This window comes from Argopecten irradians, chromosome 13 (genome assembly GCF_041381155.1).
Source record: "Argopecten irradians isolate NY chromosome 13, Ai_NY, whole genome shotgun sequence".
Classification (NCBI taxonomy): Eukaryota; Metazoa; Mollusca; class Bivalvia; order Pectinida; family Pectinidae; genus Argopecten; species Argopecten irradians.
Genome location: NC_091146.1, coordinates 24,438,696 through 24,510,784, shown reverse-complemented (window position 1 = coordinate 24,510,784; position 72,089 = coordinate 24,438,696). Strand labels below are relative to the sequence as shown.

General features: G+C 34.8%; 3 protein-coding genes and 1 long non-coding RNA gene across 4 annotated transcripts; 3 read left to right on the top strand and 1 right to left on the bottom strand.

Annotated features, from left to right (window-relative positions):
• The first annotated feature begins 18,090 nt into the window (after window positions 1-18,090).
• LOC138306738 (uncharacterized) lies at window positions 18,091-20,357 on the top strand. Its single transcript, XR_011205901.1, has 3 exons — window positions 18,091-18,583; window positions 19,289-19,417; window positions 20,010-20,357. It is a non-coding gene; the product is annotated as an uncharacterized lncRNA (long non-coding RNA).
• Window positions 20,358-24,208: 3,851 nt separating this feature from the next.
• LOC138305730 (zinc finger protein 235-like) lies at window positions 24,209-30,202 on the bottom strand. Its single transcript, XM_069246009.1, has 3 exons — window positions 30,010-30,202; window positions 25,801-27,002; window positions 24,209-25,715 (listed from the first exon to the last, which is right to left on the bottom strand). Exons 2-3 carry the CDS (start codon window positions 26,253-26,255, stop codon window positions 25,349-25,351), a joined length of 822 nt encoding a protein of 273 aa, XP_069102110.1. The 5' UTR covers window positions 26,256-27,002; window positions 30,010-30,202; the 3' UTR covers window positions 24,209-25,348.
• Window positions 30,203-43,752: 13,550 nt separating this feature from the next.
• On the top strand, window positions 43,753-46,417 carry LOC138305729 (zinc finger protein 271-like). The gene has a single exon (XM_069246008.1). It carries the CDS (start codon window positions 43,753-43,755, stop codon window positions 46,147-46,149), a length of 2,397 nt encoding a protein of 798 aa, XP_069102109.1. The 3' UTR covers window positions 46,150-46,417.
• Window positions 46,418-53,449: 7,032 nt separating this feature from the next.
• LOC138305728 (zinc finger protein 665-like) lies at window positions 53,450-55,768 on the top strand. The gene has a single exon (XM_069246007.1). The coding sequence runs from the start codon at window positions 53,450-53,452 to the stop codon at window positions 55,766-55,768; it is 2,319 nt and encodes a 772-aa protein (XP_069102108.1).
• The last annotated feature ends 16,321 nt before the right edge of the window (window positions 55,769-72,089 follow it).

Genomic DNA, 72,089 nt, shown 5'->3' with positions numbered 1-72,089 from the left:
TATTAAAGATGCTCCACCGCTGACAAATGGTATTTTTTCACTATCAAAAACAGGAGCAGACGATTTGGTATTTTTCTTCAGTTACAAAAGTTACTTACTTTACACCATTACCAACATTGAAAAGTTTGAGCTTCTAATTTTACTTCAAGTTAAAAATATGAAAAATAATTAATTGCATCCCGAAAAAATTCCACAGCACTATATCCTATATGGAATGATGTACTGATTGCGCATGCACCAACGGCAAAATAAATTATTTTATATTATTTTTTGTGTTAATTAGACATATATAAACACGATAATACACCAATTATTGTTAAAATAATGAATATCATTTATGCTCCGTCGGCGGTGGAGCATCTTTAAAGAAGCCACTTTCAAACTTACTTCATCAGTGCTCGTGTGTTTAAGATTGTATTTTTTTAGACTTACAGTCACTTAGTCACGTACTCGTTATCCTATCTAATGGTCATAATTATATAAAATTCACACCAATACATCATAAGTGGTGTAAGTAAAGAATAGTAATTGACTTTTTACAATATGTATTATATATTATGTCCAATGGCAATATATTTAGGCTACATAAATTCTGGTACTAATTAGTACCATTATTCTTCACATGAAAATGCCTAGACCCCTGTAATTCAAGAAATGACTAACTTATAATTAGTATCTAGTGAGGTTTGATTTTGATAAACTTGTGTTCAAAAGATGTGTAATTGTTATAAATTTGTGTTTGACAGAAAACAATTGGAACTAGTTTGTTTTACATGCAGGATAACACTGAAAGATTATATGCATGCATGTATACAGTATTAATCTATGTACATAACTGACATTTACTCCATATTTTCTTTATAGAATGTATGGGACCTTCAACCAGATGACAGAAGTGCAAGATGTGATGGCAGCTCGCCCAAAAATAATAGGGAAAAACAACTACATGTATCTCTGAGATCAAAACTGACAGTAAAAAATAAAGTCTGTTTGTAATGTACCCATTATGAACCAGAAAGAAATTATTTTCAAGAAGGAAGGACAGAACAAACCTAGCATAATTCTTTACTATTATCACCAAGATATTTTCAAATTATTTATTTCTTCTTCACACAAATGAAAAAGGAATAATAACAATTATTGCATGTCTACATACCTAGTATGTATAACTTTTGAATAATTTTATATGGGACAAGGAAGTAATTCCAATTTATGAACAATAAACCAATTAAAATAATATGTCATTTGTCTGAGTTGTTAAATGATGTATTGTTCATTTTAGAAATGTTCAAATACAGAAAATAAATAGCAAACAAGATTGGAGCTAGATCAAGGGTTATTTGGGTCAAAAGTCAGTGTCAAATCTCAAGGTTTTGGCTCTATAGATATACAGATATCCCTATGTGTAATAAAAAAAAATCTTCTTGTTGTGTTATACACAAATTGCACATATATATAAGAATATCCATATATCTGTAGAGACAATAGCCTGTGATGTATGTTGTTAAATTGCATTATTCATTATAGACTATTTTAAGTTGCAAAGTTTTGATTGAATTAGAAAGGAATAGACTGACAATAATTTTAATTAGTCCAGGTCAATGAAGGTCTACATGTACAAGCTCTTAGCAAATTCACTTAGTGTTTGGAGCAAGATCACACTAAAGGAATTAGGATTGCTTAAATATATAAAGATAAACTAACAAAATACAACTAATAAAGTTGGATTTTCCACAAGGTTAGACTAAATAAATACTAAAAAATGAATTTTACTGCAATTACTCTGATGATATGAGAATCACATGCAATGGTCAGCTTATTTACTACTGGATGCTATTTTGAACTCCAGTCATTTTTTTATTGACTTAAAATTCAATGCATAATATGTGTACATGCACACTATACCATGTATATGAATGTGCTATTTGTGCATGAATATGATTGTATAAGACACACCTAGGTCTTTCATTATACATGTTTCTGATTCATTTGATTCAGAGGCAAATTCACGGCTGGACATCATATTATATGGTAGCTATTATATGGTTCATTGGCAAGCTATCATGTACATTTAACCAAGGGAGCTGTCTTCATTATCTACACAGAAAATATATATATAATTGCATGTTAGACATTCAGAACTTTTAACACACATTAAACCGCCGTATTGCAACCTCGACCGCATTTTTTCTTTTATTTTTTTTTTAATTTTCTGTAATCCTTGAAATCATATAACCAAATGTTTATAGTTTCACCAGAAATTTATCATCATGTTTTTAACGAACACGGAGCTTTTCCAACGTAAATATCAGAAATATACATACAATAACGCGTATTAAATTTTATACTCGTTTATGGCGGTACATGGTGATTTTTTAACTAATAGATATGTATGTATACATGTATACATATATATATGACATTGAACAAAAATACATATTATGTCAAGTTTGCTCTCCGTGCTTACTTTACTTGATTTATTATTATATTTCATTTGGACCTTTATAAAACAAGTTATATGGTTATCCAACTGGCAAGTCAAATATCGTCCGAATTATTTATTTTAAAAAATATCACCAGAGATTTACATGTACATGTAGATAACCATTTTCGTCTCTATATAGTACGATGTGTCTTGTCTATTTCATTATTTATCAATACCATTATTTATATATCTGATACATTTTTGTACAATTTATTATCTTGTCTAGTACGATGTGTGGTATCGCAACACATATTTTATACGAAGGTTAAATACCGTCCCCACAAAAATCCCTCCGGTGGCCCCCGGAAATTAGGCAAAGCATAGTCAACCGATCGCCGTATTGTAAACACTCAAAATGACCGAATGGAAGTATTGTTTACACGACGATAATGTATATATATTGTTCTGGAGGACTCTTTAACTTCATCACATAACAAAACATTCATTTGTTCATGATAAGTAACAAGTTCTTCCGTAGAAGTTCCTGCTAACATGAACGACACGCTTTTGACTGGGCACGCCATTTCGTTTGGTCTGGAAAGTCACGTGATCGTCTACGATTGAAAATGCATATTCAAATACTCTGGATATCGAATTTTTGATCATTAATTTCTTTTGAACTCGGGACTTTTTGGGTGTGTAATTAGGGGAAAGTTGATAACTTTTTATAATATATGTACCCGAATTTTCTTTTGTTGATTTACGGACCCTGAAAGATACGGATTATGCGGCTTTAAACAAAAAGATTAACTGTGGGACATGGTGAAATTTTTATGTAGTACATCACAATAAATCAAAAAATAAATAAAATAGTGCATCAGTAATGTTACTTTCCTCTATTAACTTATGTGCATCGATATGCTGTCAGATATATATTTTGTTGTTGAATTGTGAATGTTTTAATTAAATTAAATCTAGATTGCGATGTTTATTCTGGACCGCATCAAAGTTATATAAATGGTTTACAGCTAACGAACTCGCCTAGCACGAGAGATTAAACCGTGACCCATATAAAGTGTGACCCATTTTCGAAGCCACAGTAAAAGCTGTGTATAGCACTTGGGTGTAGTGATGTAAAATTTGCAGACCTGCGATAAAATTTATGTTAAATCTAGCGTAGACCTATACATCTCTATATTGTAACACTTCTGTATCGTCGTCACATTAATTCCGTGTGTTTGGAGTTTGTTATTGTAAAAGTTAATGTCTGAGCATGCTTATAAAATACGGTACCAACAGTACTGTTTTGGGCCTTTTCGATCTTTTTCCATGTAGGTACATTTTTAATGCCAATCTATCGGCTAATGTTCATGCCTCTATGAAACTATCCAAACTTTGTTTCAAGTCATGTACACTTACAATATCAATGCGTTTCTTTACATTTCAGTGCTTTTATTTCCATATAACTGATGTAAACAGTCATTTGTTGCAGGATTTAAAATGTTGATAAATCTGTTTTTGAAATTGTATTGCTAGTGAAGTAACCTTGACCAGTTGTTAAAGTGAAGGTCATCTGAAGTTTTAGTTTGGGTTATCTAACTGGATAATGTCCCTTGGAAGGTGAGTCTAGGGGATGTATTGTTTAGGGTCAGTTTTTGTTCAGTGATAATTGCATGATGTAATCTCTATTTAACAATAGGAGAAATAATATTGTTCATGTAGTGTTCTCGGTATCAATTAGTAGAGATATCGATAAAGTCTGGCTGTTAAGATAAGTGATGTTAGAGTTTTGTGTCTATAAGGTGTAAATATGTAACTGTTTTAATTATGTGTTGACATAATACACAGTCTGGGTACTGTATGATATTAATAGGTATGCGGTCATAGTTAGGGAGTGTCCAGTTCCTTTGGGTGTCAGGCTCTGATATATGAAAAAGGTATGAGGTCATTTGGGGACGCGAAGCTGCTCTGTAATATAATTAGGTATGAAGTCACGTGGCAATGAGAAGTTTCTATGAAATATAAATAGGTATGAAGTCATTTGGGGAGGAGGAGTTGCCCTGAAAAATAAATAGGTATGAAGTAATTTAGGGAGGGAGTAGTTAGTGGTGGTAGTCAAGGTTCTATCTTAAGCATATGATGTCCTTCTAACATTAGAATGTTAGTGGTACAGGTATAGCTAAGTTGTAAAAGTGGAACTGATGTCATTAGTTTAAGACAGTAATTATAAAAAAGGAGCTTTTGGCTCTAATTAGGGAGTGGAGTGGAGTTTGATAACCTTTCCTTTTTAGTTTTGTGCATGGATATTTACATGTTCTTAACTCCAAGTCTTTTCGGAACACACATTGAGGAATTAATATACAGTGGAACTTGGTTGATACGAACTCGGATAATTCGATAACCCGGCTTAATACGAAGTACTTTGACGGTCCCGGCCGAATTTCCTCTTTATATTTGTTTAAAGAACTCGGATAATTCGAATTCGGAAAACTCAAAGAACTCGGATAATAAGAAGTAAATTTTGGGTCTGACTGACAAAAATCATACATAAAACGTTCGTATAACTCGAAATGAGATTTTTTGAACAACGAGATCGCCGAAAATGCCGAATTCTTTTTCATACATCTGCCGTATAACGGCTTTTCAAAATATATATCTAGAGCCGAGAGAATCAGCTTATAAAAGTTAAAAGTAAAGAAACCTAACAGTCACATACAGGAAAATTTGTATACAACCTTTCTATAGCCATCGATAACCTTTGAGTCGTAAATCGGTTGTCCGAGGTCGTGACTGGTAGCTGGCAGTCGGAGAAAGGTCTGGAGTCTCTACGACTACAAATAACCAGTCGGCGACCAGTTTGTAACCAACTTATGACTGTAAATTATCGGAGGTTGTAGTAAGGTCGACTAGCAATCTTCCAATCATATGTGATCTATAATTTAAAGATATACAATTTAAAGTTTGTTTGGTAAGGTATACCAATTTTGTTGAAATTAATGTTCAAGTCAAAATGAAAATGTACAAAATTCCAAACTTTGTTAAATTATTTACACAATATTGTTTTGTTACTTTTAATTTATTGTTATTTGCATAGACTGCTTCATGATAGCATTTTTTAAGACAAATGAGATGTGAATTGATATTGTAAATGTACTCATCTTGGTAATTATTAATGACCATGCAGTTTATATCATTCACATATACGTGTGTACGTTTGTCGACGTCTGTTATACAATTGTATTCCCGATTCGATTACTCCCACTACCAGACGAAGTGCACACCCATCTAACAATACCAACATGACAAATAAGCTAAATTTTACTGTTAATCATAATATATCAATTATAGCGGCGCCGCCTAGGTGCGTCTTGTAAATACATATACTTCAGGAGTTGTAGTAAGTGAACAAATTTTAGTTGTTGGTAAAAAAACACTACAATATAATAGAACAATCTTACAATTTGGCATACTTATCACTTGCAGATTAAAACTACCAGCACCGGTTTCTTTAGTTTTTGTCTTTATACATTGTATGTGTAATTTATATATTTAATAAATAATAGGGTATACTTTTTCATATCGTTTACCAAGATATATTCTCACTAAATCTTGTCATCAAAGACACAATGCAAACAAGCAATACTTTTTTTTAAACAATTCGACTAATTAATTCAAAATATCCTTATAAACATGAGTGATTGGCGAGGTGATAAGTGTAGATAATTAGATGATGTAAAATTCTATAATTACACAATTCTCTTTTTAAATATATAAACATCTAAAGACAATTACCAAGAGGACAGTACTTCTGTTGACGCCGAAGCGACTCGAGTATATTGTATGATAACGGCTAGCATTACAAGTGTAGGTATCAGAGAACAAAATGTATGCAACTGTTTAATGATTTTGATATATTTCACAATTCAAAGTCACGATAGTAAAATTTTGCTGACGAAAAGAAGTTCTTGAACTGCAGACTATGCTAATCAAAGTCAAAGACTTTTACAGTAAGGGGTATATACAATATTTGAAGCAGCATTTTAGAATATTATCTACACAAGCCATATTTCTTCACGTGAAACAATTCACATAAATTTCACTTGAAAATTGTAACGCCAATGTCATGTTAAAAGGGCCTTCGCATGAATATCACGAGAGAGGGCCTTCACGTGAATTACCCATAAAAATCACGTAAAATTCAAGTAAATAATTATTGGCTGTTTAGTTAAAGGACATATACCTCTAACGATCTGATTTAATTCTATTTTTTATCTTCGTTAACAAGTATCCGATACACAGATAAACATTTGAAATGTGCTAAACTGACGGCGAGTAATAAAATGTATTTATTAAAACAGGAAAAAAAACTAATTATTGTAAGTATTTAATCTGACTCTCTCAATGACATCACTGTCAAGGATAAACTAGACATATACTTAACTATCAATGACATAACCGTCAAGGATAAACAAGACATATACTTCACTATCAATGACATCACAGTCAAGGATAAACTAGACATATACCTCACTATCAATGACATCACAGTCAATGATAAACTAGTCATATACTTCACTATCAATGACATCACAGTCAAGGATAAACTAGACATATACTTCACTATCAATGACATCACAGTCAAGGATACACTAGACACATACATCACTATCAGTGACATCACTGTCAAGGATAAACTAGACACATACTTCACTATCAATGACATCACTGTCAAGGATAAACTAGACACATACTTCACTATCAATGACATCACTGTCAAGGATAAACTAGACACATACTTCACTATCAATGACATCACTGTCAAGGATAAACTAGACATATACTTCACTATAAGATAATGCTTGTAAAGTGATTTATTTTACAGATAATCCATCACCAACAACGCTTAAACAAATATACTTGTAAAACTAAAAATATCTTTATACAAACTACTTCCAAACATTAAACAGATTTTCTAGCAACCCCGACATATTTTGGATTCAGGAAAATAAGATGTGTCCTTTTAATTTGTAAAACCTTAACATTATTTTTTAAGAAAGCAATTGACATATATTAGTAAGACGACATCATCAAGTTAATTGCCACACTTATATAAGTAAACGACATTGAACTTTCTTCTGCGAACCCCAGAACTATGTCCTGTTTAATGCTGTATACACTTTGTGGCTGATTTAATTCACACTCTCGTACTGAACCTTGTCGTCGTTGTAACAGTATCCGGTATGCACTGAGCACTTTAAGTACACTTGAGTGATTAGAGCCCACATAACGCTACATGTATCATATGAAAACAAAGTCTATGTATACGCATGTAAATCTCCATTCCATTAAAGCAATACAATAACTTCAAAGCACAAAAGACAACTATCGAGTACTAGGTCGAATAATAATAGACATAAAATTTTGTAACATTTATTAAACGTAATATTTAAACAGACCTACATGTCCCATATTACTAGTTTGGAGAATAGCTAACATATAAAACAATTATATTTATAGTAATTTGATTACCTACATGTAATGCCAAATGGTATTCCGTTCTATAACCTTATGTTGAAAATCAATTTCACTGAATAAACACATGGCTGGTGTTTTATGGACTAAAACAGTTTACGCACTATCAACATTTTTTAACGTTAATTAGAAGTGTTGGACAACTTCAAGGTTACGAGACTGGTATTAATCGCTGGATGATCGATGTTGGTTTTCAGTTTACGCGAGAGCCAGCCTGTCATTATTTGTTTGTACACTTATGATGGAAGAATGTAAATTATCGTTCTGAAATTTGGTGGTTATATTTATTCATGCCATATCATATCTACTGCGTAATACTTTGGGTTTTCGGTCAACATTTGTTATGTTGAAACCTAGGTCAAAACTGTTGTTAGAGGCCGAAAATCAGTTTTGGGCCGCTAATTCAACATAGCACATGTGATATGTATAACACTCACACAATAAATGTGTTAAACAAATTGTTGATTTTAAAAGTAACGAATGAGTCTTATATTGTGTTTGTAATTTTTTGATCAAATGTTAGAGTTGTAAACGATACCCACAGGACCGCTTTAGTAACCAGTATTCAGTATGGGGGTATACATTAACAGCAAATCTAACCACAAATCCGACGTGATTGAAGCCAGATGTAAATGTAGGTCAGTGCAGACGAACACTTTTTTTTCAATTTTTACGATACAGAATCTGTCAACATCCCATGTGAGATCACATATTGATAACCTTTATACTCAATGCTATCCAGTTTGAATGCCTGCTCTGCATCTAGCTTCATCTACTGAAAAAAGTGCATTTCCTTACACCATGCATTCAATAATAGGTGTGCTGTGTGCGCTGTTTGTAAAACTAATTCAACTTCGTTCATAATTACGAAAAGAGAGATTTCCTCAAATTGAAAGGTCATCAAGACATGAATCCATATGTGATGCTGCCAGACCATCTATGAAACGGCGTGGCAATAGAGAGATTAAAAGTGGAATGAAGTCAGTAAAATAATTTACTGACCTGAATGAAAATACATATATATATTGTATACTGAGGAGTTGCTTACCTTAGCGGGCTTTTTGCAAATTCATTATTATACACTGACACCGTTCACTCATCTTTTTAAAAGTTAATGTTAATCATAATATTTTCCTTTGACGAACAAAAAACATTAAAGGCCCACTGCCCATCTTAACAATGCACAGAACAACAAAGCTGAGAATGTTAAATATCATGAGAAATGTTGTGAAAGGTACAAAATATAGCATCATAATAATACATATTATGCAATATCCCTTAATTTATAAATTAGTTATTTGATTTTAAAACTAAACCTACATCAGTATTTTTTTAATTATGAAACGCATGCCTAATATATTTATCTGCACACGCGTACACAAACAATAATATTATAATGATATATAGTAAATTAAAATAAATACTGTGATTACTATATATACCAGAATCAAATTGAGACAGTCGTTCCGCTTCGGTTATCTCATTTTTTATGAAATTGACATTAATGATATATGATGAAATAAAATACACATTTCAAAAATAATTGAAAGTTGTCATTGTTATATTTTCAAATCAAACTCAAATTCAAATCAAATTCAAACAATTGGAACTATTTTTTTCGGCCATCCTGACTATCGTAGTTACCCAGCTTAGCAACCAACACCGCTTTAAAATTGACGTCGAACATGTAAAGGTGCACTTATATATGTAAATATATAGATTGAGCAGTGTTTTTAATTACGTTAAAGGTAGTATGACTTGACATACCGTCAAAGTTTACATTCAAAGATCTCTCTATACCCGCTTAGTTGATAGACTTGTCTGAAGAAACGTTATACTAGGGAGGTCGTGGACACATACATTGTGCTTTTACTGATCTTAAACAATATGCCCAAAAACACATATATACACCTCAATCCATGCAGGCTAAAACCAAAACTGTATACAATAATAAGGTCACATTCGAGCATACTTCCATCACGTATGCCTGTGTATAAGTGGACGGATATTACAAATGTGCAGGGACTGCAACATCACTGCACACACACACATGATGGTGTGTTACTCGGCAGTGTAATTCTTATAACGGATTAATCGGATTCATATAGATATATGTGTTAAATAATCAACAGATTCTTGACCAGTGATTGGTGTCCGTTATTGGCATGGTGAATCGGGGAGTTCCCTTCTCATAAGTGACAGGTATTATATTAATCTATTATTTAAACGTGTTTGCTTTTTATGATCATTATCAAATGCCATTGATACTGAACCATGTTATGTGTGTTACGATGAATTAAATTATGATAAATTTTACTGTAAATATATAGATTAAAGGCATGGGAAAGGAATTAAAAATGGATACGGTCATGTGAATACAATGAAGAAAATTACGATATAAACGTGTTCGTATGTAGATTGAGACTTAGAAAATGGAGATCATACTGAATATTGAGCGCCTGGAAAAGGGAGTTAAAGGGACATGAACCTATATAAACCATGTAAATTTGAGCAAAATACATATTTAAGACGTTTCAGATACCTTACTAAGTAATATATATCAATCATTGTGCAAATGTGTAAAATAAAATAAGTATAATGGAAATTCCATCTTTCTGTATTTTGAACCGACCCGGTCGAATTTTGTAACGATAGTATAGTAGTGTTTGAACTTTAGTGACGTCCCACAATGCACTGCATATGTAAACAAAATGGTGGGTCAAAAACGTGGGTGAAGCGAACACAAACGAATAGAAACCGATAGAAAACAGTGTACGTCAAGAGTCAGTAACGTGCGCGATTGGGAAAGTAGGTAAATAAAAAAAATGGATCACTAAAATGCAAGAGACGGGAGCAACCCCCACTTTATACTTGCGTTATGTACATATGTGCAATAAGTCAGGAGCCTCCCTTCGCGGTGCCCTGTCGAATGGGAAGTCTCGTTTGACTTTTGACTTATCATTCTTACGCTAAATAAAAATTGTTTTATAACAAATATGGCTTAAACGTCATTTGTCAACCATCGTAAATTAGAAAATAATCTTAAAATGTGGAAAACTAATATTCCTTGTCATGTCAGCAAATGTGTTATTTATTAAACCTCGCTTTCGGCCAGATTTGGTTTTGTGTTCCAAAAATAGAATATTACGGTCTACTTTTATCATTTTTGAGGTAGATATTCCCCACGTTTTCCTGTCGTTTTAGATAACCGATCATTGTAACAAAATATTCAATAAACATCTGAAAACCATATCTAAGCATACAGAACAAATTATTTAAGGTTCATGTCCCTTTAAAGCAAAAATGGTCGCGATGTTAATAATGAATTATTTAGTTGTAAAGGTGAACCTTTGAAGAAGAAACTAAATGCAATAATATGGTCATTTTGTTACATATATATTTGTGAGGGTAATGTACTAAACCCATTATGGTCTGAATGAGAGGGCACTCTTGCATCATATTATTGTCCCGTGATGGGATAACTCTCTCGGAAAACAGCAAAAAAAATGTATTTATTGTGACGCCACATAATACTATTGTGAGAAAACACAATACTTATTATGAGGAAACACAATTTGATTGTGAGGGAACATAACATTATTGTGAGGCTACGCAATTAGATTGTGAGAGACAAAGTGTCAACTTTAATGCGCGATTTACGTTATTACAGTTCAGTATGATTATTTTCACTCACAAAAATATCGTGTGTCGTCACAATGGGGAAACAATACATATATATTTGGTGTGGCACCAGGCCGCATCTATAGTATACAAATAATTTCCGAAATGTTACAGGTATACCAATGAACGTGTTACCTTTTGAATGGTGTGAGTTTACCGTGTGACAGTAGCATTGGAATGATGGTTAAACATTCAATATGGCCGCTATGACCTCACCTCCTTTTTTAAACTGATATTGATATGTAAATACTTCGTTAATGACTGAACGGATTTCTTTGAAATAAACAACTGGTGTATAACCTTTCTGCGTAACGACAACTTCCAGTTAGAAATAAGTGTATAATATTCGAAATGGTTAAAAAAACATTCAAAGACAAAAGACTACATTATTACGTTATTGGGCATGTAGAATGCTGATATAAAGGGCTACCGATTGCTAGTTTGTTAATACATGTGTGACATGACCTACATGTACGTTGCAGATCAAATAAACCTGAAATATTGAAACTATTTCTTTTAAAGTTCTAAAAGGCCTAGAAACCTTAGATTAAACCAATAGCATGCTGGGATCATTCAAGATATCAAGGACCAATAACCTTAACTTACAAAACTTTAAACTACGTCTAGCCAAATCCTGAATGGCCTAGAGAACTGCTACTGAATTTATAGCATGTGCTGTGTAAGTTTTAAGACAGGACTTTATATTAGTTCATCGTAATGCATTAAAACAAGACATTAAATATGGCAACTTTTCCAGATTATCACCAACTTCTATCGTTAACAAAACTCAGTCATAATTCTCAATTTTGACATTCAAACGTGATTATAAAAAGAAAACTAAATTATATAAGAGTTTAAGAGATACTTAAGACTACTGGAATAGATATTCAGAACTCTTAATTATAATTTCAACGTAAAGAACTAATTAATTCCAATGACGTCAAATTGATATAAAATTTCCCAAAATTCCATTATTTAAAAAAAAAATTAATATCCTATTCATCAATCAATTAAAAAAGGTGTAGCGTAAAACACATAGAAAAAAAGCTTAGCATTGATCTTGAAACATTTCGACGGCCATCTTGGAAAATGACACATACAGTGTAATGAAGTCAAATAGAAAATTTCTAAAAGTTGCATTACTGTTTTTTCTAAATTAGTGATCCAAAAATTTTAATTTTCACTCCTGCATTACTCAAAATCATCAATTAATGTTTGTTCACTAAGCGGGCGTATGTCAGTTACATGACATTTTTTAGATTATATGATATGCATAAACAATCCGTCGCACTTCGAGTAGTTATTTTTTACTAAAAATACCGTGTCAAGACTGTCATTGCTATCTAATATTTGTTGCCTGCATCATTTTGGTGATGCGGCCTCGTTTTGAAAAAAAAAACGTCTTGTTCTATGTAAAGCTTATCTTCTTTCTAATTAAGAAAAGTATTTTCCTGGTCAAGCTAGGCAACTGACCTCCTATATTATTTGCTGTATGCATTAAAAATGGTCTGAAGATTATATCTATGTACAGGATAAATTTCAGTTTCGTTGTCTTTATATTTCATTGGGCGAAACCTACCTTTAAACATAATCTTTCATTAGGAAAAAGCCCTGTGATATCGCAGTAATTTGAACCACCTTCCAATGTAATCAGCTGACGATATATCTGTTACGGAAATAAAATCCTTCTCAAATGGGGGTTTTGGACAAGGATAGAGTCTGAATTTAAGGATGAAAAATAAACATAAATTCCGACTCCGTTTTTTTCTATAAATTGCACTTTTTAACATTGCATGATCAATGGTTACTGAAACATCTGGCTGCGCCCTCTAAGGTCCCGTGTTCAGTCATATTACATAAATGAAGATTGAATAAAGTGAACAAAATCATAAACATGGCTAAGCATTTATCTATTATGATGTTTTTGAAATAATGGCAACCATCTTGGAAAATGACCGCCGGTGACGTCATAGAACATGTTTTCTGACCAAAAAATTTAATTTGGCAAACGCTGCTTTATAGACAATGTAAGACGATATGTAAGATAATATATAATTTCAATATCCTTCATTTTGTGTCCTTTTCTACAGAACCGATAAACATTTTGTTTCTATCGAATGTGGGATATCACTTAAATCGTGGAGGAGCAATTTACGGAGTTTTTACTGTTATCATATCCATGCCTGGACTATGTAATAGCAAAACTAAGGGTCCTGTGTGATACAGCAAATGGACAGGTAATTTGGTTATTTGATGTACCAAAAAGTAATTGAATAACGGTAATCTTTGGTTAACTGTTCGGCTTTGAAGTTGCGCGCCGCTCTTTCTGTAATATTCAAGGTAAGTTTTCTCTTGGATTGCCTTCAAATTTACTATAGATGGTCCAAGCACAAGGATGGAATTATGCTTGTTTGAAACGTCATATTTGTCTTATTCGAAGAATGTTCCCTATTATATGTTATTTGTAGGTTCCTAAACATCAGAATTATGGAAACCTGTCGAGAGATCATCTGTTCCGGATTCGGCAATATATATTTGGCGGTATATGCCGGTGTTTCTGCGGGACAGAACAAGACACCGCTCCACAAGAAGACTACGACCCAGATAAACATGGACCAGCTTTGGACCAACAACCCACGGGGTGTGAGGGAAACAATGACCCTGAAGGTGATTTTACCTGTTGATGTTCTCTTGCGAAACTCTACCTATAAGAAATTTTGACAGGTTTTGAAACATACAATTCATTCAACCTACATATGATTGATATTATATTTATGAAAGTAAGGCATTGATGTCATCGCACAGACTATGCATTGCTTAATTTTATCAATGTGTCTTTATATATAAATACATGCTTTAAAAGTTTTCAAAGGAAGACAGCAATTCATTGCTAGGGTTTCATGCATCACTGTATTCGCGTAAAAAACAATTGATTTTCCATTTTAGTGCCCTATATTTGTTCGCTCCAATCGAATAATTAGAAGGGGTAAGGCCGGTGTTGCCACTTGACCGTCCTAATCCCAAGTGACCAATATCCAAACAAACTACCCAACATTCACTTAACGAATACAATAGACCGATACCATATAAACACACATATATATGACATACAAGTTTCTTCACAATTACCCTACTAATTTGCTCTCATTCAAACGCGCCTTTTCTGCGATTGCGACATTGCATATCTAACACTACAGCACTACCCTACGGCACTAACACTATAACAAGCTCCTCGCCTTAGATTGAATATGTCCATATTTACATGTCAAGGACAAACTATAATGAACAAAAGAAATGAAATTACAATACAATCAAAATATACAACAGAAAAATCTGAATTTCACCCCGTACTCCCTATCTCGAAAAGGAGATGTCCTCATCTCCTAAAAGGGTTTCCAACATAACACAACAACATGGTTAAAAGTATAAAAAAGGATAAAGAAAATAACAAAGTTAAGTGCCAACAATGTTTGGCATTTTCTGTTGATCAGCTGCAGACATATTCCGAAAGGACGCTGAAAATATCTATGAAGTCCATTAGAAACATAACCTTGAATTTCTAGTCCTAGTTTTCAATAAAGCGCCTTCAATCACCACGATGTTCAGTACTTACGGGCTTTGTCGGAATTCCGCATTTTCAGAGTTAATTTGTGTATTTAAGGTGCGAAGTATGTATTAAGAGTGGACGAACTGCGGTATTTAAGACTGAAAATACGTATATCAGATTGAAAAGTGGGTATTTAAGAGTCAATAAGGTGTATTTAAGGGTGCTAAAAGTGCGTATATAAGAGAGAAAGTGTATATTTAAGGTGAGAAGTGCATTTTTTAAGAATGAATAAGTGTGGTAATTTATGGAAGTGAAAAGTGTGTATTTAAGAGTGAAAAAGTGGGTATTTAAGAGTGATAAGTGTGTATTTTAAGGGTGAGAAGTGTGTTTTTAAGAGTGAAAAGTGCCGTTTTTTAAGAGTGAAAAGTGCATATTTAAGAGTGGAAATGTTATTTTAAGAGTGAATAAGTGCGTAATGTAAGAACAAGAAGTGCTATTTATGAGTGAAAAAGTTGAGTAATCTATAGAATAAAGAAGTGTGTATTGAAGTAGTGGAAAAGGTGCACTTTTCAGGATTGAAAATGTGTGCATTTTAAGGGGTAAGAAAAGGTTTTTTTTCCGCAGCCAGGAACCATGGCACTATCCATAAACGAGTTTAGGGAAAGTATCGAATTTTGACGCGGGAGAAAAATGAAAAGTTCTGTATAGATCCCGATATTAATAATCATGTGACTTTATGATGTGTTGAATCACAATCAGACCACCTCGCCCATTTAGAATTGCGAACGGAGAAAATGAAGAGTGATCCGATTGTGTTGAATCTATGAAAATCAATCTAAAAACCAAATCCGGTGGGGAATCCCACGGTTTTGGTATTGATGTATCTTAACGTAATTAATATCTATGTGCATGAAGAAACGCTTAACTGTTCATAGTAATGTAACTACATTTTGAAGGATTCTAAATCGTGTCTATTTAAATCATACTAATTTTCGCAAAACATGGCGAATAAGAAAAATTCATTCAAATTCTTCTTCCCCTCCAAATTGCGCAGTTAATTATTTTATAATCAATTATGGGTATAGGGTAATTCATTTTTTGCAAGTTAAACTACATAGAGATTTGATCATGAATTTTAGGTTTAACACTAGACGAAGTCAAGTATTATGCATGTGTATATTTTGGGAGATTAGCTGTGGTATATTCAGTATTGCTACACAGTACTGGTGTGTCATTGCGATAGAGAAATTCTCTCCTTGCAGTTGGATGAAATGAAAATTACATGTTACTGTACTTGAAAACGTGATTTCTATACAGTAGAAACTAGAAAACTTCGTATAATGTTGGTGTATTCTTGTCCCGTTACATGTATAGTCTGTCCCGTATAATGGTATGGTGATCCCATGTCCCGTTACATGTTATAGTCTGTCCCGTATAATGTATGGTGATACCAATGTCCCGTATTCATTGTATAGTGATGTCCCGTAACCATTTGTATGGTGTATTATGTCCCGTTACAATGGTATAGTTTGTCCCGTATAATGTATGGGTTGTTAATCTGTCCCGTTACATGTATTGGAATGCTCCGCATTATATATGTATGGGTGTATAACTCATGTTATCCGTTATATGTAGTAGTCTCCGATGCCCGTATAATGTAGGAGTGATCCCATGTTCCGTTTTTATGTAATACGTCTGTAAACGTATAATGTATGGTGGCAAATCCCAATGTCCCGGTCGTAATGTCGCGAATAGCACTTGTCCCGTATAAATGGTATGGAAGTTAACATCTTGCATGTTTCGTCCTACATGGATTGTTTGTGCGCGAGTTATATATGATCGGTGTTATCTCAACTGTCCCGCCGTTACGATCGTATGATTTGTCCCAGTATTAATGTATGGTGTATCTCAATGTTCGTATATGTACTAGTCTAATTCACGTATAATGTACTTGGTGGAATCTCAATGTATAAGAGACATGTATTCAGAATCTGTCCCGTATTAATGTTAATATATCGTACTAATCCTCCAACATCATTGAAAAAATACACTAATAGTTTAAACAGCATAATTGCTATGGTATGTATCTCATTGTACAAACTAAATAAATGGTATAGTTCAAGTACAGTGTAAGTCGTCAATGGTTTATAATCATGTCCCGTATGGCTATTTTTTGCGTTGTCCGTCATAATGTATGGTGTAGTATCTATGTCCGATAGTTGAATTATCCTGGATAGTTAGTCCCGTTATTAGGTAATGTATTGGTGATTCCATGTCCCGATACATGAGGGAGAAATCATTCTACATCATGTCATAAGCCTTCTGGGTGTATCCACATGTCCCGCATAACATGTACCTCAGTTTGCGGTAGAATGTATGGATGTATCCCACGTTCACTGTCATTGTATACAAAACTTGCCACGGCATGTGGCTCACGTTACTGCTGTCCAATTTTTCTGCAATTTTTAAGATATTTACTGAGTGGCTGACATTTATTCATGGATTCTAAAAATGTCGACTGATATGTATGGACATTATGTGTTACATGATAATGACTCTGTAGATATTAGAGCAACATAAAAGCTAGGTATGATACTAGTCCTTCAAAATTCCTGCAATTCGGCTAGTCCCCAGACAATCCCCCCCCCCTTCCTATGATTAACCCCTGATTGACATTATTTAATTTGTAACATCACATCTAAGACAATGAGAAGTGACCTCTGATTGATAAACAAGAACTTGTAAAAAGAAGTACTGTACAGAAGCTATGGGACAGCGTACGGTTTTTAGCTCCACTGGCCCGAAGGGCCGGGGTCGAGCCTTATGTAATGGCCGCGGCGTCCGTCGTCGTCCTGAGGCGTCAGTCCGATCTCGTCAGATACATCTTACTCCTATAGTAAATCGCCAACACCAGACACAAAACACTTCCGGAATTACTTTGTTTACAAATGGCAGCGAGCAATGACTTAATATATTTAAGCTTTACATCAATGTACCTATCAGTTAGGGATCTCTACGTACAATTTTTAAAAAGTTGAGCTTATTGAACTGTGTGAGGCAGTGAAATCACCCGATCTATTATAACATTAGATCTAGATTTTACATCTCGATCACCAACATTTATCTTGTATGATATTTTTGACTACCGTTTATACACAATCGTCTGATTACTGACAAAATGAGACTCGGAGCATATAGGAGTTGTGAGGTCTGCCGATTATTTGTTGACAGCCGGCATGCTAAAAGTTTGATCTTCAACATATACTGGCAACATTTGTATAATGTTCCTGGCTAAGGCGATATCAGATCTTCATGAACTGGAAATATTGCCATTTATGGTTTTCCATAAAGAAATCCACGGGAGAGGTCATGTCAGCCAACTGCATTTTTATTGACAGGTTAGTAAAAATGTAGACCAAAATAAAAAAAATATTTCGATTATCTGATAAAAACAATCATGTCGTTTTATAAACAGTAATAAAGTATATGTTTAAGAAATCATTTGCAAAGTCAAAATATATGTTTATTAAATTATCAGCTTGGAAAAAAGCTCCTCAAACATAATAATTTCCTCAGGATGACTTTTGAAACCAGGCTGGAGCCTCTATTGCAGCCCCTTTTGTTGTATAACTTTTCCCAGTTGGGAGGTGTGGTGGTATAGTCATATGGAATTAGGTATTGATTGTGCAGACAACAATAGCAAAATAAATTATTGGTATATATTTATTTTTGTGTTAGTTAGATGTAATATAAATACACATTTAATCTTAATTTTTTGTCCAAATGATAATAATTATTTACGCTCTGTCGGCGATGAAGCATCTTTAGTAATCAAACTTCATTTTCACTAGATTTTTTTTTTATATAGGTCATTGGTTGAAAGTACACATACAAATTTACAACAAGTATATAGCTGAAATGGATTAAATTACATTACTACTGTACTTACTAGTACTATAAATATATCTGTATTTTTCTTGGTTTTTTTTTTCAATATAAGAAAATGCATTACAGATGCATTTGGAACTGAAAAAAAAAACATAAACCTGTAGAAAATGTATGCATAAGGTATGTGCTGAACTTATATTTATCATACTTTACAGGTATTCTAGCTGTATTGAATGATCTGATCATCATGGGGTGAGAAAGAATACTTTGGACACCTACGATTCATGTCTTGCCTGTGACAGAGAATCTTTGGACATAAAAACTTCACTGCGAAACTGAAACAGGTACAACGGCGGTATATGCAGGATTTTTTTTTTATGCTAATAAATGCTAAGAAACAAGTTGCTAATTTTTCAATATTTGTTTTACTAAGGTTTGGATTAATCAATCAAACCAAAAGATTTGGTAACCTTATATGAAATCTTTTCATTATCAATGGGGAGGAGGGGGGTTGGGTGCAGTGGTCGAGTGGTTTATGTCTCGACATACTACTACAAGCCCTCTACCTCTGGTTTGCAAGCTAGAATCCCATGTGGAGCAATTGGTAGGAACTGACCACTTATCAGTGGCTTTCCTCCACAAATAAACCTGACATGTCGTTACATGACCTTGGTTATTAATAGGGTGTCAAACTAATAAAAACCAACTGTGAAGGAATCACATGATCAAATCTATAAATCTACTAACATGTTGTTTCATGGAAATTAAAGTGCTCTTATAGATAATTTATATATGTAATGTAAAACTAGCTATTCCTTACTGTATTGCAGTAAGTGTTGTTCCTACAAAAAATGTTTGTATGAAAATGTGTTAAGTAGTGAATGTACAGATCTAGAAGGACAGCCTAAAATCAAGTTATTTTTATTCATATTTCAGCTGCATCCAGACACTCAGAAAATGGATATATTGTATGAGAATATGGATGAATCATTTGAACAGTCACAGAGGAATTAGACCACTTCATGTCTTGCCTATTCAATTGACAATCAGATTAAGAACATGAGTGATTTTAATTCAACCTTAGAACAATTGATAGAGAATCTTGGAAATTATGCACCAAAAATTGTTGAGGATATCGAGACCAGCCCCTGTGGGAAGTCTGGAAATTAAGTCTGGAAGATGATGCAATATGGCCGACTGACAGCTTTTAACTTCCACAAGATTTGTGAAGCAATAGATTGTCATCACTGTCCACAATCATTGCTGGAATCTATCATAGCAAAGTATGAAAGAAGGAAAAAAGTACCTAGTTCTTCAGGACCTGTATATAAAATCATGTAGGTCTATTAAAAATAGTGCATATAGAGCAAAAAGGTCTATATCTGATGTGAACTTCCATATATATTGGTTACAGTGTATATGGGATTTCCTCATGTAAACAACACAGAAAGAAAATGATTGAGATAAAATGTCCATACTCATTGAAACGTATGTAATCAAAAGAGGTTTCATTGCATAAAATCGCATTAATAAGTTAACAATAAATCAATTATTTCTGAGAAATCTGAATATTACCGTCATATGACCATGATATTTATAATACACCCAAACAGGGATATACTCATTGGATTTGATAGATCATTACCTTTTTCAATAGCATTTATTTAAACATTTAGTGTATGCTGTTACAAATAAGCAAAAAAGCACACTATTTTATACAAATAAGTGAATAAAATGACAAATTTATTACAATTGAGTGATTTTTTTTATTTTTCCATGAATTGCTTCTCAAGATTGCACAAGACGTATTGCACCGCAAATTCAATTAGTTTGGTCCAAAATTGGCTTTACTTTAAAGGGTACAGCTCCTTCAAAATGTGAAAGTATTGAGATGTCACATTGTCTTTTCAACATGTACTGGATTCTAGCTTGGGCAATTTGTCATATCTAAGTAACAATAGCACTAGAAAGTTATTTATTCAATATAAATTGTAAATGGTACTATTTTAAATGACAACCACTAGCTAGAATCACAGAAGGATAAGGATGTAGACTTGGCATTTTGCTTGATTCTTAAAAATATATATACAGTAGATTTTGACATGTTAATAATTTTAGCACAAATGTATATTTATCACCGTTTTTCCTCATGGGAAACTAAACAACTGGCCTAGTTTGACCATTTAGCACAATGCTTATTAATATCACAACACACCTGTAAATTATCACGAAAAACTAAAAAATACTATTGAGACATCATAGGTACAAATAATGACGTCATGATCAAAATATGATGTCACACAAGTGTCTCTGTTGACAAAAATGTCAACTCCAAGCTTGATTCCACCACTCTTGAAATGGAAAGTTGATAAGTTCTATCTAGATTTCCATAACACAATTGTACTGATCTGATATAGAATTGAATAGAATCTTACACTCATGGCTTGATAATATTAAATTTATTAATCTCCTTAAACGCTTTGATATGCCACTTTCCACAGTGTTCATAGACACTCAATCATGTCCAGAGAAGGGCATCAAAACTTATTCCGGGACTCAAAAACCTAACATACGAGGAACGCTTAGAAAGACTAAATCTTCCAACTTTACAACATCGGAGAACTAGAGACGACATTATAACTGTTTTTAAAATAGTTAAAAACATATATGATCATAGAGTCACTGAGAACTTTTTCCAAATGGACAGTACAGGCAAGAGAGGTCACTCTGAGAAAATTTTTAAGAAACGTTGCAATTTAGAATTAAGAAAGAATTTCTTCAGTAACAGAATAGTAGACATATGGAATAATTTGCCGCAACATATTATAGATGCAGATACTGTATACAACTTTGAAGTAATGTTAGATAAACACTGGAAAAATATTTGTTTTAAAATCTAATAGTCTATATTGTAGGATCATAGCCATTGATATACTGGAATTTATTTACTTATTTTATGAATGCATATTGTTGATATGGATATAGAGGCTTCCAGCCTGCATCCATCAATTGTCCTAATAAATCCTAATAAAAAAAAAATGTAAGTCTGATTAAGATCCTCTATCTATCATACATAAAACATTGTTATATATGTTATTGAGATATCATAAGGTACTCTAAAAGAGATTAAAATAAATGCTGCAGATATTACGATGCCTTAATTCAATATGAGAGTTACTAAACACCCTGTCATAGCTACATTTGTACGTGTAAGAGCTTAGGCCTACATGTCCATGCATATGTAGATCTATGGTATAAGTTGATGATGTCTTGTTTAGGTCTCCGTTTTGCTGCTTTTATTGCAATACATGATGTTCAACATGCAGGTTGGGTATCTGGGTGTTTTGTGGTCCTAGTTCTCCTCGCAACATAATGTTTTTTAACATATTTGTGTCGCTTTATTTACACTTTACATCGTTCAAACTGCCGATTTGTCGTAGGGAAATTTATCAACGTGACCCTGTGGATTTATTCTTTGCTACTAAAAACATGGATTCACTATTGCAGATGCCCCAACAAATGTGTTTTACCCTATTTTTACTTCATTTCAGGCCAGGTTTCGGATTGTCTGCATGTAGTGAAAACCTACTTTCGCTTCGCGTATGTCTGGCATATCGCTTATGTCATTGAAGAAAATAGGCGCGCCGCTTAAGACTCGTACAATTGGAAAATCGACTATTATAAGATCAAATTCAGAATAAAATAGTCTGTTGTTATTATATTTTGATTAAAATTCTCAACATCATGAATCATACACTAATATTTAAACTGCATTTGCTTGGTGTTTATTATTTTACAATAACTATAATGGTAAAATTTTTAGTTAGTAAGTCGTCAATATGAAATCATGGGGTGCAGACTCATGATTTTGGGTAACCGTATTTTCATGACAGGGATTTTGCTTTTTTTACCTGAAAATCTGGGCTTATTTACATCACAATAGCAATGTTGGGCTATTCCTGTGATTGAAAACAAAAATTACCCGTTTAGTAATTAACTTGCATAGTATAGATTCATCACATTTATACAGCTTCTCCTCTTGTATGTGCCCGTACATAATTCTGTTGAGTTGTACATTTTCATACCCCGTCTAACATCTTCTCCTCTGTACCCTTTAAAAACCCCTTACCGACAAACCTAGACATCACATTTATACATCTTCTCCTCTGTATGTGTCCGTACATAATTCTGAAGTTGTACATTTTCTACCCGTCTAAACCCCTTACCACAAACCTAGACATCACATTTATACATCTTCACCTCTGTATGTGTCCGTACACATAATTCTGAAGTTGTACATGTTCTACCCGTCTAAACCCCTTACCACAAACCTAGACATCACATTTATACATCTTCTCCTCTGTATGTGTCCGTACATAATTCTGAAGTTGTACATTTTCTACCCGTCTAAACCCCTTACCACAAACCTAGACATCACATTTATACATCTTCACCTCTGTATGTGTCCGTACATAATTCTGAAGTTGTACATGTTCTACCCGTCTAAACCCCTTACCACATTAGATCTAGACATCACATATATACATCTTCTCCTCTGTATGTGTCCGTATATGATTCTGAAGTTGTACATTTCCTACCCGTCTAAACCCCTTACCCCAAAACTTAGACATCACATTTATACATATTCACCTCTGTATGTGTCCGTACATAATTCTGAAGTTGTACATTTTCTACCCGTCTAAACCCCTTACCACAAACCTAGACATCACATTTATACATCTTCTCCTCTGTATGTGTCCGTACATAATTCTGAAGTTGTACATTTTCTACCCCGTCTAAACCCCTTACCACAAACCTAGACATCACATTTATACATCTTCTCCTCTGTATGTGTCCGTACATAATTCTGAAGTTGTACATGTTCTACCCGTCTAAACCCCTTACCACAAACCTAGACATCACATTTATACATCTTCACCTCTGTATGTGTCCGTACATAATTCTGAAGTTGTACATGTTCTACCCGTCTAAACCCCTTACCACAGATCTAGACATCACATTTGTACATCTTCTCCTCTGTATGTGTCCGTACATATTTCTGAAGTTGTACATTTTCTACCCGTCTAAACCCCTTACCACAAACCTAGACATCACATTTTATACCATCTTCACTCCTCTGTATGTGTCCGTACATAATTCTGAAGTTGTACATGTTCTACCCGTCTAAACCCCTTACCACATTAGATCTAGACATCACATTTATACATCTTCTCCTCTGTATGTGTCCGTATATGATTCTGAAGTTGTACATTTCTACCCGTCTAAACCCCTTACCCCAAAACTTAGACATCACATTTATACATATTCACCTCTGTATGTGTCCGTACATAATTCTGAAGTTGTACATTTTCTACCCGTCTAAACCCCTTACCACAAACCTAGACATCACATTTATACATCTTCACCTCTGTATGTGTCCGTACATAATTCTGAAGTTGTACATGTTCTACCCGTCTAAACCCCTTACCACAAACCTACACATCACATTTATACATATTCACCTCTGTATGTGTCCGTACATAATTCTGAAGTTGTACATTTTCTACCCGTCTAAACCCATTACCACAAACCTAGACATCACATTTATACAGCTTCTCCCCTGCATGTTTTCATAGGTGTTAATTAACCCTCTTACACTGTAATACAGACATCGCATGTGTACGGTCCTGTAACAGTCAAGTGTTTCCGTATAGGAGACCTGTCTCACTGAACCCCCTACCAAAGACGTCACATGTGTAAGGTTTCTCTCCTGTATGTGTCAGGAGTAGTATCTGTAGGTGACGTGTCTGATTAAACCCCTAACCACAGACGTCACATGTGTAAGGTATAGGAGACCTGTCTCACTGAACCCCCTACCAAAGACGGCACATGTGTGAGGGTTCTCTCCTGTATGTGTCAGGAGTAGTATCGGTAGGTGATGTGTCTGATTAAACCCCTCACCACAGACGTCACATGTGTAAGGTTTCTCTCCTGTATGTGTCAGGAGTAGTATCTGTAGGTGACGTGTCTGATTAAACCCCTAACTACAGACGTCACATTGTAAGGTTTCTCTCCTGTATATATCTTGAGGTATTTCTTAAGGTCTTTTGCCAAATCAAATTACATTGTCAGGTTCCTCTCCTGTATGTGTCCTGAGATGTGCCTTTAGGGAACCATTCCAACTTAATCCTTTACCACATCATATTTGAAAGATTGTCTCTGTATGGAGCTATTTCATTAGGTCACCCAACCCACTAAACCCCTTATTACAGACATCACAGGTGTAACAGTTCTTTCGGTCCTGTATGTGTACAGAGGTGTGTCTGTAGGTCACTTGTCTGACTAAACCCCTTACCACAGACATCACATTTGTAAGGTTTTTCTCCTGAATGTATCCTGAGGTGTGACTGTAGGTGTTGTGTCCGTTTAAACTCCTTACCACAGAAATCACATTTGTAAGGTTGCTCTCCTGTATGTATCCTGATGTGTATCTTTAGGCTACCTGTCTGATTAAACCCCTTACCACAGACATCACATTTGTAAGGTTTTTCTCCTGTATGTGTCTTGAGGTGTGTCTGTAGGTGATGTTTCACACTAAACTCCCTACCACAGACATCACATTTGTAAGGTTTCTCTCCTGTTTATCTGTATGTGTCCTGTAGGTGATGTGTCTTAAATCTTATCACAGACATCACATTTGTAAGGTTTCTCTCCTGTATGTGTCTACTGTGTGTCTGATTTAAACCCCTTACCACAGACATCACATGTGTAAGGTTTCTCTCCTGTATGTATCATGAGATGTCTATGTAGGTTACCTGTGTGACTAAACCCCTTACCACAAGCATCACATATGTAAGGTTTTTCTCCTGTATGTGTCATGAGGTGTTTCTTTAGGTTACCTGACTCACTACACTCCTTACCACAGACATCACATTTGTAAGGTTTCTCTCCTGTATGTGTCCTGAAATGTGGTGTTAGTTGTACATTCTTACTAAACTCTTTTACACATATATCACATTTGTACGGCTTCTCACCAGTATGTATCCTGAGGTGTTTCTTTAGGTTACTTAAAGTCTTTAAGTCCTTATCACAGATACGACATGTATAAGATTGATTTCCAGTGTCTGTTACAGGACTTTCTCCATTACTGTATGTAGGCTGCATCACGAAATAATTTACCATTAGTATAGTACAATGTTTGTATCTGTGCCGGGTGTCGTAACCTTTGAAGGTCTCCTGTCGCTTTATCAGAAGTAATGTCCCAGTACACTGTTTTGGTATATCATCTGTACCGGGTGTCGTAACCTTTGAAGGTCTCCTGTCGCTTTATCAGAAGTAATGTCCCAGTACACTGTTTTGGTATATCATCTGTACCGGGTGTCGTAACCTTTGAAGGTCTCCTGTCGCTTTATCAGAAGTAATGTCCCAGTACACTGTTTTGGTATATCATCTGTACCGGGTGTCGTAACCTTTGAAGGTCTCCTGTCGCTTTATCAGAAGTAATGTCCCAGTACACTGTTTTGGTATATCATCTGTACCGGGTGTCGTAACCTTTGAAGGTCTCCTGTCGCTTTATCAGAAGTAATGTCCCAGTACACTGTTTTGGTATATCATCTGTACCGGGTGTCGTAACCTTTGAAGGTCTCCTGTCGCTTTATCAGAAGTAATGTCCCAGTACACTGTTTTGGTATATCATCTGTACCGGGTGTCGTAACCTTTGAAGGTCTCCTGTCGCTTTATCAGAAGTAATGTCCCAGTACACTGTTTTGGTATATCATCTGTACCGGGTGTCGTAACCTCTGAAGGTCTCCTGTCGCTTTTTCAGAAGAAAGGTCCCAGTACAATGTTTGGGTATATCATCTGTAACGAGTATCGTAACCTTTGATGGTCTCCTGTCGCTTTATCAGAAGTAATGTCATGGCAAATGTCCTGAAAAAAAACATTATTTTAATATCATTTTTGTACATATATAATTCAATTTTGCTTGTAACAAGTATTTTTATTGGCTGAAAAATTTACTTTATCAGACCATAAAGGAAAAAATGGCCGTTTGTAACGTCTTTTCTAATTGGCTGATATAACGGCGTAATTATTTTATAGAAAAACGAATTCCGAAATGAATTCGGAATTTTTAATAGATTATATTTAGTAAATTGAATTAAAAGGATTGATTTAGATATATTTTTATGCTATGAAGATATAACACAAATGTCTGTGCATGCTCTCACTATAAACCCCTTCGCATTTATAGTACTCTCAATTTTTCTAGTAATATCTCCATAACATAAGAAAACATATTCAAATTAATCAGATCTATTGATTATTCTAGGTAAAAATAATTATTTTGCAAATTGGAATCTGCCGATCACATGATCATGACTATAAGTGATATACAAGAAAGATCTAAAGGAGGGGTATCACTTTGGGCCGTTTTACGGCCACTCAGTGATAAGCAAAATATTTTGCACGAAGATACATTAGGGTCAGCTGCATAGTGTATGCTATTCAGAATATCCGATTTTTTCTGCGCTAATGGTTATTTCAGAGGTCAAAGAGTGAAAATTCACATTTTCATTATTTAAGTCCTGATTAATTAAAAATTAGAATAAAGATAGCATATCTTGCAGGTTTTGCCTGTAAATATTTTTGTCAAAAAATGTTAATATTGTTTCTCTATGTCTATCAAGTTTGTAGTACATCAACAAACGTTAATGCCACGAGTGCACTAAATGACAGATATTGTCAATTCAGTGTCCATTTCTAACGACAAGTTGTGAATATCTGCTCATTAAACATAATGGAAAGTTGTTCAGCAAAATTTTCAACGAGGATAGGTCAAAAATTGGGATCGCAAATCACTCATAAATCTTATCTTGACATGATAATTTACTTTGAAATTTGACTATTATTGGCGAAACGGTTTTCATAAGGCTTGGTCCAAGTAAATCATAACTGTAGTATATGATTCAATGAAGGATAGTGACACGTTTACTTTTTACAGTTTTGATGAATTCATCTATCAGATTAGTACTAAGTTTTTAGAATATCATGGTTTTATTATTTGAATGAAGCCGACTCTGAAATGCGTCAAATTGAATATCCTTTTATTCCTATTAACATTAAATATTTTATATTGATCTGTATATAATGAACAAAATAACATTACTCCTACCGGGAGGAAAAGATGGGAAGACTTAGTTCAGTCGAATCATTTTAAATGCGTTGATATTTCTACACTTTCCTTACAGTAACGAAAAATAAATTCTAAGCTTCAGTGTATTCAATATATAATACAGCAAATTCACTCAGCAATTTTACTTTGACATAATTTACTTAAAAATAACAATGTCCTAAAGATACACCTCAGGATACATACAAGAGAACAACCTTACAAATGTGATGTCTGTGGTAAGGATTTCACAGGGAAACATCACCTACAGAGACACCTCAGGACACATACAGGAAAGTTTTTGTAAATATTACCAGACCTGTCTACCTAAATCTGTTGTGGAGTGTAGTTCTTGGAATAAAATCAAAGTACTGTAAGTACTGAAGGAGGTGTTATTCAAAATCATGAAAAAGACATGTAATTGTCCCAATTTCAAAACTAGATGGTGTTTTGTTAATCAAGATAAACCATTGAGCAGCTTCCTCAAAGTCCATGCACAAACCGGTATTCTCCAATGATCTTATCCGAAAGGAAGTGTCAAATGCTGCAAATTATGGCAAACAAATACATCAGGTTTCTTAAGTTAACTGTCATGCTGTATAATTTTCTAGACGTAATCTTTGAAATAAATTTCATAATAAAATATCCATCAGCAACAGTTGGCCTTTTAATGATACTGAACTAAGTTTTCCCGTCGGTTGTTTTATACTTGAAATACTTCACCAGACATATAGACTGACCTTTTCTGCCATCTGTCCTCATAACCATGCCCTTTTAAGTATTTCGTTAAACTCCTTAGATGTTTCTATACCTTTGTTATTTTTATATATATACATTACAAAGATTCATTGTGATTAAAAGAAAATACATGCGTTCAATAGAACACATTGGTCACTTGCTACCTGGTATTTTCAATCTATTAATGCTATCATCTAAGTATAAGATCCAAAGGACAACGGTCAATATACTGTATAAAAGGTCATAGATATAATAATACATGTACTAGGATTTTTTTTCTAAAATTCATACAAGGTCACATAAAAGGACAATTTTGGATTCACTTAAAATAAAAACATAACAAAGGTTTGATATCAGTCGTCTTAGCTATAATATTGACTGGAAGTTGTTACAAATAGCTTATTTGAACCCTGTGACTTTGAATAAAGGTCAATGCAATTGATTCAATTTTTGGACATAAACTGTACTTTGAAGCCATATTCTTTGTATTAAATTTTACAGTTCTAATAATGTATGAGATCATCTGCACTAATGACAAGAAGTCAGTTCAAAGTATTTGGCTATTTGATTCATGTGACCTTTGGGTAAAGTTTATTCATTATTGTTAAATATCAAAATCAAAGTCATATAATTGATAAATTTATATATATATATAATTCATCATTTTGCTTGTTACGAGCATTTTCATTGGCTTAAAAATTTACTTTATCAGCCCATAAAGGAAAAAATGGCGTCGCCGTTTATAACGTTGCTTCTGATTGGCTGAGATGACGGCGTAATGATTTCATAGACAAATGAGTCCCAAAATGAATTTTGAATATTGAAGAGATTATCTTTAGTAAATTGAATTATAAGGATTAATTTGAATATATTTTTTATGTTATGGAGATATAACACAAAAATCTGAGTGTACTCTCATCATAAACCGCTTAACAGGTGTATTTCCCGGAATCCTGTCTTCGTGATTTTAATGAAATAATCAGCAATTAAGTTATACACGTAAATAACATGTAATATAGAACATAATACCAATTTTATAAGCATCTCACTGTCGTATAAAACATCTTGTAATCGATCTCTGCAGCATCAAACCCCACGAGGTCATATCTGGAAGTTTACAAAAATAAAGCTTGGGATTATAGGATACGCCTACACTCTAAACAAAGTCGATAGTACAGTAACTCTTTACACAAAGACATATCAAATACACATAAATATATCAAAATAAAGATATAATACACTCATATGCGTACTGAAGACAGTATCTTAACCGGCGTATTGAAATGTTAGCGAGAGTAAGCATGAATTCGAACTTGCAAATGTGTTACACATATGTGTATTTCCTAAAATCCTGTCGCCATGATTTTAATGAAATACTCCAATCAACTTTATAAACGGAAATAACGTGTAATATTTAACATAATACCGACATTATAGACATCAAACTGTCGTATAAAACATATTTAATTGATCTCTGCAGTGGCAAACACCACGAGGTCATATCCGGAAGTTTGCAAAAATAAGGCTACGGTAATGCATTATGCGATACGCCTTAACTCTAAACGAAGTCAAATTTAGGTTACGATGCTAATCTTGATAATACATTAAACTATTACACAACAATATGTTTGATACACAAACTATGTCAAAATAGTGATACAATACAATCCTATTCATAGTGAAGACTGTATTTTAACCGGCTTACTGAGATTCGTACGGCCGCCATGTTTGTTTACACACAAGTAGGCTTACGTAATGGCAGAGTAAACAACAAACAGAAACATGACCAAATCCACTTTTACTCAAGATATTTTCATCATTGTGAGTGTTATTTGTTATTTATTTCCATTAAGTTTACAGACAGTTTTAGTTATTCTAATCAATCGATAATCATTACCGTATACGTACATGTACTTCATCAGCTGACAATAGTGGATCATGAATTGAGAGGTTTTTTTCAAGAGGTAGTCACACAATTCTTGAAAGAACAACATTCTTGTAAAATTCATCAAATCTCTGTTGCTTTAAGTGACTTTCTTTGTTGTTGATATTTATTTTGGCTGCCTCTCCACTGATCAGTTCACTGTTGCTCTTAATGTTGTAAGACAGTTTGCACTCTGCTTGGTAAACTGTCTTCTCAACCAACCCACTAGGCTTCGCAAACCTTGACAAAATGTTATGTAGGAGCTTGACTTATAGTCTCCCTAACTCCTTAACATAAATTTTAGGCTCCTCTGACTACAATCCCAAAAGTACATCATCAAACACTTCCACTGCGTAGTCTAGAAATAAACAATACAGTTTGTTTGCAGGAGAACGAATGAAATCATAGACTGCATCCACTTTTTGTGCATTAGTAGGAACTTCTTCTAGTCATTCTGGTCATTCTTCTGTTTAAAGACAGTAGATGACTTGGATGTTGAAACTGCTTTCTTTGCCATGATCTTATCTTGGACATCTTTTTCTTCTTTGAAGAACACCTTTAGAGTCTCCCAACTATACAGCAACCTAGCAATGCATCTGGAAGCAAGTAAATACTGAGTAAATTAAACTTGACATATATATCATTATAATAAGTTCAAGACAACATCATATTTGTACAAAATGTAAAAAGTAGTTTTAGATATATTAGCTATTAATATTTTTTTTCTTAAGACTTTACTGTAAAACAAATCTTTTGAAATGATTTGAATACACACCTGTTAATGCTCAACCATCTGGTACAACCATGTTTCAACATCTTCCTTTAGTCCAAGTCAAATAGTTTGACAAGTAATGTTCTCAGTGTCTGAAAGTGACTGTGAATTTTCCATAGACAATCGGTCTACACAGAAAGAAAATTCTATGGCCCCAGCCATTTTTTCATGGACACCTTATCCATATTTTGACAGCGAAAATGTAAACAAATCACCCGTCACCCATATTCCCATGCCTTATCTGGGCAAGAAACTGATTTTGAAAACCACTTGCGCAAATTTACCATTTCAGTCTAATTTTACCCAAAACAGGATAATTAACATTATTAAAAACCAGGCAAGTTTAAACCAATTTTCACTTATGCGGGAGCATATTTTACTGGTAACGAGCCATCAGACCTGGGATATTTCTTGCCCTGCTTATGTGGCTTAGTGAACGAATCGTGCATCTTTGGCTTCAATCAACACATCTCATCGATAGAATGGAAATCACTTTACATGCAAAATTGTTGGATTTTAATTTTCCTCTCAATATCCGTGTCTATGATCGATCGCTATGAAAAATGTAAACAACTACCGTCGGCCATTTTCTCGCTTCGAGCTCCCCCAATGCTGTCGAAGTGCACCCTAAGTGAGAGGTATGCACCTCCTGCGCACTCCGATTCCATTAACCTTCTCCACTGTGCTTATATTATCACATACATGTACATGTACATATCGCAGCAACAAAAACCAATGGAAATAGCTGAATTTACAGATTTTTCATAATGAATTTTATTCTCTATCCTTGTCTAGCAATTCACTTAATATAGATCAAAATCATAATTTGTCCAGGGATGCAGAATAAAGAATTTTGTGTCAAATATGCATAGCCAATAGGGCCAACATGATTTTACATAAACCAACCAGATTTTTATAGCCTTGGGTTAGAGCCAAACTTTATACATTTACAAACTCTAATATCCTTCCTCCAAGACTATTACTGGCTAAATTTGATTACAATCCATCCAGAACTCTGCGACTAGTAGTGATTTAAAGGATTTGTCTCTATTTTCCTATCGGCCCTGCTCCTCCTGCCCCAAGGGCGTCAGAGCCAAAATTTATACAAACTCTGTTCCCTTTCCCAAAAGGATTCTGGCCACATTTGGTTACAATCCATGCAGAACTCTATGACAAGTAGTGATTTAAAGGATTTACCTCTATATCCCCATCTTGGGCTCTATCTCAGGTAGCTGATTCCCAATCCATTTGATGAATACAATATCAATAAAATTTTATTGAAATTTCCCCATTCTAGGATTTCTATGATAATAACACTTTATCAGACATTTTCCATTTAGTTTATTTTAGGGGACAACAATCTTTTTTTGTATAAAATGTGAAGTAATTGGTATGGTAACATAAATTTATACTTCAAACAAGAGCTACTTTAGAATAGCTAAGCTCACCTCTGGAATTGTACAACTGTATTGATTAATTCAGGTTCCTTGTACATTATGTACATATAATTTACCAGTGCTATAAAATATAGCAATGTCATTACATATATTTACATTAAGTTTTGGCCACATGGGCCTCTTGGAATTCTCAAAATCCATCATTTTCTCCCTGTAAATACATGAACAGGCAAATTGCAAACACAATACAGTTATGATGTTTCTTCTAGTCATATCACTCTTACCTTTATTGTACCCACTTTATCACATCCCTTTATCATACCCCTCCCAAATACCTCAAATGGAGTTGAATGGATTTTACGTTTACTCTATATATATACGGAAGTTGTTCATGATGACATTTCAGGGCTTTTTTCAGTCTGATTTAGGGCCGAATTTCGGTCCTATTCCTCATGGCAAACCCTCTTAATTTTTCTCAATTCAAGCTTAAATTCCCCCAAATCAAAGTTTTTTGAAGACTATCAAAAAAAATGTATGAACTTAGTTGGTTAAGACTTTACACATTTGTGAATTGGCTTTAGAAAAGTACATAAACTACACTGGAAACAAAAAGTCTCATTTGTTATGCTTTATTTCATATTTCAAAATTGTTCCTAAATCTGGAATTTGTTGCACGTTTCCCCAAAGTCAAAGCTACAGTCCCCATTCCAAAAGGAGTGAGAAAAAGCTCTAACTGATTCTAAAAGAGGTGAAAGGATATCTTGGCAAACAAAGACCAGTTGAGATAATTGATTGATAACCGAAACAGAGAGAATGTGCATCTGGTCATAATTAATTCAGTGGACACAAGTTTGTGTGAGACATGCAGAATCAAAAACACATGTCGAAAAAAGAGTCTGTTTATGTTAACACACTTTAAAAAAAATATTGGAATGGTTTTTGATGAGTTTTGGGTTAATTCAATTTCATATGTCACTTACTAAAAGTTGTTTGGTACAGTTTGATCACTTTTTACAATGGTATTGCTATTTTTGTTTTGAATATCGCTTTTGTACTCTATTTGGACCAATAAGTTGTCAGTCAAAGGACCAGCTACATGGCAAAAATTGTCTGACCTACAATAAATTTGCCAGTCACGGGCAAACGGACAGGCGTTAATTTCGAATACTGAGTGTGACAGATAACAGTATTACAAAACTTACACCAAAACCTTAACCTGACTATTTTGGCCCAAATTGGCCTCTTGGAATTCTCAAAATCTAGCATTTGGCTCCTTTAAATGATTGTACACACCCATAGCAACAATTGTAATCCAAAATGATTGCAAAAATCAATGTCAGTTGTGACAGATAACAGTATATGAACACTTGCAACAAAATCTTAACCTCAGATTTCAAACGCCAAACCCAAATTGATTCCATAAGCCCCCTCTCATCAAAAGGTGAGCTAAAAAATGCATATTTATAAGATATAGAGTATATATATCAGTGATTTTTCTCAATATATAGCTGGGGTTGATAAACGACCTCATTCCAAATCCAGACCCCCCTCCCCCCCCCCCTATTTTTCCCAATTACAATGAAAAATTCCCAAATCAAATTGCTGAGAAAAACACTGTCCTGATAAAAGATTAATTTGTTGATCCAACACAGGTCCATGTAAAAACAGCATGTAACATCAAATAAAACAGTTATACAATATGTAATTACCTATAACAGCCATGTTCAGTAATGGATAACTTTTCCCCAAAAAAACACTCTTTTTGTGGTTACTAATTCCCAATTCATGTCAAAACTTTTTTCCAAAAATATCCTTAAAAAAATCACTGCATATAAATTTAAAGTGACTGGGATCCCAGTTTTATTTAATTTGAAGGCATTGATATCCTTACAGGACCTATGTACATGTATGCAACTGGTAATTCTGTACAATATCAGTAATTACAGATTTACCTTTGTAATTATACTCATAATTTTAAATGCACTCTCAATCTTTTCTGTTTGCCACAAACATCACAAACCCATGCTAAACAAGCAATTTATGCTATTTGTCCAAGCACTTCCTTTAATTTTCAACCAACCACATCATCATATATATAGTAACCTATATGTACAATGTATGTATCGATGCAAAATATGTAAAAGAACACATTTTAAAGACTCATTTCTTGATTGAATAAAAGTATCTACAATGTGTCAAACGTTACTTGAAACTTTGAATGTACAAAAAAAGTAATTAAATAATTTGATCTTTCTTTTGCAACACTTATTATGTTGGTAAATAGGAAACTTTATTTCTTTTACATCGATTACGAAACAAGTTATACAACTTATGCAAATCACTCTCGATGGCCCGGATGTAAGTGCGCGAAGGGTCTTAGAGTGGGAGGAAACCGGAGCGCCCGGAGAAAACCCACACGATTGGGCAGGTGACCCCTAACCTTTTCACGTCCGTGCCGGGGATCGAACCCCAGCCAGCTTGGTGAACGGTGAGTGGCTTAACCACTACACTACACGATCATCCTAAAATAAATAACAGGGGTTCCAAGATTCCAAAATGACGTGGGTTAAATATGATTTAACAGGTTGAGGATAGTCCTGCATTTGAGTAACAGTCCTGTATTTGAGGGATAATTTTGTTACGCAAATGCAGGATTCTGTGAAATGAAAATGGATAAAAATGTTTTAAAAATGCAGGACTATCCTGCATACACGGGGTGTCCCAAACCTGTTGATGTCATGCATAAAAAAAATACTTCTTTAGCAACACCTATTATGTAGGTAAATAATTAACGGTAGTTCCAAGATTCCAAAATAACGTGGGTAAAGTATGATGTTATGTTGATCAGTCTTACATTCTGGTGAATATATGCGACATCATATTTTGACATGATCAGCTAGGATTTCTTTACACATATGCATGTAGTGTTGTAAAACCATACACGTTAACAGGTTAAAAGGATAAATATTTTGATAGGATTTTATAGGACATATAATTGACGCAGGCCTCTATGTCCGTATTATAAGACAACAAAAATAATTAAATGATTAGAAAACACTGAAAAATTACCTTTCGCAATCGTCACGCATATGCTTGCAGAAAGTTGCTTGCGAGTCTGCTTGCAGGAAGTAAACAACGAACAGGAAGTAGTCTACTAACTACCAGAACCGATGGACCGTTACAAGATATCCGGAACAACAATTTAGATACATCGATTATAACCGGTAAAAAATATATCAATTTCAGCTACATACATTAATAGGCTTGGTACAGAAAAACATTAAAATATTGTCACATGTCAAATAACGGCAACAGATTTATTCGTTTATCACTTCGGTGATACATGTATCTTGTACGCCGCGTGAGTTTTAAAGAGGTAGTGTAATGGAAATGATCCTTCATTTATTCAGAAAGAAAATTTTAATCCAACAAAAACAAAAAAAAATAATTATGAAAATCGATCCAGAAATCTTCGAGATATTCAAGATCGAAATTTGCCCATTTGCACCTGTTTGAAAAACAATCAACGCAACTTCCGGTTTGGCTTCGAAGTATTATGACGTCATATAAGCAACATTCAAGGCAGTGAGAGCGACCACCTGGCGGTACCGCGAACGAAGAAATAGCTTTTTATAAGGGGGAAACGCTTTTTTACACACTTTTAAGAATGTTCGTTTAAGTATATTATTGATACTTTTCTTACATGTATATATGATACTTAATTCATTTTGACTAATTTTCAGTCGAATTTCACGTTCGTTTTTAACGAATTTTCCATAAATTCTGTTGTTAGTGCTTAAGAAAATAAATTGACGTCAACATCATGTTCCGCTGGCGATGAAAATGCATGTTACATTTAATATGAATTAAATAGATCACGGAAAATTACACCATTATTACGGAATCTGCAAATTTTATCTACGATCATACGGAATTTACTTAAATTTTGTTAAATAGCGAAACTATGACAATCAACTAAAAAATGTCAAAATGCATGAAATATATTAAAAGGTTATACAATACCAGGATATCTGATTTTACAATTAATTGCAATTTATTGCAAACGTAAAGAATTGATTTCGACAATGTCAAACGCTCAATACATGTACACATAACTTTTCAGTTTTTTTACAACAAATATATATGCTCTAGAAAATTTACCACGTTCTCTCTGCATAAAATGTTGACTAAAGCTAGGGACATTTGTAAGTTGTTACTGAGAAGACATGAACGTGCCTCAGACATTGACATATCTGAGCTTTAATTTCCAAAATCGCAAGATTTTACAGCAATCAACTTAAAATTCGCTGTTCATTATTTACTCCGTTCATGATGTACATGTACAAACAGTCTCAAGACCCCGAATTCCTCTGTTAATAGTGCAGTATATGCCTATAATGCATTTGGAAATAAATAAATGGAAATTGAATTAAATATACGTGGTCTGTAATAACAATAATTAGTGTCACACCTGATACGACCAATTATTTAATTATACACTAATTAGTAAACTATGATTCAAAGGGAAATGAAGCGGACGATACAAACAAAGGAATTACATAAACAAAGACAAAGGTCAGATAATAAGACCATAATTGTACTTAAAACCAACGTTAACGGACGTTAACGGCCATGACACTGAGTAAACCTCATCAGTAGATTGTCAGTTTGTGATTGTTTATCTTGCATTCTTCGTCAACTCGAGTAAAGTGAAGACCTCCTGTCATACTGGACTGTAATATAAGCAATGCATGATTTCTTGTCATAGACAGTTTGGATCTATACATTATCATGTAGTTTAGGACGTTAAAACGGAGAATATACATTACCTGTATACATTTTACAGATACACGTATATAAAAACCACTAATGCATCACAGACAACTTTCTGATTTTAGTTTACTACATAAAGGTAAGAAAACTTATAGTTTTGCATTAAATATGAAATGAAGAGACGTATCATAACTTCACAAAAGTAAGAAAACTGGTCAATCCGTATGTAAATGTATGTAAACATAAACATATATTAGATGTTTTTAGTATATATTCATAACTTAAAAACAATTCTAAATCTGGTAATTTCATATTGAATGTTATAACTACAGTACACAAATTTCCGAGTATAAGATTTCATAATAAATATTATAACTTTGCTAACGTAAGAATTCGGGCCATTTCATATTAAATGTTATTCGTATACATGTAAATTAATGTAGAAAGTAAAACTCGTTATTTCATTTCAAATGTCATGATATCACAAAATGTAGCACAAATTTTATTTTATTTTTTGTAACTTATACTCGTCTAGAATCAAACATGCCATTAAGAAAGAAATTATCAAACAAATATTAAAACTGTCTTTAATATTCCGGAGTCGACTGGTGCCTCGCACTACTTTAGGTTAAAAATCCCTGTTTAAACAAGCGATTTATGTATGTCTATACATGTACATTGTATATCATTTCTTAGGTGTACTTAAATATTACTTAGTTCATATAGTGTCTATGCATCCGTCCTTACATTATAATTAGATATTACTATTTTTGTGTTGTTTGTAAATTTTGGCAAAAAAAGTATACTTTTTTTATTGCAAGTCTACGGGGTTCAGCACATATCAGTATATTGGACAACGGTGGCCGAGTGGTTAAGATGTCTCGTATGTATAAATTAACTCTTGAATAAAATTATTCTTTGAAAAAAAGATGTCTCGACATATTACCACAATCCCCTGGGTCGTGAGTTCGAATCCTACTTAGGGCAGTTGCTAGATACTGACTGCTCGTAGGTGGTTTTTCTCTGGGTACTCCGAATCTTCTCCACCAACAAACCTGGCACGTCCTTACATGATCATAGCTGTTAATAGGACATTAAACTAACAAACCTAAACCAAATAACCACACATTTGTGTTTACTAGTATTCATGGCATGTACATGGAGCAATGATTTGACTGGATTCGATTTTACGAAGGCAACCACACCTAGTCCTTTTTGACCTTGTCAGGAAAATGACTAAGAAGTGATATATGGAAATACATCGTTGTGATATATGGACATACATCGATGTGATATATGGACATACATCGATGTGATATATGGACATACATCGTTGTGATATATGGTCATACATCGATGTGATATATGGACATACATCGATGTGATATATGGACATACGTCGATGTGATATATGGACATACGTCGATGTGATATATGGACATACATCGTTGTGATATATGGACATACATCGATGTGATATATGGACATACATCGTTGTGATTATGGATATATATTGGACATACATCGTTGTGATATATGGACATACATCGATGTGATATATGGACATACATCGATGTGATATATGGACATACATCGTTGTGATATATGGACATACATCGATGTGATATATGGACATACATCGATGTGATATATGGACATACATCGTTGTGATATATGGACATACATCGATGTGATATATGGACATACATCGTTGTGATATATGGACATACATCGTTGTGATATATGGACATACATCGTTGTGATATATGGACATACATCGATGTGATATATGGACATACATCGATGTGATATATGGACATACATCGTTGTGATATATGGACATACATCGTTGTGATATATGGACATACATCGATGTGATATATGGACATACATCGTTGTGATATATGGACATACATCGATGTGATATATGGACATACATCGATGTGATATATGGACATACATCGATGTGATATATGGACATACATCGTTGTGATATATGGACATACATCGATGTGATATATGGACATACATCGTTGTGATATATGGACATACATCGATGTGATATATGGACATACATCGTTGTGATATATGGACATACATCGTTGTGATATATGGACATACATCGTTGTGATATATGGACATACATCGATGTGATATATGGACATACATCGTTGTGATATATGGACATACGTCGTTGTGATATATGGACATACATCGTTGTGATATATGGACATACGTCGATGTGATATATGGACATACATCGTTGTGATATATGGACATACATCGATGTGATATATGGACATACATCGTTGTGATATATGGACATACATCGATGTGATATATGGACATACATCGATGTGATATATGGACATACATCGATGTGATATATGGACATACATCGTTGTGATATATGGACATACATCGATGTGATATATGGACATACATCGTTGTGATATATGGACATACATCGTTGTGATATATGGACATACATCGTTGTGATATATGGACATACATCGTTGTGATATATGGACATACATCGTTGTGATATATGGACATACATCGTTGTGATATATGGACATACATCGATGTGATATATGGACATACATCGATGTGATATATGGACATACATCGTTGTGATATATGGACATACATCGATGTGATATATGGACATACATCGTTGTGATATATGGACATACATCGTTGTGATATATGGACATACATCGTTGTGATATATGGACATACATCGTTGTGATATATGGTCATACGTCGATGTGATATATGGACATACATCGTTGTGATATATGGACATACATCGATGTGATATATGGACATACATCGTTGTGATATATGGACATACATCGATGTGATATATGGACATACATCGATGTGATATATGGACATACATCGTTGTGATATATGGACGTACATCGATGTGATATATGGACATACATCGTTGTGATATATGGACATACATCGTATGACGATGTGATATATGGACATACATCGTGTGATATATGGACATACAGTCATTGTGATATATGGACATACAGTACATCGATGTGATATATGGACATACATCGATGTGATATATGGACATACATCGTTGTGATATATGGACATACATCGTTGTGATATATGGACATACATCGTTGTGATATATGGACGTACATCGTTGTGATATATGGACATACATCGTTGTGATATATGGACATACATCGTTGTGATATATGGACATACATCGATGTGATATATGGACATACATCGTTGTGATATATGGACGTACATCGATGTGATATATGGACATACATCGTTGTGATATATGGACGTACATCGTTGTGATATATGGACATACATCGATGTGATATATGGACATACATCGTTGTGATATATGGACATACATCGATGTGATATATGGACATACATCGTTGTGATATATGGACATACATCGTTGTCATATATGGACATACATCGTTGTGATATATGGACATACATCGTTGTGATATATGGACATACATCGTTGTGATATATGGACATACATCGTTGTGATATATGGACATACATCGTTGTGATATATGGACATACATCGATGTGATATATGGACATACATCGTTGTGATATATGGACATACATCGTTGTGATATATGGACATACATCGTTGTGATATATGGACATACGTCGATGTGATATATGGACATACATCGATGTGATATATGGACATACATCGTTGTGATATATGGACATACATCGATGTGATATATGGACATACATCGTTGTGATATATGGACATACATCGTTGTGATATATGGACATACATCGTTGTGATATATGGACATACATCGTTGTGATATATGGACATACATCGATGTGATATATGGACATACGTCGATGTGATATATGGACATACATCGTTGTGATATATGGACATACATCGATGTGATATATGGACATACATCGTTGTGATATATGGACATACATCGTTGTGATATATGGACATACATCGTTGTGATATATGGACATACATCGTTGTGATATATGGACATACATCGATGTGATATATGGACATACATCGTTGTGATATATGGACATACATCGATGTGATATATGGACATACATCGTTGTGATATATGGACATACATCGATGTGATATATGGACATACATCGTTGTGATATATGGACATACATCGTTGTGATATATGGACATACATCGTTGTGATATATGGACATACATCGTTGTGATATATGGACATACATCGATGTGATATATGGACATACATCGTTGTGATATATGGACATACATCGTTGTGATATATGGACATACATCGATGTGATATATGGACATACATCGTTGTGATATATGGACATACATCGTTGTGACATCATCGTTGTATATATGGACATACATCGTTGTGATATATGGACATACATCGTTGTGATATATGGACATACATCGTTGTGATATATGGACATACATCGTTGTGATATATGGACGTACATCGATGTGATATATGGACTACATCGATGTGATATATGGACATACATCGTTGTGATATATGGACATACATCGTTGTGATATATGGACATACATCGTTGTGATATATGGACATACATCGTTGTGATATATGGACATACATCGTTGTGATATATGGACATACATCGTTGTGATATATGGACATACATCGTTGTGATATATGGACATACATCGATTGTGATATATGGACATACATCGTTGTGATATATGGACATACATCGATGTGATATATGGACATACATCGTTGTGATATATGGACATACCATGTACATCATCGATGTGATATATGGACATACATCGTTGTGATATATGGACATACATCGTTGTGATATATGGACATACATCGTTGTGATATATGGACATACATCGTTGTGATATATATGGACATACATCGATGTGATATATGGACATACATCGATGTGATATATGGACATACATCGATGTGATATATGGACGTACATCGATGTGATATATGGACATACATCGTTGTGATATATGGACATACATCGATGTGATATATGGACGTACATCGATGTGATATATGGACATACATCGTTGTGATATATGGACATACATCGTTGTGATATATGGACTACATCGTTGTGATATATGGACATACATCGTTGTGATATATGGACATACATCGTTGTGATATATGGACATACATCGTTGTGATATATGGTCATACATCGTTGTGATATATGGACATACATCGTTGTGATATATGGCATACATCGATGTGATATATGGACATACATCGATGTGATATATGGACATACATCGTTGTGATATATGGACATACATCGATGTGATATATGGACATACATCGATGTGATATATGGACATACATCGATGTGATATATGGACATACATCGATGTGATATATAGACATACGTCGATGTGATATATGGACATACATCGATGTGATATATGGACGTACATCGATGTGATATATGGACATACGTCGATGTGATATATGGACATACAGCGTTGTCATATATGGACGTACATCGTTGTCATATATGGACATACAAAAATTCACTAGTTTAAGCAGGATTTTAAACCTTAAGATGAAATTAGTTTACTTTCATTATACTAAACGGAACTTATTCTATATATTTTTTATTTCAGAAACATAAAATCAGAAGTACAAAAAAACCTGTCTTATCGACCACTTCTGTATAAAGACCACCTGCTTAATAAAGCAACTTTTCCATATCCCATATGACAAAGATCAACGCAATTCAACTTGTGTATAAAGACCACGTGATTATAAAGACCATATCCCTCCGTCTATTGGATTGTATTTATAGATAGTTTGACTGTGTCTACAACGACTAAAACATAATCTCGGCCAGGAACACAACAAGAAACGGAGATGTCTGTCCAATGTGACATTTCAGACATGTCAGTGGACGACAGATCAATGAATCTAAAGACACACATTAGGACACATACAGGAGAGAAACCTTACAGATGTGATGTGAGTGGTAAAGGGTTTAGTGTGACACACAGCCTACAGAAACACATCAGGACACATACAGGTGAGAAACCTTACAAATGTGATGTCTGTGGTAAGGGGTTTAGTGTGACACAAAGCCTACAGACACACCTCAGGATACATACAGGAGAGAAACCTTACAAATGTGATGTATGTGATAAGGGGTTTAGTGAGTCAGGTAGCTTACAGAAACACCTCAGGATACATACAGGAGAGAGACCATACAAATGTGATGTCTGTGGTGAGGGGTTTATTCAGGCATGTGACCTACAGAGACACCTCAGAAGACACACAGGAGAAAAACCTTACAAATGTGATGTCTGTGGTAAGGGGTTTAGTGAGTCAGGTAGTTTAAAGAAACACCTAAGGATACATACAGGAGAGAGACCATACAAATGTGATGTCTGTGGTAAGGGGTTTATTCAGGCATGTGACCTACAGAGACACCTCAGGACACATACAGGAGAGAAACCTTACAAATGTGATGTCTGTGGTAAGGGGTTTAGTCAGACAAGTTCCCTAAAGTCACACCTCGGAATACATACAGAAGAGAAACCTTACAAATGTGATGTCTGTGATAAGGGGTTTAGTGAGTCAGGTAACTTACAGAAACACCTTAGGATACATACAGCAGAGAGACCATACAAATGTGATGTCTGTAGTAAGGGGTTTATTCAGGCATGTGACCTACAGAGACACCTCAGAAGACACACAGGAGAAAAACCTTACAAATGTGATGTCTGTGGTAAGGGGTTTAATGAGTCAGGTCCCCTACAGAGACACCTCAGGATACATACAGGAGAGAAACCTTACAAATGTGATGTCTGTGGTAAGGGATTTAGTCAGACAAGTTCCCTACAGTCACACCTCTGGATACATACAGAAGAGAAACCTTACAAATGTGATGTCTGTGGTAAGGGGTTTAGTGAGTCAGGTAGCTTACAGAAACATCTCAGGATACATACAGGAGAGAGACCTTACAAATGTGATGTCTGTAGTAAGGGGTTTATTCAGGCATGTGACCTACAGAGACACCTCAGAAGACACACAGGAGAAAAACCTTACAAATGTGATGTCTGTGGTAAGGGGTTTAGTGAGTCAGGTTCCCTACAGAGACACCTCAGGATACATACAGGAGAGAAACCTTACAAATGTGATGTCTGTGGTAAGGGATTTAGTCAGACAAGGTCCCTAGAGTCACACCTCGGGATACATACAGAAGAGAAACCTCACAAATGTGATGTCTGCGGGAAAGAGTTTGGACAGAAAGTTCACCTACAGAATCACCTCAAGACACACACAGGAGAGGAACCTTACAAATGTGGTGTCTGTGGTAAGGGATGTAGTAAAAAAGGAGACCTACAGAGACACCTCAGGATACACACAGGGGAGAAACCTTACAAATGTGGTGTCTGTGGTAAGGGGTTTAGTCAGACAGGTAATCTACAGAATCACCTCAAGACACACACAGGAGAGAAACCTTACAAATGTGGTGTCTGTGGTAAGGGGTTTAGTCAGACAGGTAATCTACAGAATCACCTAAAGACACACATAGGAGAGAAACCTTACAAATATGGTGTCTGTGGTAAGGGATGTAGTAAAATACACTCACGGGAGAAGCCTTTCACATGTGATGTCTGTGGAAGAGGATTCGCTAGGAAATCTATTTTACATAATCATGTCAAAACACACACAGTGAATAAATTTCACACATGTGACGTCTCAGAAGAAAACCCTTACAGATACGATACCTGGAGGCATAAAGGGAGTCAGTCGGGAGACCTACAGTCACACCTCGGCACACATACAGAAAGTCAGTCGGGAGACCTACAGACACACCTTGGTACACATACTGGGAGTCAGTCGGGAGAACTACAGACACACCTCGGTACACATACAGGGATTCAGTCGGGAGACCTACAGACACACCTCGGTACACATACGGGAAAGCTGTCGGGAGACCTACAGACACAACTCGGTACACATACAGGAATTAAGTCGGATGACCTACAGTCACACCTCGGTACACATACAGGGAGTCAGTCGGGTGACCTACAGACACACCTCGGTACACATACAGGAAGTCAGTCGGGTGACCTACAGTCACACCTCGGTACACATACAGGAAGTCAGTCGGGAGACCTACAGACACACCTCGGTACACATACAGGAAGTCAGTCGGGTTACCTAACAGTCACACCTCGGTACACATACAGAAAGTCAGTCGGGTTACCTACAGTCACACCTCGGTACACATACAGGGCCTCCATCTGATAATACCGAACTTATCGGAACACATACGGAATCGATGTCCAACAGACACAACTTATGTGAAATAACTGATCTTAATATGTCTAACAGAGCAAATCAGAAGTCTGGTGTCAATGAGACTCACGTGATATGTAAAACCACTCATTTACACCTGCAGACTGACTGTGAGAAAACATGTGTTTACCACCAAAATATCCAGAGGACTCATCAGAAAGTTAGTGTCGATAGTTTTAATCAAAATATTGACACATTTAATAATGGAGATGATATTACCACTATGGACAATTTTACATACCCGGGAATGAGGATCTTCAAGTCTGAGAAGGGAGTACCAGTGATAAAGTATAGTCTGGAGTATCTGAGAAGGGAGTACCAGTGATAAAGTATAGTCTGGAGTATCTCGTACAACATTACAACGAAACGAACAAAAATCGAAGGTGAAAAACAAGTGTTACAGTTTTAATTCTATAATCAATTATCATCTAGTAAACAATCAAATCAAATATTGTATCCATCTACTTTGACATTAGATCGTCTCTGTTACATTTTTGTTGTTGTTGTTGTTCAGATAACAGACGTACTTTTTATTAGTTTTTTTTTATATAAAATATATTTTTGATCTTTCCAATATTGTAGTCAAACCATGTCAAAGTTATTCCCAATTGTACTTAATCATTTAAAAGTACATCTAGAACCCCGTAAGCATATATCTGCCGAGTTGCCGATCTCTCTGTACGAGTTGCTTCCCTTCAGTGAGGGAGGGGAGGTAACTATGATTGACCAGAGGGTATCGTGTCACATTTGTCTGACGGGGTGTAATGGTGAAAGAATTATGTGTTTTATATCTGTAAAATGTTTTATGTCTGTATGGGTGACACTCTAATAAAATATTTTAATTGAATTGAATTGAATTGAAATCCTTTCTCGAAAGGAAATAGTTAATGTACGTGTGGTTCTTTATAAGTGTCCTAGGCTCGGTTATAACCGGAACAAGGACGTTGAGCCCCATCAATCAACAACTTTCTCGTGAATAAACCCTTTAACCCGATTGGACCCAAACCCAGGTTGGTAGGGTGACCACTGCCACAAATGGATTTTCAAAGTACAGTACGCATCAGGTGGATTTGTCCTCATCCACTACTCAGAGTTACGAGTGTAGGGGAAAAGTTTAAACCGACCGCCATCCGGAGGGAGTCGCAGATATCCCCGGGTATTAAGATAGTGAAAAACAAAGGTGTGGAAACTCACAACTGGAGACATTGGTGTTTGCATAAGATTGCGGTTACCTGTCAACTAACCTATCAATATACGACTTTGTGATACTAGGCCAAATAATTACCAGCATAGTTCTAAAATTCTTAAAGACAAAACGCAAACACAATTCAGAGGTGCAACTTGAGACATTTATTAATTAGACACATACAATAAAACAATAACAGAATAAACATATATTAAGATATTTCTTTAGATGCTGTCTCGAATTTCTGACATTAAGAAAGTTGTGTCTCTAACGAAGTACTACAATTAAACCTCTATGATTTCGAACTACGACGAATCGAATTTCTCGCCGTACATTTTTATTGCTAAATAAATCCCAATCGGATTAAAATACAGATCCTTTATATGATTAAACACCTTTTTTATCGAGGATGTTACAACATTAGGGGTCATATTTTTGTATTATCATATTCTCACTGACTGACCAGTGATTGTGTACTATCATAGAATAAATTCCATAAACCGATTCCCGATACTTATAATGATACATGCACATGAACCATCCTCGATGATCCAGGGGTTACTATCACTAAATAGGATATAACGTCAGTTATTATAACCGCTGGAGCATCGAGGATAGCACATGAATATGACCAGACAGTGAGAAACGTGGATAGATTGTTACGAATCGCCAAATACATGTATACCGTGCCATTAATCGCCTGATACATGTATACCGTGCCATTAATCGCCTGATACATGTATACCGTGCCATTAATCGCCTGATACATGTATACCGTGCTACAAATAGCCAGATATATGTATACCGTGGTATATATCACCAGATACATGTATACCGCGCTACAAATCGCCAGATACATGTACATGTATACCGTACCATTAGACCACCGCTGGAATATAAGACTGTGGTCACCAACATTAGACATGTATCGCCTGATACATGCACTGGAAGACCATAAAGGCCTAATGTTTTCAAAAATTGCCCTAATTTTCAAAATAGGCCTTATATTGATAGAAAATGACCTAATAATCAGAATAAGTCTAATTATTAGCAAACTGGTCTAAAAATAACCACCAAGATACTAATTTCCATGACCCCGGTGTAATATTACAGCAGCGGTTTAATTTTCATTGATGGGTCCGATTTTCAGTGACGGTCTAATGTTGGTAACCAGACTGACCACAGTCTAATATTCCAGCTGTGGTCTAACTTTCAGTGACCTGGTCTAATTTTGACCTGGTCTAATTTTCAGTGACCACAGTCTAATATTGCAGCGGTGATCTAATTTTCAGTGGCGGGTCTACTTTTGATGACCCAGGCCTAATTTTATAGTGGTGGTCTAATTTTCAGTGACGAGTCTAATTTTCAGCGACTGGGTCAAATTGTGATTTCAATTAAATTCAATTCAATTCATTTTATTCCGTGGACCTTACGGTCCATAAGTACAAATTACATCATGTAAAATATACAATTGATATAACAAAAGAGATGGAGAGTAATTTATATAATAGATATTAAATTTCCAGCCAAATGTCTCAAATTTTGAACTTTTCTGACCTTTTTTTAAAAGCAAAATGAATAATTTTTTAAGTATTTTGTAATTCTTTAACGTTGTTAACGTTTAATAATTTAACTAATATAAAAACACTTGGTCTTCTGTAATAATATTTCTTAATATACTTTTGACGTAAATCAACATAAAATGGACATTGTAATAGAAAGTGATATTCATCTTCAAGTTCATTTAAATCACAACATGTACACAATATATTCTCTCGTGGGATATTTTGTTTTCTACCCTTTTCAATATTAAGATAGTGTGCCTCAATTCTGATTTTGGTTATATTAAGATAGTGTGCCTCAATTCTGATTTTGGTTAAATATCTTTTATATACAGTGTCAATAGGCTTTCTTAAATAAAATTGTAAAAACAAAAATTATCATTTAAATGTTTATACAGTATACCTCGTGTTGTATTACTTATATTGTTGATAACCTCTTGTCTATATACCTCATTATTTCTATTCTCAATAATATTAAATGTATAACAGTCAACGTATCTATCATTCCAGAGGCATGCTAATCCAATTTCAGCTAGTTCATTTTTTAATGTTGATTGGCCACTCATCATTAGTTTCAATTTTAGTATCTAAACATTCTTTTAAAATACAGTTAGAAGTACCTTTTAGTTTTATCCAATACTTCAAAATTTTAATTTTTCTGGTTATATACAAAGGCAACCTTCCTAGTTCAAAATAGACAAAATCATTACAAGTTGTTTTATATACTCCAAGAACATTTTCCCAAAAGTTAGTGTGCACATTTTCTACATCAGGAGCTTTATGATGTCCCCAAATTTCACTTGCATATCCCAGTATACTATTGATATATGTATCAAAAATAGAACACTGTGTCGAAATATTAAATGCATGATTTTTCAACTTGCTACATATGGAAAAATAAGCTTTTCTTCCTTGATTTGCAACATGAATTTGAGTGATGGCCTCAGTCTAATATTACAACAATGATCTAATTTAAGCGACCGGATCGAATTTTGATGACCTCAGTCTAATTTTATAGTGGTGGTCAAATTTTCAATGACCGGGACTAATGTTGGTGACATCAATCAAATATTATAGAGACGGTCTATGTAGCCGAGTCAAATATTGAAGGACCACGTACTAAATCTGTCTAATTATTCAAAGGAGTTCACTGAAATTTCCTTATATTGTGCCGTAATGTTTCTCTACTAGTTTGAATTTTACACCATTTTCTAAAAAAAACATCACTGACTATCGATGTCTTAAATATATTTGACGGCCGAATTACGAATTAATTATTGACCACAAACTATTTTATTTAGACCTGGCTATAATTTAAGACATGTGCACGATGTAATAGACTATACTAGCTAGTGACGGTAAGTTCTACTTAAATTCCATCACAAGGATATTCAACATTTATTTATTATATATATATATAATACAGGTATATATCTGGGTTATTTAATGTAATTTACTTATTGCGATACAATATTTTCATCTAGTAATACACACTATGTACATACAACGATATCAAACTTCTAAGTACAATGTACGTAATTGATATTGGTCAGCTAAAAGAAAATAACTCGATTAATATTTAATTTCAATTGACACATTGACTTTTAAATCTTCTGCATTACTGGAAGTGGCAAATCGCTCATTTACGTGTTATTCAAACCACAGCCAACATGGTATTGTCCTAAAATTAAGCCATTGAGTAAGAACTGTCATGTCCATTGTGTTACGTTGAGGGATAAGGTATACCGCTCAGGTAAATTATCTCAAGGCGTAAAACCCACGCGGTCACTAGTACTATAGTTTAACGGTGATTAGTTAATTGGTTAGAACTGACCAGTCGGAATATCGCTTGACCAAGCCAGAATATGACCTATACCTTCTACATGTACATGTAGCTGCGAAATATCGAGGACGTCCAATATATAATTTTCATCAGTCATCTTTACAACGTACCTTGCTGTAATTTTAGGTAAGTGGGCGTCTAAAATATACTATATCTCTATTACTTATTATTAATCTAATAGTTCCTTTATTTAGCAGTAGGGCGCAACTCAAATTGATTTTGTCTTTTAAAGATGCTCCATCGATGACGAATGGTAATTCCATCCATCAATATAAGGAACAGGCTTCCGATTAAGTTTTTTTTCACTTACTAACTTCACACTATTAGCATCATTGAAAAGTTTGAATTTCTTATTCTAAAGGCCCACTACCTTTCCGAAACGGCTTTTGATTTTTAAAATGGGAATGTAAAACGAGATTGATAATTTTGCAGAGTCTCAAAACTTAACGTTTACACTACACTTCTCATCACCGCCTAAACAATTCAATTAAAATAAATCAAATATAAATTTTCATAACGCGGGTCGCATTAAATATGTATATATTTCCCGTCGTCGTCCTATAGCTAATTATATAATTACCGCGCACTGCGCAATACGGCAAAACAGCGAAATGAATCTTTTAAAACTGTAAACATAGATTACGCAGAAAATCATGCATTTGTTTGGTATTGTAGCCTCATCTAAGGCCATCGATATGTATTTCCTTATGTTATTGTTGTTTTAATTTTTAAACTTTAATTTTTGTTTCGGAAAGGTAGTGGGCCTTAAATTCAGAATAAGAATATTTGACAAATAATTGCACGAACAATTCAATAGGCCGTGGCAATTTATTTTGGATATAAGACATATAAAATACGTCATGTGACACTTTTACCTGTTGTGTATTTTTAAACACGAACAAAGGTTGTACGCGACCTAGGTCGTAGCAGGAGGGAAGCGAAAATTTTGGCAATCGACGGCATCATTATATTTAGTATATAAAGTTTTGTTGTTTTAAAATACACAATTTTTTTTCCAATTACACATTTAAATTGTATCAGATATACCTCGACAATCTAGTTTTAAACAACATATATCGTGATAACACCATCAAAGAATATTGTCTAGTTTACTAGATGTCGTTTTAATGAACCGTTATATATAACAGAACACTGGTCATGATCAGAACTCAGAGTGGTGATACCGTTAAGAGAGAGGTCGGTTTAAATAAAGAAAAGGTCGTGATGGCGTGGAATGGGTACTGTTATGGGAGCTTTGTTTCGAGTGACAACCTAGACTGGCCAAGTATATCACTCTTGGTCTTTTTCAATCATCTGTCAATCGACGACTCCTTATATTTAGGATGAGTTGTGTGATATGGTGGTATAAGACAAATATCGTTTTAAAGTACACAATTTCATAAATTTCACCGGAAATTAAAATCACGATTAGAATGTTTTGTTTTATATTTTGTACATTTAAAAATAATTTTCTGTTTGTTTGTAAGTCTGGATCATTCAATCTCGTTTTATTAAGCAAAATTCCTATTCATTCTCTTTGTAACGTTTACGATACGTTAGGATGCAAAACTTGTTTCCCTCAAATACACCATTTTACAAATATTTGTTTTACGTCAAATAGCGCAACAAAATTCGAGTCGTGTATTCTGTAGAACATGAACATTGATAAAACTAGAATATTACAGATCAAAACTTTTACCTTTAACTCGTGGTATAATATGTGCAAATTAAACCCCACCCATTTCTGGCAGTTCAGAAGTGCTTTATAGCTATAACTAAATTACCCAAGAGTGGATGGTGGGGAAGATATCACTAGAACTAAAATTAGTCGTTACTATGCCAAAATTGTATGTCGCATTTAAATGAGCAATTTACATATGCTAATGATTATTAACCTTCATTTTCATTAATCGGTCATAAATGATAGTAAATAGTTGCACAGATATCGAGTAAATAAGCCACTGTAGAACGTCCCTTCCCTATATTGTCTTCTTTATATATAACCCTGAGATAGAGATCAAAATGTAGACATTCATAGGGATAATGACTGAAGAGTTAATGACAAAAAGTTTAAATTGGACATGCTGTTATCATCCTTTGATGCACCTGTAATGATCTTTTGATACACCTGTAATGATCTTTTGATACATCTGTAATATTCTTATGACACACCTGTAGTTTTTCTTTATATACACTTGTAACTTATCCTTCTTTGATACACTTGGACATTAAATTATCTTTTCATATACCTGTTTGCCGACACGTCAATTTCAAATACATCTACGTTTCCCCATAGTGGTACTGGACCATGTTAGCTTCGTGAACTGGATATGATAATAAAAGTCAAGGGGTCACAACGATCAAAGCTATCTTTTATACATAAATCTTGATAAACATCAACCCAATGCCTTAATATCGATCCTCTTTAAACGAATTTGTTTATTATAGAAGTTTAAAAGTTAGAGAAAACCCGTTATTTTACTGAAAATATATTTTTAAAAAAATGATATGTTATTCATTCTTTTTTTTTTCAGAAACACTTCCAAAGGCATTGTATTTAGCTTACAATAAAGCGACAGGAAATCAACAACGGTTTCGGCACACAAACGAAATGAAACTTCCAGGGGTTACCATCTTCGAATTGTAAATTATTTTGTGATGTCACGTAGCGACGGAAACGATGAGAATGAGGCAACAACCATCGGGGATAAATCTTACAAATGTCATATCTGTGATAAGGACTTAAAGACTTTAAGTTACCTAAAGAAACACCTCAGGATACATACTGGTGAGAAGCCGTACAAATGTGATGTCTGTGGTAAGGGGTTTAATGAAACAAGCAACCTAAATAAACACCTAAGGATACATACTGGAGAAAAACCTCATAAATGCGATGTATGTGGTAAAGGGTTTATTGAAACATGTAACCTAAAGAAACACTTGACGATACACACAGGAGAGAAACCTTATCAATGTGATGTCTGTGGTAATGGGTTTAGTACAGCACAAGGCTTACAGTCCCACCACAAACGACATACAGGCGAGAAACCTTACAAATGCAATGTGTGCGACAAGGCGTTTGGTCAATCAAGTACTCTTAAAGAACATCTCAATATTCACAACAGTGTGAAGCCTTATATTTGTGATGTCTGTGGTAAGGGATTTAATAGGGTAGGGAACTATAAAACGCACTTCATCAAACACTCCGGAGAAAAAGCTTACAAATGTGATGTATGTGGGAAACGTTTTGCTGTTGCACAAAGGCTTAAATCACACCTCAGGATCCACACAGTCGATAAACCTTACCAATGTGATGTCTGTGGTAAGGGATTTAGTAGAGAAAAATGTTTAACATCCCACCTCCGAAAACACATGGGAGATAAACCTTACTCTTGTGATATATGCGGTAAGGCGTTTCGCATGCTCAGTTATCGACAAAAACACATCAGGACCCATACAGGAGAAAAGCCATACATATGTCATGTCTGTGGAAATACGTTTACCCAGCAATCAAGCCTACGGACACACCTCAGGATACACACAGGAGTGAAACCTTACAAATGCGAAATCTGTGGTAAAGAGTTTAGTCAGAGACAAAACCTTAAAATACACATGAGAAGACACACGGGAGAGAAACCTTATAAATGTGATATGTGTGGTAAGGGGTTCGTTCAGTCCGGCGAACTACAGGCACACCATAGGACACATACAGTAGAGAAGCCATACATATGTGATGTCTGTGGTATGGGGTTTAGTAGGAGAGATATCCTAGATGGACACACCAGGACACATACAGGAGAAGAACCCTACAGATGTGATATCTGTGGTAAAGAATTTGGTCACACAGGTTCATTACGTGATCACGTCAAAAGACATCAAAAAGAGAAGAAGCCTTATGAGTGGGATATTTGTGATAAAGAATTTAGAAAAGAACGAGATTTGTCCTCACATGTACTGAAACATACGAGTGAAAAACCTTACACTTGTGATGACTGTGGTAAGAGATTCAAACACCAGGGTCATTTCCAAAGACATGCCAGAATCCATGAAGGAGAGAAGTCGTGCACAGTTGATGTCTGTGGTAAGGAGTTTAATGGGTCAGGTGAACTACAGAAACACGTCAGGACACATACAGGAGAGATACCTTACACATATGATGTGTTTGGTAAGGGGTTTAGTCAGTTGTCAAACCTAAAAACGCACCTCAGAAGACATATAGGAGAGAAGCTGTACAGGAACGATGTCGGTGTTACCAAGTTCAGTGAAGCAGTTGATCTAGGAACTAAACCTAGGTTACACGGGAGAGAAAAACCATATGACGTGGATATTTGTGATACACAATTAAGAACGTCATCTAGTTGTAAAGAAAATATCGGAAAACATACGGAAGTGAGTTATGACATGAATGTCGAAATTCCGTTCCAATCCTCTCTTTCAAACAGACATGGAATGATACATAATGTGGAAATGCCATACTTAAGGACAATGGAAAAATTCGGTTATCTATCGGAAGTGCAACAAAATGTGGTAGCACCTGCCCCGGAATGTGGTGAATGGTCTCCATCCCCTCGTCCTAGAGAGGCTATCGCCGTCAGTCAGAGCAGTCACTTAGTGGAAAATACCGGCGTAAATAGAATAACTAGCCTTAATGAGACCAACAGTGTTGATAAGAAAACTGTGAAAAGTGAGACTCGGTGTTCAGGTGTCAATCCTCCCCTCCGTGAGAATACCGTTATATTTGAGAAATCTCTCACAAAGCCCATCGATGTCAAAAACGTCCACATTCCCAGCGTTAATTCTCCGAAGGAATATACTAGAGAAACATCTTTTCAGAGTACGAACAACTCTATATACCCCGGAATGAAGATTTTTAAGTCTGAGGACGGTGTTCCAGTGACAAAGTACAGTGTGGAGTATCTCGTACAACATTACAACAAACCAAAAGAACTGGCTGCTGTGCATAACCTTTGCGATTAATCTTGATGTAAATACCTGTTTAGTTCGATGTGAAGACAGAGGACCTCGACTCATAGATTTTTAGAATATTTAAAATATTACATATCACTAATTAAAACATTCTTATATTTCAGCAATATGCTATATTCATCATGTTCAATACCAAATACTTTTGCATACGAACAAAAATAAATTCAGTGTGAATACAGTACTATTGAGTGCGAACGAAATAATTATTATGCATGCATAAAATTGAACATAAGTATTACATTCGCATGCAATATTTATTTCCCAAAACAATTTTGTACATGTGTATTTACTTTTTGAATTCGCTCCGCTTCAATGAATCTAGTAATCTAGATGATTGGTCACGCGCAAACCCTTGACCGGCGTGAGAATACATTTTGACCTAGATTTACGCCGCTTAAGTTTTGAATAAACTTTTTGCAATAAGACCTTCATGTAGTAATATCGCTGTAAATTTAGACACCCAAAGATTCCATGACAACATGCTCAAATATACCTACCGTCCACGACAATGGAGAGTCGGAGGGTCGTCGGAAATCGCCATCATTTCAAATCGATAATTTTCTACATACTTTATTCATAATTTTAATCCCAAAAACTCCAGTTGACAGCGAAGTCACATTTCAAGAAAAACACAGAAGTCTTCCAGTAATCTGCGACTAAATCCCACATTTAACACGTTTTATTGAGCCCCTGAAGCATCATGTTATTTGACTACATCGCATACCATAGACACAGGGGTTGGGTTTCACACCAGGTTTTAGATTATAAATATTTAAATGTCAGTTGGAAATACAACATTGAGTTACATTCCATAATAATTGAAATTGAGTTTAAAAGGTTTAATTATACATTGTATATAGATACCAATTGTTTGGCATTTTTACCAATCGTCACTTTCTTCGCAGTTCACTTCATTTGCACGAGATGAACTTTCTTCATCAGTCAATGAAAGCAACAAAATTGACAATCAATCCTTAATTAAACGCAATATGTTCATACGCAATACGTATTTCGTAAGTACATATTGCGTGGTGGTAAACTAAGCAACGTGTTGCAGGTGATCAACCCCAATAAAAAGTTTATGAATAATTAAGAGATCTTTAAAACTACAGGACGATAAAGCCAATGTTGGTATACCTTCTTCAAATTGTATAAAAATAAAGTGCTTTTTGTTGTAAAATATTTTCTTCGGGATATCAATAAATTCATAGAGTATAAAATATGTTGACACAGTTGTGTTGAATTTCTCAACCATTTTCCACTGAATTACAATTTGATTTATTTTACCTCACTTTCATTTAGAATGTTCTCATTGGATAAAACTTGATCACACGAAATTGTATAAGTGGGATATTTCACCGGAATTCGAAGGCGAGGGAAATAACCCCATGGAAATAACCCCTTGGAAGCTCCGCACGTGACCGGAAGTTGATGTTATCTGCTATGTTAACCAACAATGACAACGCTGTTGCATATATTTTGCAGCTGACGAATTTAGCAACGTTATTGGGAAATATCTTCATGAGTTCTTTTATCAGAGATTTAGATAGATTGCTGATGTAACAAATATGGATTTCTTTTAATTTTGTTTGGTATAATCAAATGATTATGTCCCTATGTGTCGGGATACATCTAGAATTGTCTCCCTGGAAAGAGTTATTTTCTCTCCCTTTCCAGGATGACAATTCTAGATGTATCCCTCCACAGAGGGTCATAATTGTATATTGTTACACTTATTTCTATAGTTTTAATAACTACTGTCACTGTCAACGAGCGAAAAGATCCCTTACAGAGCTTAATGAATAAAATATAGAGAGAGGACCCCAACTAGTGACTGTTGTCTATTATGTTTATCAAACTCGGGTAAGTTATTTTTCAAATTTTGAAAAGACACGAGCTTTAGCGAGTTCTATGACAGTTCTAGAACCATTGGAGGATTTTTCTGATGATCATGATAGAATGTCTAGCCATGGGACATATAATTTACAAATTTATTAAATGTGCTCTTTTATATTATGTCATACATACTTTGGTTAATTAGAATAGATAATATATATACATATGACATAATTTAAATGTGTGATATGCATCACCTATCACATATGTGGTTACACAGGATTCAATGTCACTTCATTTGCTTCCGTTCTTGTATATAGTAATTGTGATAAGCGAATTTGATATGATATACAATACGTGTGAAAAACAAGCGTGACACTTTTCAGCTGATTTACTTATGATATGATTTGCATGCATGCTACACACGTGATATGCATGATTCACATATGTGGCTACAAAAGATTCACCCATGTTGAAATTTACGCATGAGGCAAATGCGTTTCTCGCATGATTCTCATATGTGGCTACACATGATTTCCGCATGTGGAAATTTCGCATGAGATTCATGCGTTTCTCGCACGACTCTCATATGAATTTTACGCTCAAGCACGCATGAAATTTTTGCATGAATATCATGCGTTTTACACATGTATTTCATGCGTGGCACTTTTGCCTGTGTAGTATAAAAATGTTTATCTATCAATGGAACAATACGTGATATTTATTTCTATAATACTTATACATTATAAATACATATGACAAATTATCACAAAGATAAATAAACCATTTTCTAGAATTAAATGATTTTTTTAATAATTTAACGAATACAGGACATTTTGTACATTTATTATTTTAAACATACGAAAATTGTTAATTGTTTTTTATTCTATTTTCACAAACTCAGATCCTGATATACAGTGGGAAGCCGATTATACTACATTCACACTTACGATCGGTAAGCTTGTAATAAGAATATTGATGAGGAGAAGAAGTTGAACAAACAAAACCCTATTCGTTTCGGGGCCATACTAACCACTAATGAATGAATATATCCCGATACAGAGTGAGACAATGTTTAACAAACCCGGAACATAAATGTCATTATCTAAAAAGAGAAAGAAAGCTGAGGATAAAGGATAAAAAATGAAATTACACGGTATTAATAATATGAAATTTAACCAAATTTAAGAAAAAAATACATGTAAATATATTTTAAGTGAATAAATGGGAATAATAAACAATTGAACAATATTGAAATACAAAAGGCACGAAACCATGCATATACAGAATGGATAAATATTTACAGCACAATCTAACAAATATTATAAGGTTTAAACCAATAATATTACAAACGTATCGATCTAGATACTAATTTGTTCATATACAAGGTGACAATTTACTATACTATGTAGATGAAGAGCCAATGATTAAAAAACAAAAACAAAAAAATAACAAAATTTGTATATAACTCATTATTCAAGATGTCAAAGTAATTGTCTCTAAGTAAATTACTTTTATTCGCATATTTAGCAGGTAGTTTTTATACAGAGGTGGTCGCTATAGCAGGTTTAACTGTCTATCTTTACAACAATAAACATTCTATCTGTGGCAAGTCGCTATCTCTAAATATACTTACTTTACCATACATTGTGTTTTCCTGAAAACTACGTCAGCGTGACCAGGATCAAGTTATTTGTACTTAAACACACGATTCACCTATTTATAGATTAAAATTGTCCTCTGGTGCAGGGTTTGGTCTTATGAGACGAAAGAGGATTCCAAAAATTATTGATACATAGCGTAAGTAGGTAAAGGATTCCATCGCCGTTCACAGATGAAAGGCCACATTTTGGCACAGTCCGTAGCACGTATAATCCCTAACTTCAGGCTTAGACACGTGTGATTGGTTCTAACCCTTACATCAGTCATGTCAACTTGAGTTCCGTCAGAGTAGACCCAGTTTTGTTTTCTAACCTTTTCCCCATCAGTAATATACCTTTTATTAGTATACACGACTGAGTTGATTGTGTTAAACCTCTCTGTGGTATTTATCTTCATCAGTTCTGAACCCTCTGACCGACAATACGCTGTCGCTTCACTCCCATTAACTAACAAACTCACAGGCTTAAATACAATACCGACCAATGTATCGTTAATGTAATTCTATATGCATCGCAGACTTGGAGTTGTCCATGTTAGGTTATCCTGGCAGATACTGGTTGTTGATGTTCCTTCAAGGGCAAAATACCCTTCGTCACAAGTGTAATGAGCTGTAGATCCCACCATTAAACTGCCGTAAGAGCGCATAGACTGTTGAATTTCGGGTGGTTCACCGCAATAACTACAATCACAGCGGGCATTTCCGCTAGATAGATTAATACATGCACAAACTGCACCACACGATTCATTTGCACAAGACCCACTTCTAGTCCACTGTATTTCGGAACGGAATTTCAAAATAAAATCGTTTCTTCCTTCTATGAGGTCATCTGGGCTTTTCAAAGCACCAATATAACATGTTTGAATACTAATGCTATATGCTATCATGTTACATGTTGTAGACAAGAGACATTTTCGTTCACACTGAATGGAACGCCGTAAAATTTTGCACGTCAATTGACCGTTAGTTGTCGAGAATTTCACAGAATTCTGAAAGGAGTTCTGTCAAAAGTAAAATCAGAATAACAAGCTTAAATATAACGATATAAGCCATCGCCATTATGTTGGTTTTCTTTTCTATGTACATGTATGTTGATATTTGTCCATCTCTCTGTAAATCGTATACAATAAGGTCCTTGTGCCATCATCTGTCTTTGTTCTAGGACAGAAGTGGCACCAACAGTATCGCGTTTAGTATTTGTTACGCAAAACTAGAGATTTCCATTTTTCTTATTTCCTCATATGATATCATAGCTCATTAACTGAACAATAAATATTGAATTAACTTCTCCCTTGACAAACCTTCGCATCGATTCGAGTTGAATGTTCACGTTTGCAAGGAAGGCATTGGGCTGTGTCTGTTGGCGGAAGTACACGATAGTCTAAAAAAGAGAGTTTATTCTCATACTTAAAAGTAAAAGTCCCAATATCCAGATCTGTGTGATTTTTTTCATGATTTAGAAGTATTATAAAAAACAAATCTCGTTGTAAATCATGCAGAGTCAGGACTAAATCGAAGTCAATATGAGCCATTTTCATTCAAAATTTCAAATAAATATGGGACACGTGACTACCGTAACTATGTAACGCCATTCCGAACTTCAGAGGACGGGTCACGAACTTTCCGACTTCCGTTCGGCAACAATCGTAACGTCTATGGCGACCAGTTTTTAACGAAGGCATGTTTACAAGAATTGACATTCAACAACTAATGTAATAAAGTTATTAAGAAATCTTTATAAATATTCTTTGATATAACTTAATTTCAACTACATCTACAATTACTAAAAATATCGAGGTCAAACCCAACTTGACTTTTACCGCTAGTTACATATTGTGTGACTTTAAGTATAATGGGAGCGGGTTGATTGGTATGTGTTGTCAGTACAATGTGATAGAGCGGTATTGGCTGTTCGGTACCTTACACATAAGTTTCATGTTTCGGAGATTGTCTAATGCAGGCTATCTTTCTACTAGGAATATCTGTGATTTATTTTAGAATGTTAAAAAAGTTTAATTACCTTGATGCTATATACAACTATGTGTTATCGTTGATGTGGCTACCGGAAGGGACATGTATTTATTCATATTCTACTTTCACTTTCAGTTTTATGAAGTACATATGTATTTCTATTGGTTGCTTATAGATTATATCGTCAATGCGACCGGTAACTATAAAAGAACAGTTCTACTTCTCCGTCGTCAGGTTGTAAAAGTATTCCTTTTGCTAAGACTTACTTTTTTCTTTTTCTTTTTTGTTTTTGTTTTTGTATCTGTGTGTACAGTGTGTGTAAGGGTGTGTTGGTGTGTGTGTGTGTGTGTGTGTGAGGGTGTGTTAGGGTGTGTTTGTTGTCGGCGGAAGCATTAGCTGTGATCGGTGTATTGTAGTCGTGCAATGTTCGTGTTCTTCCATAGTTATCCATACCCGGTATTAGTGGCGCTTTGTGTCGTGTATAGTATGTGTCTTTCTACATGTGTGTATAATAAATAACAGTCAAATGTACAAAAGTTGATTGTTATCATTTCTGCTCGGATCCTCAAATAGGACTTGGGTATATGTGCTGTAAGGTCAGTCATACTACAATCAAACAAATAATATGCTAACTTTATCAACATGTCTTTGAGTGAGCTTATGTCCCCATTTCAAATAAAAACATTGTTAAAAATGGACTCGCGTACTATTTTGAGTTCACGCTACACAATATGTACTCATAGGAAATAGATCGACGTATAGCCCACGGGCAATCTGCCGATGTGGGTTATCTAAAATTTATTTTCCAAAATCATAGAAACTTGAATGAGTTTGGTACCCGCGGGTTATATCCCAGTGCAGGTAAACAACTAAAAAATACGAAAATAACCTTAGCTGGTGATAAAACTGAAAACATAATCAAATGACCAATGGAAATAAAGCAACTTTTCAATATGGCTCCGAAATGGAAATCGAATATACTATGTTTTGTTGGTTATTTTCCCTTTGAAATCCTTTCATAGCTGACCGTCTCCCTAAATAAAATGTGTCGCTTGTGTCGAATAACAAGGGGAAATACACCTGATTCCTGTCGAATGTCCCGACTTTGAATCGAACTCGAGGGTTCCTGATGTGAAGTACAGTAATTACGGCTCTACTGAATGAGTCAAATAAACATGCTCCATGAAATGAGCAGTAGATAGGTATTTAACACCATGTACAAGTAATACAATCCCGCTTCTCTTACCTTTGTGGTATTCTTGTTTGGTTTTAGACACGGTTGTAATATATACTGGTCTCTCGTTCGTTTTAAAGTTATAATCGTGTTTTTTGTTTTAATATAAATACCTTGTTATAATAGCATACTAATTAGTTAATTAGGGAAATATACTTACAAACAAATTAAAAACAACATTACGTGATCAATGTATTATACTTAGGAATGTATTGGTTTAGATACAGAATTAATATGCAAAACGTTTTGCGAATATGAATATATAAAACGATATAATGGACCATTGCGTATTAAGATGTTTGAACCGATGGACGATAGATGGCCTTCTAATACGATTTTCGGTTGGATTAATGAAAAAGATTGAAATTGAATTATGAACTCATGATACGATATGTAACAACCTACATTGCAACATTTCTATTTAAGGGGATAAACACTTGTTATACGCAATTTAAAACAAATCGATGTTCTCACATTAAGCTAAAAATATGTCTGTTTAGGGTTACATTGGGGAAAAAATAGGGTCGGTAGGACGGGTTGATAAAAATAGGGTCGGGGGTGTAAAATTAGGGTCGGTCGGGTAACCCTAAACAGACATATTTTTTTGGCCTTTTATCTTTTAAGATGTTGAAAAACAACGCAGATTGAGTTTTTTTTTAATTTGCATTGCGTAGAACCTGCACCATATTTAACGGACTTTAATATACTGGTTCTCAATGTACGTTATTTGTCAATGTGGGTGGTAACCCCGCCTCAATATGTTAGGTTTAGTTTGACATTGCCGTAATTGGTATAAAAACAAACCAATGGGAAACCAATTGTCATTATTTTCTGGCCTTACACGAGTTATGATTGGATATATCATCGCATGCTAATGAGAAGCTTTAGCGGTATCTACATATATAAATATTCGATATCAGTAGTTGACCAAAATGGTATTTCACTGGCCTATGATTGACATTAATCGATTTTTTATATAAAAAACACTGAAATTTCATTATTTTCCTGCCATTTAACGTAACCGAGAAAACGTAACGTCATTATTATGATTTTATCGCATTCAGAATGTTTCAATCTATTAAATAATGTTTATTTGACCACTTTTGATAACTGTAATCCAAGATGGCCGCTACGTGACCCCCATGTGACATTAGCTGCCAGTGGTAACAAGCATAAAATGAAACTAAACATCATACTAGTCCTAAAAACCCATGTTTCGAAAACTGCCAGAGGGGTACATGGGAACCCTATTTTCCTATGATTGACGCGCGTCGTGTCATTTAAGATTATTTACCATGAAACTGAACTATTTCAGCTTCTCACCCTGCACCGAGTGCTAACAAATGCGTGGAACCCAATATAGGAATAGTATTTGATACGGCTGGGGTAAACCTATCTTCTCATTTAAATCACTTTGTTACAATGAAGACAACCACGTAGTTGCTTAGAGCAATTTGTATCATTGTTGGCAAGGAACTAACAAAAGGAAAACAATTCTATAATAGTTCACGCCGTAGACAAAGATAACAAGTACAAGTTCCACATGCACCAGTAATGATACAATCGACATCTATTATTTAATGGTGGGAATCATTCGTGGATCTTGATAGATTTGTTCCTAGTGTAGATGGCACGAGTTCTGTTGGTTTGATGTGTTAATACGCCGGAGACTTCTGATATGTACAATATTAACAATTGATGTTTATATGAGTATGTACAGGGGCCAAAGAAGTAATATCAACAAGATTTTCCAGATGACATGTGTGTACATGTATATAACACAACTGTATAGGACATTGGCAAGTTTACCTGGTGAATGCACTAGGTTTTTTTTTTAATTCTTTGGACTGATTTAATGAGTAACTGTTGTACCGCGTTTCTTTTGTTGTGATATCCACAATGTCTGCATGTTGTATTTGAAGTAAGATAAGGGAATACAGGGCGAGACACAAATTGATCTTAATAATGTTTGATAATGGTAGAGGATTCCAAACATGGTAAAACGTCTGTAGAAGAAGACGTCATATACCTATAACAGGGTATTATCTGGAAGATGACATTTTTGCGATTTCGCGGATCATTGCTAATGCGAAATTTTGGCCCGCAAAATACTGAGACACGGTTAAGAGGCATATTTGCTTAATGCCAGATCGCGCGAAAATAAAAAAACGCTAAAATTATATCCCATGTCAACGTTTTGCTTCCAATCGCGAAAATTTTGACCCCAGGAAATAACCGGCTATACTGTGAATCGCCATCCGTAAACACTCAAGTGTCTCTCTCTTCTGAGATGTACTATCTACAGATGTCTCCATGTCTCTCTCCTGACATGAACTATCTACAGATGTCTTCCTGCTGACATGAACTATCTACATATGTCTCTTTTCTGAGATGGACTATCTGCATGTATATCTCTTCTGCGATGAACTATCTCCTGGTGTCATTCTGCTGACATAAAATTATTACAGATGTATCTTTGCTTAGATGAACTATCTACATGTGTCTTTCTGCTGAGATAAACTATCCACAGTTGTCATCCTGATGACATAGACTATCTACAGGTGTCTCTGATGAGATGATGATCATTCTACAGGTGTCTCTCTGCTGAGATAAACTATCTACATATGTCTTTGATTAGATGGACTATCTACATGTGTATCTCTTCTGAGATGAACTATTTACAGTTGTCTCTCTGCTGAGATGATCTATCTACAGGTGTCTCCCTGCTGAGATGACCTATTTACAGGTGTCTCTCTGCTGAGATGACCTATTTACAGGTGTCAATCTACTGAGATGACCTATTTACAGGTGTCTCTCTACTTAGATGACCTATTTACATGTGTATTTCTGCTGAGATGACCTACTTACAGGCGTCTATCTACTGAGATGACCTATTTACAGGTGTATCTCTGCTGAGATGACCTACTTACAGGCGTCTATCTACTGAGATGACCTATTTACAGGTGTATCTCTGCTGAGATGACCTATTTATAGGCGTCTATCTACTGAGATGACCTATTTACAGGTGTCTCTCTGCTGAGATGACCTATTTACAGGTGTCTCTCTTCTGAGATGACCTATTTACAGGTGTCTCTCTACTGAGATGACCTATTTACATGTGTATTTCTGCTGAGATGACCTACTTACAGGCGTCTATCTACTGAAATGAACTATCTAAAATTGCATATCCGGAACAGGACAACGTGAGAGTTCACGCTTGCAAAACTGTAATGTCAGAAAAATTACTTCTAATCCGATAACTCGAAGTATTGTAACCTTATACAGTGTTCAAAATAATGTCAGTCTTGTGTTCTTACCTTAATTAAGATATTTAGGAACGACACGATTAATATACGAAGTAGAACATAACCATTCTTATCACATTAATTTAAAATCGTTGATGTTTTTTTCGTGTCAAAATATCCACTATTTGATATAAATAATAAAAAAATCATATTTAGCGGATTTTTATCTACGGATTGTTACAACCCACTTTGAAAAAATAACGCACTTCAAAAATATCTCAAAGTGAATGAGATATGGTACATGTTCAACGAATGTTGAAAAATTATTTGAAATTTTCATTAATTGTTTTTAAAATGTTTATCATCGTATCATTGTTGTAAAATTGAAATCAATGTGATAAAGGAATATTGGAATTCCGTATTAACTTTACCTCAGAAGTATTCAAACATCAAACTGGTAATTTAAAATGACGTAATGAGATAGATGTTGAATAAACTAACGTATTCCAACATCTGAATACCAATTATTGCATTTCGAATTGTTTTGGGATCATCTTTTCTTCCATACGTGACAGGATTACCTCGTGGTTGCTAGGGTGAAGATAACTCTGTCATTTACCGGGTTAGGGAAAAGACAGCTCACAAGCGCTAGACAATGACGTGACGTTATCAATGTGGTGTCTATTGTCGGCGACGTCATTAGCTTTGTTCCTATGATGGCGGCGCTTTGGGAATGTTTCTTAAAACTGCATTTTCACAATTTTTCGGGAATGTATGGGAATAAAAGAATCAAACATAAGTCTGTCAAGTGGACAGGGATAACTTAACCCTCGTGAAAGATATTGGCCGCCAACCCTCGGCAAGCCTCGGGTTGACCAGCCAGAATCTTTCACTCGGGTTGAGATATCCCTGTCCACTTGACAGACCCATGTGATATTATATTAACCCTATACCAGGTGTCCGTTGTCGAATCCTTGCCTCGCGGACACCCAAGCGTTTAATCTGTACAGCGTTATCCCCAGGAATACATAGAAAATATAGGAAATTATCGTTCAAAATAAAGATATGAATTGTCATTGCGCAATAGGTAATAATCGTATTAGTGTGTGGGTGTAATGATAGTATATGTTATTTTGAGGATTACCAGTATTGCTTTCTATGCTGTAATATAGGGTAATTAATCAGCTAATCTCATATTGGTCCTGTTATTAAGACAAAGTATGCGGTATTACCAAGGTCGTAGGCAGAGGGCCAATGTAACAGACCGAGGCCTAATAACAACGTCAATATGGAAGTAGCTGATTAATGATTCTTTCATTAATTAACTACTTTCATCATCAATCACAATATAACATTTATAAAATACAAATAACAAAATGAATAGATTGAACAAAGGTTTAATCAAATTGAAGATATGTTGATTTCTTGAGACATGACATTCGGACATTGAATGACCAATTTTTTCATGCTAAGACACCACATCAATGTCTACCAGGACTACCCTTACTGCAGCTTCACACCTGATAAAAGTGACCAGGTGTATATCAGCATGACGATGACTTGTAACGTTAGTTATTGACGTTGGTAGCATGTAAGCTTATACAGTACAGTAGGTCTACTGAAATGTATGACCGATGCTTCAGTTTCAATGTTCGGCCTTGAGTTGAACTATACATTTAGGGTTACACTACCTGGTTAACACTATTGTAGAAATATTACGGCAATCCTACCGGGACATGTCCTTATGTCTGTCTGTTGTCAATGAGGCGCTATCAAACTATTTTAATCGGAACATCCTACTTATTATACTGTAGTCACAATGATAAGTATTGAAATGTTCCGAATGTTGTTGCTTGCGTTAGATTGGCGCGCTTTCAATATTGGCACTGGTTAGCTATGTTGTTGATATGACGGGTTTCTCATATTGTTACCAATATGAAAGTAGATAATTAATAATATTGACTACAGTCTGAATATACATTTTAAATATCAAAGAATCTTTATTAAATGCAAAATAATTAATTTTCTCTTTGTTTCTGGCTTTCTGATTGGCCTATTCATTTTTTTTCATTCCACGATGAAAACAAGTATCCGACAATGGCGCGGATACTCGACGTTATACGTGACGTCACAATAGAAACATTGACGTTGCGTATTGATTTGGAAAAAATAATCCCTTGGAAAAAATCAATGGAATCGTACGTGTAAACGTATTTCACTTTATAAACTAGCCTGGAAAATTAATTATAAGCATTGAAGTCACTATTTTTTAATTTCATCGGGGTATGAAATAAATTTTGTTTGCAAACTTTTGTGAGAATCCGCGTAGCGGATTCTCACAGTTTGCAAACAAAATTTATTTCATACCCCGATGAAATTAAAAAAATAGTGACTTCAATGCTTAAATATAAACGCAACACGTCTGAATACCATCTGGCTACAACGGTAATTTGCCATGTCCCTTATTTTTCCTTTATATACCTATACCTCCTGTAGCAGTAGTATATGACGCTATTTGATCTGTTACTATAGCCTAAGAGAAAGACCAATAATTATAAGACCATATACATTAACAGTTAATAGAAGACAATTAGAATTAATGGACAACACATTCAAAATTGTAACAGTATATTTTGTCAAATGCGGCTTTGTCTAATCCAGATATATATACATTCCTATTTCACGTAATTAATTTTCCGATTTCGTTTAGATTAATCACAACCTGAATAATCTATAAACCTGACTATACCGGCCAGATATAATTGTCCAGTTGAAATTCGGTTCAGACCAGTTACACTGTATATAACTTACAATAGTTACGTCACCACATGGATTTATTCACAAAATACCAATATCACTTATAACTTATAAGAGTGTGCGTATTGAACAATACCACATTATACTATTACTCTTCTAAAACGTATGATCGTGCTTGCCCGTGGTTATCAAACTGTTAGTTTTTAGTGACTTCTGAAACGGACGAGGACACCTATTGGACGGCACCAGTGTCAAACAGCGCTTCATCGCCGTTCGCAGATCAAACGAAACTTTTTAGCGCAATTTCGGGATCGTACAAAGTCAGAGTGCACAGCAAAGCATTCATTACTGTTTCCTGCCATGATGTATTCAGCATTCATGTTAACTGCGGTTCTGTCAGAGTAGACCCAGTTTTGTCCAACTTTCTTCCCGTCAACACTATACGCGTTTTCAGGATTCAACCTTGGGTTGACGCTGTTAAACTTCTCTGTTGTGTTTATTTTCATCAGTTCTGAACCCTCTGACCGACAATAAGCTTCTGCTTCACTCCTGTTAAAAAACAATTCCACAGGCTTAAATACAATACCGACCGAAGTATCGTTAATGTAATTTTCGATGCATCGCAGACTTGGAGTTGCCCATGTCAGGTTATTCTGGCAGATACTGGTTGTTGATGTTCCTTCAAGGGCAAAATACCCTTCGTCACAAGTGTAATGAGCTGTAGGTCCCACCATTAAACTGTCGTAAGAACGGATAGACTGTTGAATTTCGGGTGGTTCACCGCAATACCTACAATCACAGTGGGCATTTCCGCTTTTTTCGGAACTATATTTTGTGTTACCTTGCAGACGAGAAAAAAGTGACTCGCGGCTGCTCAGTAGCTGTACATACATGTACAATAACAGGTACAATGTTACAAATTTGTATAATGATGTTATACCGAATACATAGAATTTGATTTTTTCCAAAGCGGGAATTTTAAATTGGTTAATGTAATTCTCTTCATTTACACGAGATGGACTTTCTACATCAGTCAATGCAAGCAACAAAATTGACAATCAATCCTTAAATACAGCACATTGTAAACCGATTATTTTCTGCATGGAATTTATCTTTCGCATTTTTTGAAATGAAAGTAAAATATACTAAGGTATTTATATTTAGTACTTTATGAAATTTTCCATTCGTAGTTTTTCAAATGTTCTAATATTTATTACGAAATTGTTGTGAAATTTATATCACCGTAAAAAGAAAGTCGGTATACCTTACAGTGTATAGTTATCGGTATCTCAGAAAGTCGGTATACCGTACGGTGTATAGTTATCGGTATCTCAGAAAGTCGGTATACCGTACGGTGTATATTTATACATCGGTATCTCAGAAAGTCGGTAAACCGTACGGTGTATAGTTATCGGTATCTCAGAAAGTCGGTATACCGTACGGTGTATATTTATACATCGGTATCTCAGAAAGTCGGTAAACCGTACGGTGTATAGTTATCGGTATCTCAGAAAGTCGGTATACAGTACGGTGTATATTTATACATCGGTATCTCAGAAAGTCGGTAAACCGTACGGTGTATAGTTATCGGTATCTCAGAAAGTCGGTAAACCGTACAATGTATAGTTATCGGTATCTCAGAAAGTCGGTATACAGTACAATGTATAGTTATCGGTATCTCAGAAAGTCGGTATACCGTACAGTGTATAGTAATCGGTATTTAAGAAAGTCGGTATACCGTACGGTGTATAGTTATCGGTATCTCAGAAAGTCGGTATACCGTACGGTGTATAGTTATCGGTATCTCAGAAAGTCTGTATACCGTACGATGTACAGTTATCGGTATCTCAGAAAGTCGGTATACCGTATGGTGTACAGTTATCGGTATCTCAGTAAGTCGGTATACCGTACGGTGAATAGTTATCGGTATTAAAGAAAGTCGGTATACCGTACATTGTATAGTTATCGGTATCTCAGAAAGTCGGTAAACCGTACGGTGTATAGTTATCGGTATCTCAGAAAGTCGGTATACCGTACAATGTATAGTTATCGGTATCTCTCAGAAAGTCGCTAAACCGTACGGTGTATAGTTATCGATATCTCAAAAAATCGATATACCGTACAATGTATAGTTATCGGTGTCTCAGAAAATCGATATACCGTACGGTGTATAGTTATCGGTATCTCAGAAAGTCGGTATACCGTACAATGTATAGTTATCGGTATATCAGAAAGTCGGTATACCGTACGGTGTATAGTTATCGGTATCTCAGAAAGTCAGTATACCGTACAATGTATAGTTATCGGTATTTAAGAAAGTCGGTATACCGTACGGTGTATAGTTATCGGTATCTCAGAAAGTCAGTAAACCGTACGGTGTATAGTTATCGGTATCTCAGAAAGTCAGTATACCGTACAATGTATAGTTATCGGTATCTCAGAAAGTCAGTATACCGTACGGTGTATAGTTACCGGTATCTCAGAAAGTCGGTAAACCGTACGGTGTATAGTTATCGGTATCTCAGAAAGTCGGTAAACCGCACGGTGTATAGTTATCGGTATCTCAGAAAGTCGGTATACCCGTACAATGTATAGTTATCGGTATCTCAGAAAGTCAGTATACCGTACGGTGTATAGTTACCGGTATCTCAGAAAGTCGGTAAACCGTACGGTGTATAGTTATCGGTATCTCAGAAAGTCGGTATACCGTACAGTGTATAGTTATCGGTATCACAGAAAGTCGGTAAACCGTACGGTGTATAGTTATCGGTATTTAAGAAAGTCGGTATACCGTACGGTGAATAGTTATCGGTATTAAAGAAAGTCGGTATACCGTACGGTGTATAGTTATCGCTATTTAAGAAAGTCGGTAAACCGTATAGTGTATAATTATATGGGTATCTCAGATACATTAAGATAATAAAACTGGTATTTTGAGATGACTTAAAAAACAGATTCTGAATAAACTATCCTTTTTCAACATTTATCAAATAAATTCGAGTGATTATCTTGTTTTATACCGGGTTTCTTTTAAAGAATCCTCGCCTCGCTTACACTTCAATCTGAATTTTTAAAAAATAATGATGAAATCGCGTTTTCTGCTTTATTATCAATACATTGCTTTTTATATATTTATTTTATTTTCGAAGATTTTACATATACAAATACATGGTTATCTCACTCACACCATACACACCTCCTCACATCATATTCAGCATAATTTCAATATATTGCCATCTTCATGTATTATAATCATCCTCAAAAATTGACCATCACATTCACATCCCACAGCCTCATCAAAGATCATCATTCATACTCACATCGTTATTAATTAAGCATACCAATATATTATTAACTCGTCCAAGATAATCATACACAATCAACCCACTCACATCCTCATTCAACATGACATTAATATAATATTATCATCATGAGTCATCATCCATATAACATAAATCATCATATACACTTACATCATCTTTCAATTTGATATCAATAAGATTATCATCCTCATCAGTGGTCAACAAACACATCATCATTCATCATAAAATCACTGTATCATTTCTGTACTTATCATCAACACAATTACGTTATTCATTCTTATCTTCT

What these genes read in the sequence shown, in the direction of transcription:
- LOC138305730 (XM_069246009.1), bottom strand. Translation starts at nt 26,255, where the DNA reads ATGGTAAATTATTTCGTGATGCAGCCTACATACAGTAATGGAGAAAGT. An exon ending in GGGTTTAAATCAGACACACA is followed by an intron (nt 25,716 to 25,800) that starts GTAGACACATAC and finishes CACATACAGATA; the next exon opens with AACAGGAGAGAAACCTTACA.
- LOC138305728 (XM_069246007.1), top strand. Translation starts at nt 53,450, where the DNA reads ATGTCACGTAGCGACGGAAACGATGAGAATGAGGCAACAACCATCGGG.
- LOC138305729 (XM_069246008.1), top strand. Translation starts at nt 43,753, where the DNA reads ATGTCTGTCCAATGTGACATTTCAGACATGTCAGTGGACGACAGATCA.